General features: G+C 52.4%; 1 protein-coding gene and 1 long non-coding RNA gene across 2 annotated transcripts; one reads left to right on the forward strand and one right to left on the reverse strand.

The window, feature by feature from the left end:
- The first annotated feature begins 8,373 nt into the window (after window positions 1–8,373).
- LOC142823743 (uncharacterized) lies at window positions 8,374–20,386 on the forward strand. The gene is made up of 7 exons (XM_075915060.2): window positions 8,374–8,590; window positions 10,053–10,097; window positions 12,018–12,215; window positions 13,121–13,189; window positions 14,550–14,599; window positions 16,025–16,056; window positions 17,618–20,386. The coding sequence occupies exons 1-7, from the start codon at window positions 8,374–8,376 to the stop codon at window positions 17,799–17,801; spliced, it is 795 nt and encodes a 264-aa protein (XP_075771175.2). The 3' UTR covers window positions 17,802–20,386.
- A 19,089-nt stretch (window positions 20,387–39,475) lies between these two features.
- Window positions 39,476–42,510, reverse strand: LOC149523343 (uncharacterized). Its single transcript, XR_016347199.1, has 3 exons — window positions 42,373–42,510; window positions 40,856–40,905; window positions 39,476–39,508 (listed from the first exon to the last, which is right to left on the reverse strand). It is a non-coding gene; the product is annotated as an uncharacterized LOC149523343 (long non-coding RNA).
- Between the last annotated feature and the right edge of the window lie 12,171 nt (window positions 42,511–54,681).

The raw sequence follows: 54,681 nt of genomic DNA on the forward strand, positions 1-54,681 counted from the left end.
CTCGCAGGGGGTGGGAGAAAATGGAGCCAAGAAAGCCCAGGGAGTCGGCAAATCCCCTCTAGCAGCAGAGGTGGCTGCGCTGTCGGGGGGAGTAGGGCTGGTGTCCCTAGTCTCTCTTTGTCAGAGGCAGGAAAGCGATGACAGGGCAGGATCACTGGTGGGTGGTTCCCTGTTCGGTTCCCGCCCTCTGGGGCCACTGTCAGACGGGAGGATACTGGGCTAGAGGGGCCTTTGGTCTGACCCAGGGTGGCCTTTCGTGTGTTCTTCTGTTGACTGTGTCAGCTCAGATCAGGGCCAGCGCTCGGGGCTGGGCCAGGTTCACCAGTCGGGCCAGGCTGGTATGACAGTCCCGGCTTCACTGAGTTTCAGGCCAGGAGGGACCATTGTCCCGTCCAGTCTGACCCGACATCCCAGAGCAGAGACCTTCCCCCAGCTCCCTGCCCCCAGCCCAGTCACTGGTGTGAGACTCAAGCATCCCCAGAAAGGCCCCGGCCGGGCGGTGACTCCCCCACTGCCCCGGGGAGCCGGCGCCGGGTGAATCCCCCGCACGGGGAGAACCTGCTGCCTCCTTCCTCGCTGGCCTTGGGCCAGACTCAGCGTCCGGCCCTGGCTCTGGCTCGGCCTGTCCCTGCCGCACTGAAGGGCCCGTCGGCACCTGGGGCTTCTCCCCGGGAAGGAGCTTAGACACCGAGACAGCCCGGCTGCCTGACCCGGCCCCACGGAGCTGCCCCGGCCCCGCCTGGGAGGCCTCCCCCCCCACAGCGTTTTCTGGCCCTGCCCTGTGTGACAGACCGGGCCGTGTCTGGGCACAGCTAAGGGCGTCTGCTCAGGGAGAATTGCTCAAATCCGGGGTTCCTTACAGCCCCCGACTGGCGACCTCTCCACACAGGCCACGAACCAGTCTCCCAGAGCGCTTCAGCTGCCTGCCTGAAGCCTCCCGAGCAAAACCCCTCCGACACCCCAGCAATATCCGTGCCCCAGATGGCCCCGGGCCTATACACAGGTGGGGGGTCCTAGCACCCAATCCCACCTACCCCGAACAAGTTCTGTCCGGTTCCAAGAAACCAGCCACAGATCCCTGGTCAATTTACCCTCTGGACCTTACCCACAAATCACGCTGGGCCAATCCTTTAGAATCTATATCTAAAGGTTTATTATTACAAGACAGCAAAGCATGAGAGTAAGGTTATTAAAGTACAGTACGTTACATGCACCGAATCTCCCAGTCCTCGATGCAGGCTCTAGCAGAGATGTTGCAGCTGCTGGTTTAAAAGTTCTTATTGCACATCCTGCGATCAGGATGGGTTCACAGGTCTTCCGGGCTCTTCAATCCCTGCAATGCTGCCTCTGGGATGAAGTGCTGAGCTGAGAACAAAATGGCATCGACCACATGGCCTCTTTATACTCCTTCCTGGCCTCTTCTAGTCTGCAGCAAGTCACCTGGTCAGAGGCCAATCTCTATGTTTCCTGCTGGCTGCCCTCAGGTGACACATCCCATTCTTTGGGTGTGTCCATAGCCTATTGAGAGCCATTGTTCCACAGGGCTTTGCTACTCAGCCTGTTCATAGCCATGCTTAACCACATTCACAGAAATATTCAGCTTCCACACAGATTACAGATTCCTACCTACACACACAGACATTAAACACTCACATAAATAGCGTACATAAGATCAACAAACAACAATCTCCCATTCAATACCCCACATGGCTCCCCCCATACCAATTTCTGGGGCCAACACCCCCACCTAGGGGTGCAGCAGCGATTTGGCTGCTTCCCTCCAATTCAGCAACGTGACACCCCCAACGCAAAATTGATGCAGGAAGTGATGCCAGTAACATCACTGAGGGCATCACAGGCCTCCCCCGTCAAAATGGTGGCGTGCCTCAGTTTCCTTCTTACACAGGACCTTCTGGCTGGAACCCTTTTTGTCCTGTAAGAAGTTCCAAAACCAGTTACAAGTGTTAACCATGAAAGAGCAACATCACAATGTCCCCTTACATACCGTCTGTCGTTTGGTACATCTCCAGACAGATTACATGGTATTTTCATAAGATCATGCACATTGTATACCGTTACAATTCTCTGCAACAATAATACATTGGTTACAAGAATTAACATCAGTGACAAAAACAATCCTATATCAGGTGTATATTGACATTCCCCATCATGCCCCTTCTTTGGCTCCACACCATTGCAGTTTTTTCCCTTCAGGTTCAACCTGCAAATCTTCTTTGTCAAAGCAAGTCCTGACCCTCCCCCTTGTCCTCTGGGCTCCAGGCCTGAAACCTCTGGCCTGACCAAGACAAAGGGCTGGCTGGGCGTGACTCCCTGGCTCACAATGGCCCTGGAATTCTCCCCCTTCCCCCACTCAGTGGGGTAACAGCAGTAAGCTGTAGACTCCCAAGTCTCTCCTCTGTCCCTCTCTAACCTCTGTTTCCACATGGAACCAGATATCAACCTCCCTGATTGAGTATGAGTGTCCACAGTGTCCAGAGATGGGAGCATAACTGCCATCTCCTGCATCCTAGGGAGAGTGACCACACAGCTGTTCTGCTCTGCATACTTGGCTACACAGTCCTTCTCCTGAATCTGAGACACTAACTTCCCACTCTCCTCCTTCACCTGGGAACAATCCTGTCCCACACACACTGACTTCCCAGCAAGCTGGTCACACACAGTCACTGGGTTAGCAGCCTGCTCCAGTTCTCTGGATGTTCCTGCCTCATCTGGAACAACCCTCAGTCCCTCTGAGACCTCTCCACCACCATCCACACTGGGTTTCCCTAAACCCAAGTCATTGGAGTCACTGCTAACAGACAAATTCTGTCTGTCAGGCACCAAAACAAGTGCCTCACACAAGAAGCTGCTGCCGTTTACAGGCAGAGCTTTCTCCTGAATGCCTTCTCCCAGCAAGGCCCTGTCACCTCCCTCAGTCACAGCAAACTGCTTGCTACAAGCACTGCCAGGACTCTCCTCCCTATGAGCTTCCTTAGGCAGCAGTTCACCCTTCCCTGGCTCTGCAGCAGCCTTGCCCTGCTGAGCCACAACCAATTCCTCCTGCAATTCCCTTACTCCCTGGGTCATCTCTGGCCCCTCTGGTGGATTCACAGACAATCCCCTCTCAGGCACACGGACAGACCCACAAGAGACAGGGTCGGAAGCACCTTCACTCCCTGTGCAACTCTCTAGATGGCTGTAAACGTCCACACCATCATTAGGCACCAGAGTTAACACGCCCTCATTCTCTCCTTGTGCCCGGGCTAAGGGGTCTCTCTGCTCCCACAGAGTAGCTCCCCCCTCTGCCAGCAACACAGCAGCATCAGGCACAATATCAGGGTCACCACTGTCTGGTCTCTGGGGTTCTGGTAAAACACTGACTGACTCTACCTGAGTCACCTCATCCCTCTCCCCAGCAGACACAAACCTTGGGCCACCCCCTTCCTGGGCCTTAGCCATATCCAGACCCAACTCTGGGACCACAACACTGCTCTCAGCCTTCACAGGCTGTGGGGCACCTTCCTCAGACACAGGAAGAAACTCTTCCCCACACACAGACAGACAACCAGAGGCAGCTTCTCCCTTGTCCCAACACTCCTGGCTAATCTCAGGCATATAGCTAGCCACTGGGACAGATTCCTTTACTACCCCACTGCTACTTCCACCAGCCAAATTGCCAGCTTGCACACACTGTGCTTCACACAACTCAATTTCAGCTTGTGCCGGTTCAATTCCACAAACCTCACCAGCCACCAACTCCTCAACTAAAACTTCACTCTGGCCAGCCACTCCAGGCTGCCCCAGAGAAACATTTCCCTGATTTCTGGGCTCTTCTTGCCCTGGTTCTGATTCCAGCCTCACCTCTGAGGCATCAGACGGGCCCTCACCCACGGGCTCACATATAGAGACACTTTCCCCTTGGTTACAGGGAGACTGATCAGCACCAGGAAACTTTCCATACCCACATGCACCCCCTTCCCAAACCTCCCTGTCAGCTACAGGTAACACACAAGGTTTGCATTCATACATGCCTTGGGGTTGGGTCATCACATCAGCTGGGTAAAATACGTCTGCCATATCATAAGCATACCCCATACCCACAGAGTTATACATTGAACCTTCAGGAGGATACAGTCTCTCTTGTTCTTTTAGTCTCTTAAGCTGGAGGTCAAGTCTAGCATTTTCCTCCTTGGCTAGGGCCATCTTCTTTGTATGCTCTGCCTCTTCCCTCCTCTGTCTCTCAGCATATTCTGCCTTTTTCTCCTCAAGTTCCCGATCCATCTCCTTCTGTCTCTTAGCAATTTCTTCATCTGCCTTCCGCCTTCTTTCAGCAGCCTCCTTGGCTCGCTTCTGCTCCTTTTCATCCACATCTCTGGTTAATAACAGCACTACCAGATCTAGTTTAGAGGCCCTTTTCCTAAAGGCAATGCCTCTCCCCAAGCACAAATCCTTCAAAGCACTTTTGCTCAGACTCTCATATAATTCCGGGTTCATCGCAGCGGCTCTTTAATCAACCAAACTCTCAACACCAAAAATCAAATTTAGACAGCGTGGGGTCCTGATCCCAAAGCTCAATTGACCAAGATCTGTGGATCCTGCCGACTACGCCACTGTGACAGACCGGGCCGTGTCTGGGCACAGCTAAGGGCGTCTGCTCAGGGCGAATTGCTCAAATCCGGGGTTCCTTACAGCCCCCGACTGGCGACCTCTCCACACAGGCCACGAACCAGTCTCCCAGAGCGCTTCAGCTGCCTGCCTGAAGCCTCCCGAGCAAAACCCCTCCAACACCCCAGCAATATCCGTGCCCCAGATGGCCCCGGGCCTATACACAGGTGGGGGGTCCTAGCACCCAATCCCACCTACCCCGAACAAGTTCTGTCCGGTTCTAAGAAACCAGCCACAGATCCCTGGTCAATTTACCCTCTGGACCTTACCCACAAATCACGCTGGGCCAATCCTTTAGAATCTATATCTAAAGGTTTATTATTACAAGACAGCAAAGCATGAGAGTAAGGTTATTAAAGTACAGTACGTTACATGCACCGAATCTCCCAGTCCTCGATGCAGGCTCTAGCAGAGATGTTGCAGCTGCTGGTTTAAAAGTTCTTATTGCACATCCTGCGATCAGGATGGGTTCACAGGTCTTCCGGGCTCTTCAATCCCTGCAATGCTGCCTCTGGGATGAAGTGCTGAGCTGAGAACAAAATGGCATCGACCGCATGGCCTCTTTATACTCCTTCCTGGCCTCTTCTAGTCTGCAGCAAGTCACCTGGTCAGAGGCCAATCTCTATGTTTCCTGCTGGCTGCCCTCAGGTGACACATCCCATTCTTTGGGTGTGTCCATAGCCTATTGAGAGCCATTGTTCCACAGGGCTTTGCTACTCAGCCTGTTCATAGCCATGCTTAACCACATTCACAGAAATATTCAGCTTCCACACAGATTACAGATTCCTACCTACACACACAGACATTAAACACTCACATAAATAGTGTACATAAGATCAACAAACAACAATCTCCCATTCAATACCCCACATGGCTCCCCCCATACCAATTTCTGGGGCCAACACCCCCACCTAGGGGTGCAGCAGCGATTTGGCTGCTTCCCTCCAATTCAGCAACGTGACACCCTGCCCCCGCTGCACTTTGCCAGCAGCCTTTGAAACGGGGCCAGAGCCGGGCGCAGGATCCAGGATCGGCCTCCCCAAGGCCTCAGGCCGGGGAAATCCCCCCCCCCCCACACCTGCTCCCTGCCCCTTCGATACACAGCCCAGGGGCCCATCGGCCCAGCTGCCCCGCGGTGCCCTGGGAGCTCATGGCCAGTTACTGTCCCCTGGGACCTAAATCCTTCCCCGGGTCCCTGCTTCCCCACTCAGGCCCCAGGCTGCAGGGCGGCGGCGTTCCCTGTGGGGAGCTGGGACCTGGCACTCAGCTGGATCCCACCCTAGGGTGTCCCTGGGCCCAGCTCCCCACGCCAGGCCCATGGGGTCAATCCGGGCTGGGCTCAGATGCTCCTGGGGTGTCAGCGCAGCCTGGAGGCAGAGAGCAGGGAGGCTGTTGCCATTGGAGGGGGAGGGTGGTCAACTCTGTTCCCCACTCTGGCATTCAGAGTGCAGAAGGTACAGACCTGCAAGAGACCTTAAAGACCTTGCCTTAACAGCATTCTGCTTAAAAATAAAAACCAGCTTCCTTGAGGTCACAGATCCCTTCACCTTGGGAGGTAGCTGCCTCTGCCAAGTGAATAAAAAAACCCCACCTTTCTTCTTAGGCTTTGAGTTCTTCCAAGGGGTATCCCCAAACTCTTTTCCCCCAAGAGAGCTTGGAAAAGAAAAACAGAAAACAAATTGTAATCTCTGCTAGATGACCTCTCAGTCTAGGCTTGCGTACACAGACCTCCTGCTGCTTTCTAGGATACAAGAATCATAGCGTCGCCTTAAAAAAGATGTTTTTATTAACAAAACTAAAAGATATACTAATAAAGACTACTTGGTTGCTAGATGTTACAGAGCAACTGAGAAAAACAAAATAAAACATAGAGAAAAATAATATCTCTGGGGGCAGCTTAGATATAGCCTGTGTGTGTGTGTGTGTGTGTGTGTGTGTGTGTGTGTGTGTGTGTGTGTGTCGGGGGGAGCGGGAGGAGGGAGGCACATGGGCTTAGCACAGAGTTTAACCAAACAACAAAACAAAGAAAAATAACCTAATCGCAACTAAATATACATTTTTCAATCTACTCATGATCTGTAGTGATCCATACTTCGAAGCCCAGTCCATTTCCATGCCCAGTACTCTTTGTAGGTTCAATTCACCTTGCTTCCCCCAGCTCCTACCTTAGGGTATGTCTACACTGCAAGGCTATTTTGGGATACTGGAGAGAGCCCAAACAGCTACCCTGTGTCTACACAAGCTGCCCGTCATTTCAAAATATTTTTTTAAATAATGAGCGCGCTATTTTGCCATCCTGGTAAACCTCATTGCACGAGGGATAAGGAATGGCTCAAAATAGCACTTTATTTTAAAAAATTTGGCACCATGTAGGTTCGCTGAATTTCAAAATAAGCTATATCAAAATAAAATTGAAATAAGAAATGCAATTTGTGCAGCATAAATTTCCTATCTTATTTCTAGTTTAGGGTGTAGTGTAGACGCAGCCTTAAACTCACACAAAGAGAACAGCAGGCAGGTAGATCTATTCAATTCAAATTTCAACACCCTCTGTTGTTGGCTCTTCTGGCTCCCTGCCAACACCCCCATAGCTATCTGACTTTCACCCTTTAGTCACCAAATGCTGGCCAGCACTCCTCCTATCCACCACAGGGGGTTATCAGAGTCCAGCCCCAGGGTTCCCTGTTACTGACGGCCAGAGACACTGAGATGGGTTCGAGGCTGGGCTCCAGTTATGAGTTCACCCAGAATTCAGGGGTTCTGGGTCTTGGGGTCAGACTCATTATAGGGCTGGGCCCAAGTCACTTCAGCTCTTTTCAGGAGGGAACCTGGGGGTCAGGGCTCTGCACGGTGCCTGGCACAGCCTCATGGAACAGGCAGGGGTGCCCCTGGTGGGACAGGCAGGGCAGAAAATGGAGCCTGTAATCAGTGTGGGGAACAGAGACCCCAGAAGCTGTCCCCGGTATCTCACCGCAGGGGAGATTCCAGCCTGGCACTGACCCCACGTCTCCTTTCTGTTCCCAGCGCTGAGCCGCAGCAGCCAGGAGATCTGCTCAGCTCCCGGTGAGTCCATCTGTCTGTCTGTCCTCAATGCACCCAGGGCCTTTACCTCTCCCCCACCGGGCACTCCAGCCACCACCCCTTTGGCTTCTCGCTGCTGAATGCGGTGCCAACAGCAATGGCTTGGGAAGACGGGCAGGCCTGGGTGGGAGTCTGAGCAAGGTGCAGAGGCCTCCCAACTGACCTCTCCCTTCCCTGCTGCCTCCCAGCTCTGACCCAAGGATTTACCTTCCCTCAGCACCAGCTCCCAGCCCTTGGCCTCACTCCCGGCCGTCCTGCCCCAGCTGCATCCGTCAGTGACCTCAGCAGGGCCTGCTCTAGCACAGTGCACAGCACCAGGCATTGGCACCCAGCCCGACCGAGCCCTGAGCCCTGTACACAGCCCATTAGCTCCTGGGGTAAAGCCTCCGGTCAGCAGAGAGAGCTCGTCCCCCATCTGCCCAGCTGGGTTGGGGACAAAGCCTCCATCTGAGACACGGCCCAGACCCTCTTCTACTTACCTCCTGCCCCACTGACAGCACCAGGCACCAGCAACACCCCACTGACAGCTCTGACCCCTTCCCCTCCCCAGGTGCTCTCCCTGCCCCCACCCTCTACCTGAACCAAACGTCGGCCCGGCCGGGGGACTCTGTGCGGGTCAGGTGCTTCATGTCCTCCTGGCACCTGGCCACCCGCATCGTCTTCTGCAAGGACGGGGAGGAGGTTTCAGTCCAGACGGGCTCAAAGGAGAAGGCCACCTACGACTATGAGCATGTGGTGTCCGGGGGCAGTTCTGGGAATTTCTCCTGCGGGTACGAGATCAAGGACAGCGACAATCAGGTGACCAGATCCCAGCTCAGCCACACCCAGCGCCTCAGTGTCACTGGTAAGGTGTGAGCTGTGCGTCCGTGCGTGTCTGTGGGTGACATATCCTATCTTAGCCCTGCCCAGCAGAAACTCAGCATCCTGGGAATGGGGTTAATGACAGTGTGAGAACAGCAATTAAATGACACCCCCCTCCCCATCCAAACTGACATTCATCAATTTCCAAAATCTGAAACAAAATATCTCATAAAACGTCTTTGTGCAAAGTGTGTCCCAGGCAACCCCCCCTTCCCCCCCTCCGCTTCCTATGTGTTTCACCCCATCCCGTGTTTCACCCTCACCCCTTCCTGTGTGTTTCACCCTGTCCCGTGTTTCACCCTCACCCCTTCCTGTGTGTTTCACCCCATCCCGTGTTTCACCCTCACCCCTTCCTGTGTGTTTCACCCTGTCCCGTGTTTCACCCTCACCCCTTCCTGTGTGTTTCACCCCATCTCGTATTTCACCCTCACACCTGCTGTGTGTTTCACCCCGTCCCGTGTTTCACCCTCACCCTGTCCTGGGTTTCACCCCATCCTGGGTTTCACCCCAGGGCTGGCCGACAACATTTTGGCACCTGAGGTGGGAAGCTCAAATGACACCCCCATGATTCCTCACTTGGGCCAAAATTTTGAAAGGTCTCAATTCTGCCTCCTTCCTATTCTACTCCTCTCAGGGTGCTGCTCTGCTGCCTACATATGCACCAGCAGCAGACACAATTTTCTATACTCTGGGTCCTAGTGGCGCTTCCCCTCCGTCCCACAGTCTGGCACCTGAGGCAGTCATCTCAGTTTGCCTCATGGTAAGGCCAGCCCTGTTTCACCCCACCCCTGCTGTGTGTTTCACCCCGTCCCATGTTTCACACAGCTCATCTCGGCTGGCCCAGCCCTGGCAGCAGGGTGACGGGATCATCATAGAAATGTCAGGCTGGAAGGGACCTTGAGATGCCGCCAAGGCCTGCAGGACAGAGTGAACCTTGACCAGCCCTGACACGGGGCTTGTGCAGCCTGTTACTAAGCTCTGACCACGGGGACTCCAGACCCTGCCCTGGAGGCCGGTTCCAGAGCTTCTCCTCCCTGCTACTGAACCGAACCCTCCCTTGCTGCAGATTAGCCCCATCGCCTCTAGCCCTGCCCTCCGTGGGCCCTTAGAACCACTGATCCCCGGCCCCTGTGTAACAGCCCTGAGCAGCTTTAGAGACTGTTACCATGTTCCCCGGCTTCTTCTCTCAAGACTAAACCTGCTAAGGATGTAAAATCCTGTTTAATTAGTTACCTGCCAAAACATTAAGTTTAACCAGTTAACGAAGGCCGGGCTGCAGCACCTCCCTCCCCTTTCTCTCCATGGCTGGCTTGGAGCGGCCCCCACACCATGGGCTGCTTCTGATGCTGCACTGGGCTGTCAGCTGACACCTCCCCTGTCTTACACACACTCCCATTGCTGACTCAGATCCAATTTGTGACTCGCCCTGTGTGTTTATTGCCCAGGTGATGGCTCCAGCAGTGACAGTGATGGTGATTCATTCCTCCCAGGTAAATGCTCCTGAAGTGTTTCTGTGTTGTGGGGTCTTTATTTAGGGCAAAGTAGGTCCTGGCCTGGGCAGCCCCCACTGTGCGTGTGATTGCCGTGGCGATGGATGTAGGAAATACACCACATGCAACAGGGTGATGGGATCTTCCAATGCAGAACATTCTCCCTGCAGCTCTCCTAGGCTTTACCCAGCATGGCTGAGCCAGGCAATATCTTCACAGGGAAGGAAAATGGCTCTTCCAGAGGGGGCATCTAAATTCATGGGATGGGCAAGTTTCCTCCGGAGTTCCCTGCCCCCTCTGCTAACCCAGCAGCCAGTGAGTTATTGCCTCCCCCTGCGCTCACTGGGTGGGAGGTTGCTCTGGCACCAGACGCATCATCCCACCAGGGCTCCCAACCCAGGTTCTGTCTCCGTGTCATTAGCTAGTTACGCTCTGTGCTCCAGGCCTGGCCCAGAGTGTCACACCTGGCATGTGGGCAAACCCCTCTGCCAGGAACCTCAGCCCAGCACCAGTGTCTGGTTCCCAGGGAACAACTGAGCCCCAGGAACTGAACTGATCAGAGCCCATACCTGGCTGTTTGCCCCAACTCCCTGCAAAGTGTCCGCATCAGCAAACCAACCCCTACCTGAGAAATTCTGACCTTCCTGAACTGTATTTTCATCCTGAATCAGGAGAAATAGTCAAACATTCAGATTTTTCCATGGAACAGAAATTTAGCAACACTGAAGTGACCTCGGTGAAAAGTTTTTATTTTGAAGAAACAGCGTTTTCCACAGAAAACTGCTCCGCTGGGTATGAAGCGCCGACGGGCAGACCCAAACCTGGGAGCGCTAGAGCTTAGGGCAAGTGACAAGCAAATAAAAACCTCCACCAAAAACACTGACCTGGCCCCCAAATGAGAAGACAGACACTGCCAATATTCTCTTCATACTCCAGAGTCCGGGGCAGGGGGTGGGGGGAGCGGAGCAGCCTAGTAGATTTTGTGTGCTCCTTGCAGTAGGACAGCAGGGGCTGTGGGGCGGGGCTGTGGGGAGCCTGAGCCTTGAGGCTGGATCCAGTCAAGCCAGTAGCTGGATGCGGGCCCCGGGTCTGAGGTTCCCCACCCCAGCTCTACAACTTGAGCTAAAAGTCAGTTGTAGAGCAGACTCATGGTATCTCTGTAAGTGTCTAAGTGCCACTATATGGGACAGGGACCCACACCCAGTAGGTGGCTTTCAGGTAGATCAGCCCCACACATGTGTCTGCTGGATGCCCAGGAAGCTCTCAAGTATGAGCTCAAGTCCAGCCCTATCCAGGACAGCACCTAGGTATGTGCTTCATTTTAAGCACCTATGGAAAGTTATTTGTGCTGCGCTGAATCGTGATGCTTCCTGGAAGCAGGGCAGTTCCCACAGGAATGTTTCCTGCTTGAGGAACTTGCCCTGGCGGGAAGGTAGAACCAGATTTATTTCTAGAAAAAATTATGAACAAAACTTGCCATGGATAATGTCAGTGTTTTGATGGGGGGAAAAAAATCATGAAACTGAACAAACATTTTCCTTTGGTCTTACTTTGACTTAGCAGTTTCCTTGTTCAGAACATGACCTAAAATGTCAGCTGGAAACACAGAGGGATTTGCTTTGTTTCCTTTCCAAGCGACGTTTGTCTTCCGCTTCTGCATTTGGAAATCTAAAATGAAACAAGCCTGTTGGTTCTAAACCAAGCAAAATGGTTTCTTCAGTATCCAAATTATTTTAGGGAAAGACAAAGAAGGTCCTTGCACATGAACTGCTTGGGGGGAAATTTTGTTTTCCTGTAATCTATGTTTGGATAAAAACAAACTTTGGCAAGAAAAATTGGTTGAAAAGCTTCAGTGAACTTTTACTCCCAAAGAACAGCAGATAATGTTGACCTGCAGGTAACCGTGAGGTGAGCTTCCAGGTATACTCATGGAAACGTCAGGGGTCACTTACCACAGGACTCTGCCAGGTCCAGCCAGTGGGAACTGGCTGGTGGCTGCTTGGAGGGGCCATTCACAGCGAGGTTCTTTCCTAGGGCTGGATCTAAAGCTCCTGTTGGGAATTGCAGTCCCTGCTGTCCTGGTGCTGGCTGTGGCGCTTTGTTTGCTGAGGAAGAAAGGTGGGTATGAGAGTGAGGCCGAGCCGTGTTAGCAAATGTACAGTCAGTCGTGGCAGAGACACCCCTGAGATCCCCTGTTCCCAGTGTGCCTGGGATGAGGGGAGAGAGATGAGATAGACCCAGTGAAATGATCTTTGGTTTGGGGAGGCTGGGTGGATGCACAGATCAAAGAGACGATGAAAGAGATTGTCTTTGTGATTAGTAATTTGTGTTACAGTAGCACCCTGGAGCCCCAATCAGGGGTGAGAGCCCCACTGTGCTAGGTGCTGTACAATATTTATTAGGTACGTTACTGTCGTGCCCTGGAGCCCCAGTCTGGAGTCAGGACCCCCCTGTATCCAGAGCTGCACAGATCAGCAATGAAGGGGAGAGTCTCTGCCCCATAGATGGTCACAAACTATGACTCAGCCAGGTGGATGGACTATCAACACGCAGGTCTCTAAGGCTTTCCTGCATCAGACCCTAACAACTCTGCGCACAGCTCTGCCCTACAGCCTTTCCTCACAGGGCCCCAGCCCCCAGCTCTCACAGCCTCCAGTCACCCTGACCAGCTCACAATTGGCTCAGAGCTTATGGGATTGCCAACTAGTCACCAATGTGGGGACTTTGGAAGTCACATTTTCAGGCTTTTCCCCCTAAGCAATAGGGTTATACGTCTACTCTTTTTAAATAAAAGCCGAGTTTCTGACTGACTTCCCAACTCTCAGACCTGGGGCTTTGAGTAGAATACGAAACACTGGGAGGGTGGAACTAACATTGTGAGATTTGGGGACGCTGTTTCCAGGGCCAGTCAGTGGGTCCGGTGCGGGAGACCGCTGGGACACGCCGTGGGGCTGGGGCTCTGTGTCAGTACAATGAGGGGCTGGAGCCATGTCACTCAGTATCTCTCTCCCTCTGCCCGCGAGGAAATGTGGCCCCGTCTCTGATCACTCTGTCTCGCTGCTTCCAGCTGGGTCTCTGCGAAGGGATCAAAGGTAGGAGATTGTTCCCTCTCCCATCTCCTTTCCAGTCAGGGTCCCTTCTCTCTGCCCCGCAGAAGGGCTGTCTGTCTGTCTCCTGCTGTCCTGCTGTGTGTGTGTGGGGAGAGGAGAAGGGCGAGGTGAGGGGAGAGGGGTGTGTTTTTGTTCTGGAGCAGTTTTCAAAAAGCCCAAGGCAGCTGGAAGTCTCCGGTGGAAGTGGGGTCTGGGGGTTACAAGGAGACGCTTTCAGGAAGGGGTTTGCCAGAGACATGTTCCCGTCCCATTCGCCGGCAGCAGCGGGCGCAGGTTGTAGTTGCCCCAGGGGTGTGAAGGAAGGAAAGTGACTGGTTGCTCAGGGTTTGGGGCTGGTCGGCCGGGCTGCAGACAGAATTGCCAGGCTGCTGGGCGAGACGTGCCCGGCCTGCACCACCCAGCACTTCAGCAGTGATTTAAGGGGTGTGGGGCTCAACTGCAGCAACAGGGGCCAAATCGCCAGGCCCCAGAGTGGCTGCCATGTTTGCCCTCCCCTCCCCCCCATTGGTGACACTTGGTCGGCCACAAAATGGCACCAAACGACCTAGCCTGGGAGACCAGCTCATTGGGCCCCAGCTGCCCCCAGTGCCAGGGGAGCTGCTAATTGCTACTGGCTCGCTGTCTGCCCCACCCAGTCAGAGGGCTCAGAGGGGCCCCTCCCCACCCTCCCATCACAGAGACCTGCCGGGGACCCCCTCAGACCTTGCCTAAGGGCCACTCCCCATTGCTCTGCAGCCAACGTCCTCCACTCAGGGCTCCCCCAGACTCCTGCTCCCTCCCCCACTTTGATCCTTTGCCGCCTGGGAGGCCAGCCGCAGCCCCTCTGAGGGCCACGGGGCCCAAGCCAATTAATCAATTGCATGATGCCCCAAGAGAGAGACCAGGAAATCTACAGGCCCCGGCCTAGATGGGTGTGATGCGGGGAACAGCCAGGGAGTTCAGTGACCAGCTCTGAGCACAGAGAGAGCCGGGTGTGTGGGGAGGCGAGAGGCAGTTTCCAGGTTCTGCCAGTGTCCGGCCCAGCCTGGGTTCCCAGTGCAACGACTGCCAGTAAAGCCAGTGGGACAGGACACAGAGCCCCTCCATCCTGGAACCCTCTCCCTGACTCTCAGCTGTACAGCTCGGCCTCAGGGATCAATGTTCAGCTTCCAGCCCTGACAGTGTGAGCAGGCCTGCGCCAGAAATCCAGTGTCATTTGGGTGAAAAATATGCAAACAAACTGCATATGAGCTGAAGGGAGCTGTACGGTCCTGGCAGGAGAACCAGCCATGGGAAGAAAGCTTCTCACAGCTTCTTGCCAATGTGCATCACTGACACCCTCTGTCCTTCTTACTCTCCACAGGGAACGAGTCCAGCGTGACCCCTGCAGCGCTCCTGAAGACGAGCATGAATGTAAGAGCCTTTGTAGAGCATTGGGGTCACCAGGGGCACCAGCATGTGGCAGAGAAATATGGGGGTTGGCGGTAAATGTGGTAACTGGTGGGGGATGGGCAGATCCCAGATCAGTGTGTCTGGCTGAGAGTTACAACAACAAACTGCCTGTGATAAAAGTAAATGAGGATAAAGAGTCCTCAGGGGTCCCATGGCTCAGGCAGCTGTTTCCCTGAGGTTCCTTTGTCCCACCCTTTGCCTGTGATCCCCAGCCCTCCATTGCCCGGGATGTTACCACTTCTCCCTCTTGGAAAGGTCACATCCCAGGGAAAGCTCCCATGGAAAGTGTCCACCCCTGTCACTGGGAGCTGGAGCTGCCTGGGGGCTGTCCAATCCATGTGCCCTGTGCTAATGCACTAGGTTATGACAGTACTGCTATAAGTCCTAACAGACTGGGCCTTGACAAGGAATTGGTGCCCATCCATTTGCTCAATTGTGAGGCCCAATGATGAAGGCTGAGATATGCATGTGGGAGATATGGTCGTCCCAGAGTGTGTGAAGCTGGCAATATACCTTGTTCGATACTCCCTGAAATGTCTAAGGTTTTTGGAAGCCCTGAGCAATTAGTGTCACATCCCAGAGAGAAATTTTGTCCTTGGGAAGCAAAGTCACACACAACTGGCTGGGCTCTGTTCCACTGTATTATAAACTAACTCAATGAATTATTCAATGCTCAGCCTGGTGGGAAAACAGGGGTTTTCCTGTGAAACATTTAGATATATATATATCTATTGGTTTTTCTCAAAAATTTCTGTGGGAAATTTCAACTTTTCCATGGAATATCAAACATTGAAATATTTCAACTGTAAAATAAAATATTTAGATTTGAATTGGGTGCAAGAGGGCCTCATGGGAGCTGTCATAAAGCTACCTCCTACTCCTGGTCTTCTATTTGAGCTGGGCTCTCTGGCTCTCCCAGAATGCGCCCAACGTGGTCTCAGTAGGCAGTATAAGGAGTTCCGGGTTGCAGTGCATTCTGGGAACTGAAGTCCAGACAGCCTGTAGAAGAGACTATCAACACAAGGCCATTGAACTACAAGTCCCATGAGACACCATGTTGGTATTATTGGTCAGAATATTTTGGGGGCCTGTCCAAAATATTTCATTTTTGGGCTGCTCATTTTTTTAATAAAAATTGACCTTTTCTGCCAAAAGCCGACTCTGCCCGTGACAAAATAGCTCTGTTGAAAACTCAGACAGGCAGTTTTCATTGGGCATCTTCAAAAGCTGAATTAAATCCTTCTGTAAAGTATCCTCGAGTGTCTGTGATCAGCCCTAGCTAGGGGAGGCAGGAGCTGTGGGGTTATAATTGGTTTTTCAGGAGGTGCCTTCCTTTAAGGGCATTTACAGCCACGTGACAATGTGTACCTGTTATTTTCTCCTCAGATGCCTCAGTGGTTTGGTCGGGAAGAGCCATGGTGAGTCGCAGCTTTTATTAAGGCCAAAGTCATGTGAGAAAAAAGAGCAATTGGTTTCCCTGTTCCAGCTCTGCAGGGACCTGTGGGCTTGGAATGTGGATTTATTCAGGGTTCCCAGGCTTCGGCTTAAAACAACAAGGGGTCCAGTGGCATTTTAAAAACTAACAAAATTATTAGGACAGAAGCGTTTGTGAGGTACAGCTCACTTCCTCAGATGCTTGAAGAGGAAGAAAGGCAGGGATACAGAGATGGGAGTGTCACATCAGTGCGAATGAAATCAGGGGGGAGGAGGCTCACTTCCAACAGGGATGAGAAGCTGAGAGTGATGAAAGAGTGTGAGGGATCTTGGTGGATTCGCTTACAAAGACGAAACAGTCGTGTTTCCTTGGACACAACAAGAGCCACACATACAAAAAAAAATACTTCACGTGCTTCTGGCTCCAAACCTCTTCCCCGCCAGCACTCTGCCCAAATGCTCTCTCTCCTGCTCAGCTTTTACTCAGAGTCCTGCTCCAAGTGCTCCTCTCACTCTGTCTTTCTGGTTGTGTCTGAGGTGTATCTGCTGCTTCTGTCGCACATCCCTCCCCACGCCTGTGTTTCTGTCCAGACCCTGAGGAACCCCTTTGGATAGCCTGGCCCTGCCATTCCCAGACATGCCTGCGGTCTAGTTCCTGGTTGGTAGTTTCCCATTGCTTCAGCTGGAATTGAATAAAAGGGCATTTCATGGTTCCCTTATTTAGTCTGAATGGAAGGTGCTTCTCACGGCCACCAAATTCAACAAGGTGCTGGGATTGCCCATAGATCAAAGACACACTTGCTGGGCTTTACCCACTCTCCCTGATAACAATTGGATACTAAAAATGGCCCAGAACTGTTATAAATATTGGCCTTAACCACATCAATGATTAAAATATGAAACAGGACAGAAAAAAACAGAATTGCCTGTAGCACAGAAGAGTCCTTATTTTACATAATAATGCCCCATCCCAGGGAGAACTGGGCATCACCACCACATCAGGGGTGACTGGCGTGGAGAGAGGGAGAAGGGCTCTTTTGCCTTGCCGGCGGGTGTCAGAGCAAAGCCCAAAGTGACCTAATCAGGGGCAAAAAAGGGCCAGATGGAGAGAGGTTATGTAGGAAGTGGGGATATTGGTGATTCCTGGCCTAGACTTGCAGTAGAACTGCTCGGACTGTTTCTACAGCAGTTAGGCATGTACAATCCTGTGTAATCAATTAACAGATTACATTATATGTTTAACTGGTTAACCCATTAAGTAGGGTCATGTGGGTGGGGAGAAACTTCAGCCTGGCTGGAGCAGCCCCCTTGTCCACAGGGCTCCTGGCTCCTGGCTGCTCTCTCCATGGGGTTGCTGGTCCCCTGAGGCTGCCAGCTTTTGCTCCCTGATCCATGAGGCTGCCAGCTGCTGGCCCCATGGGGCTGCTGGCTCTTGGCTGCTGACTCCCAGTCCATGGTGCGGTGGGCTCAGCAGGGCCAGAGCAGCTCTGCGCCCATTCACACCCCTAACAGCCGTGTTGTCAAAAAGGCTTTTTTTGGCTTTAGGTTGGCTCAGCACAAAAGTAACATCTCCATGTTTGAAAGTAAAGCATCCACAGCGCTAGAGAGAACAGACACCGACGTACATGGCCACACTCTGCAACGGGACAAGATGTCACTGATGCTTCACTTGCTGAAATGCAGGGCTCATCGGTGCGCAGTCACATCAGACAACCTCCCCAAAGCATAGGCTGCCTTAAGGCCAGAATGTGGGGAACCTTTTTTGGTGCTACAGCTGGACAATACACAGCACCCTGAAGCTCTCTTGGAGAGATGGAATGTTCTTAGGGCAAGTGCTGCCTGTCTGCCTTTTAGAAAAAAATATTTCCTATGAATAAAATTGGGGAAGATGCCCAAACTCTGTATTTCCATGCCCTGACTTTTTATATCAACAGTTCAGATCTCAAGTCCTGTCCGCTCTATGCAGAGATTCCACTGCCAACTCAACGTGGCCTTCTCCCCAGATCCCAATTTTGCCTTAAGAATTCATGAGGTTTATGTTTTTTCCTTCCTTTGATTTGCCTTCTGGTGTTTGAGCCTTTAGGGGTCAGTTTTCCCTGGATTTTGCCATAATCAAGAGGGCTAGAAACTTAACGTTTGAAACAAAAGCCAAAATTCTCATGTAATCTGAACACCCCAAGAGCTGGGGCTCTAAGAAACACAGCAACGATCTTGTGAGTCGCTGCTAAATCAGCAACACCGACCACAGCGTTCGGGCCACTTTGGAATTGGCAGTGTTTGTGGCCCTGTCTGGTAAATGCCTTAGTGGCTTGTGGGGAAGTTACAAAATAGGGTAATATGAAAATATGGAATTTCAATATTAACCAAAGCTATTCGTTATCAACCATGCCTTGGTGAAACTACATTTGTTCCCCTCAGCCTGATACTGCAGCTTTGTGGCTGCAAGAGAACCTGATGAGAGCATTTAGCTCTCTGGAAAGCAGTTATTGCATGAAGCAATTGCATTACTTTGGGGTATGAGATGCATGAACCTCTGGAGGCCAAATAGCAGAGGATCCAGGGGTGCATAAAGGTTACAAGAATCCCCAAAGTCTGGGATTTTCACTAAGAACATAAGAATGGACATTGTGGGTCAGACCTAAGTTTCACCTACCCCAGTAGCCAGTCTTCCAGAAATGGCCAATGCCAGGAGGTTTCTACTGAAAGTCTGGGTCCACACTGGTCTTCGTAATTTTTGGTTTGTAGCTAGTGGCATGAGCTAACAGAAACAATGGATTTTACAAAGCCCCTTCTTGTGGGTGGGAAGGTGCCTTCTTCTGGCTTATACTGCAGAGGTCAAAGATGCAATATTTCCAGGCGTTTCATATTATCTCTTATGCCCTATTTCAAGACTTACACATTGTCTATAAACCCACAATGGAGCCCTGGCACATTCCCAGATGTGAAATATAGCTGTGTGTGTCTCACTGAGGGCCCTGCGTAGATGTAAATATACAAGGGGAACTTTCCAGTGATGAGGAACTTCCCAGCACCTCACATAGGTCAGCCCCAGTTTCTGTTCTCTGACTAGCTGATTGATCTGATGGATTGATCTGATGGGAGCCTTATGCTGATGGGTAAGTAAAATGCAGGGAAACTAACAGGAGAAACGCAACTGATTAAAAATAGTCAGGGCCTTTCACCCAGCTTCTCTGCATTGTTGTGAAGTAACATTGCTACTGTGGTAGCACATCAAGACTGACTGGGGTGGGGGCATTGTGCTGGTACAAACAGAAGGCAAGGGACTACACATGCCCCAAAGAGTGTATGTAACTTTTGGTTTGTCTCTACCACTTTAACACAATTTTTAAAGAAAAACACATGGAGAGCCACAGCTTAGCTTTTTGACGATTTTCAGGAAGGATTGCATAAGGTTAACCTTTGTGTAATTAAGTTTTAAATGAATGAAATTTAATGTTACAAAATGTCATAATGATAAAATAATAGCTTAATATTTACTAAACAACAAGGCCACTTTATAATTTATATCTATATTATTTTAATTACATATAAATATAAAGAAAAATAAATTTAAACAGGTTAGAGCTAACAAACAGTGAGAAGTAATACAGAGGTCTTAAAGCTTAGAATGAGTTTACATGCATTTTGATTAGAATCTTTATTAATTTTATATTAAGGTATCAAGCAATTAAAAATATGAATCATGATCAATTGTGTAATTAAAATGAATCATGATTAAATGTATGATTAATCACTCCATTGAACAATAATGAAATACTATTATTTTAAATATTTTGGATGTTTTCTGTATTTTCAAATATATTGATTTCAATTACAATACAGAATATTTAGCATATCTGGCAGTAAATATCTTGCAATGCCAGCTACAAAAGTACCATGTGAATGATTCTTCTACCTTTCTGGTGACATTGCAAATAAGCAAACAGAAGTATCTCCCATCAATGTAAACCAACTTATTGGACTTAACAATTGGCTGAACAAGAAGTAGGACTGAGTGGACTTTTATGCTAAAATTTTACATTGTTTTGGTTTTTAGTACAGTTATGTATCCCCGCCCATCTACATTTGTAAATTGCATTTTCACAATAAAGAGATTGCACTACAGTATTTGTATGAAGTGAACTGAAAATACAATTTTTAATCATTTGTACAGGGAATATATTTATACTCACAATTAATATTATTAAGTGAGCATTGTATACTTTGTATTCTGGGTTGTAATTGACATCAGCATTGAAAATGTAGAAAAACATCAAAAAAGCTTTAATAAATTTAAACTGGTATTCTGTTTAAGTGTGATGCATTTTTAAAATCATGATGAATTATTTTCAGTGAATCACACGAGTTAACTGTGATTAATCAATCTCCTTACTATATATAGTTTGCTCAGTGAAAACCACAATTTTGTTCTCTTGCGTACGCAACTTTTTACGTGGCAATGATGGAGACTCTCTGATCTGTTGGACTGTGTAATTACTTATCTACTGAGCATTCCCAGCCTATTACACCCAGTTTCAAAACATGTGGATGGTGTGCAATGCTAACTGTGCATCTGCCTAGCAATAATGCCCCAGACACAATTTATTCCTCCCCCTTTGATCAAAAGCTTTGACAGAGAAAGCTGCCTATTAGGCATCCAGGTTACACTCAGGCTATGTCTACACTACTTTTTTTGTGGAAGAGACAATGCAAACGAAGTGCTCATTAGCATTTTCTCATGCTTCATTTGCATAATCTCTTCCAATCCTTTTCATGCAAGAGGTTTTTACGCAAAAAACTCTTGCGCAAAAAGAATCGGAAGAGATTTTGCAAATGAAGTGGGAGAAAATGCTAATAAGCATTCCATTTGCATGGCTTCTTCTGCAAAAAGTTCATAGTGTAGACAAAGCCTCAGTCTAACTTCTACATCCCAAGGCTCCATCACTCAGAGATGCCCCTAGAAAATATAGGGCCTTTCACAGAATTATTAAGATGGTGCCCTTGTGCCTCATGGCAGCCGGGAAGGGTATGTTGGGGGGGGAGGGTATTTGAGATGTGATTTTACAATCTTCAGCAACACAAACTAATGAAATATTTTTAAAGCAAATTTTAAACTACGCCCCCGTCGACTTGCACAGTAAATTCTGGAACTGACAGGCTGTACCTGGAGTTGGCACGTTCCAATGAAATGGCTTCATTACCACTCGAATTTCCCTTTCCAAGTTCTGTCCTGTTATTAGCTCTGGCAGGCTGCGTCACTGGTAAGGTAACTAGATCCCTCTGGGGGGAAGCAGAGCCAGAGAAGAGGGGTAGGTGGAGGCAGGTGGGTGGACATTAAGACCCAGTGCTGCCCCAGATTTTCCAGTGCCCTGTGCAGCTGTGTATTCTACACATAGGTAAGGATGGCTCTGGCTCCAACACCCTGCTCAGAGTCACTGGTATCGCTCCTGCTCACAGCTGGCCAATGAGGATCCACTGTTACTTCTCTTCACAACCCCGATGCTCCCGCCATGAGTTTCCTTCAGCCCCGTAGGCTCAGGCAGGCCCCACTTCTCCAGCACAAAGGTGATGACGGGTTCAGACACCAGGAGCAGCAGGACCAAGCTGCAGCGGGTGGCCCATATGGTGAGGGGCATGGTTGGTCCTGCAGCATGGAAAGGGACAGCTTGAGAGCTGTGTGGCACTGCAGGGCACTAGGCACAGAGCAGTGGCTGTGTAATGGGGACTCTGGGTGAGCTCCCAGAGGCCCATATCTAAGGGGGGGGGGGGACCATGCTGCACGGGGCACATTCCCCTGACATGAGGCCTAAGTGACGGAGGCTGTTGGGGAGGCTCCTGCCTTTGCCCAGCACAGCCCTGAGGGGTGGGAGGAGCAGGGAACAGCCCAGGTTTGCTTAGGCCACACCAGGACTCTGCAACGATCTCACAAGAGCCAGTGATGGATGCAGCCCAGACTCTAATGCCTCTCCCCAGTGTGGCTGGCGGTTCACTGCAGGGACACTGCCCTGGGTGCAGGGCAGCACGAGGCCCGAGCAGTTGTCACCAGCTGTGTGCTCAGGAGAGGGTGGACGTGGGACATGAGCGATGCCAGGGGCCGTGCTGCCCTCTGCCCTGGGGGAACGGCACTGGCAGAGCCCAGCCCAGCTGGGGTCCCTGCAGGCCGAGGAGTTACCTGCCCCGGGGTGAGCTTGGCTCAGATTTTGTGCCCTGAGGGTGGGGCTGAGGGCACAGAGCCGGGTTCTGCTAACCAGGGTGTGACAGAGCAATAGCCCGTTACCTGGGCGGGTCAGCTCCTCTGCTGCTCTACTGCTGCTCCCACCACCTGTGTGACAAGGGCAAAGAGATTCGCACCGTGTGGGAGAGACGCCTGCAGCCCCCGCAGGGACGCACCTCCCAGCGACAGACCGAGCGGTTTTGCCAGCCCCTGGGCCAGAGCCCCAGTGGGTGTAAATCAGCATCACCCCCTGGAGTCACTGGGCCAGAGCCCCGATGGGTGTAAATTGGCCTCCCTCCATTGGAGTCCACAGGGTTCTGCCAGTTTACACCAGTGGAACAGCTGGTCCCTGGACTCTCTCGCTCTGTGTCTCACACTGAGTTTCCCCACGTCCCAGCCAGGACGTCACTGTCCACTGAACAACCCGGCACCTCACTGATCCTGGCACTAAAGCTCCGCAGGGTGAAAATGCCCCAGGCAGCCCTAAGCTAAAACTGCCCCTCTCTCAGCTTCACTTGTCTGTGGAGCCCTCTCAGGGAGCTGAATGCGGGGAGACCCTGCTCCCTTCAGACACCCTGGGGCTCACCTGGTGGGCAGAGCGGGCTGTGCGATGGGCTGTGTGCGGGGGCGACATTCCCCCGCTGCCCTGAGCCTGAGGCCCTGCTCACGCCCAGCGCTGAAGGCTCAGGGGAGTTACGTGCTGCCTGGCCCTGGGGCTCCCCTCTGCACAGTCTGGGTTCCCTGAAGAGAGCTGGGGCTGCCCCTGGTGGAAGTGCTGCAGGCAGAGGAGTTACCCAGGGGTGCGTTTGGCCCAGAGTCTCTATGCAGCAAGCGGAGTGCTGGGGGGGCAGAGCCAGGCTCAGATCCCAGGGTCTGGCCCAGGAGCCATCAGAGCTGGGGGGTCTGACTCCTCAGCTCTGCTGCTTGCCTGCCTGTGCCAGGGGGACAAGGGGAATCTGGGCCCGTCAGCACCACCAGGTGACACTCGGTGTGTGAGAAATGTGGCTGCAATGGCTGAGCCCAGCCCTGCACCAGTCCTATGGGACAGGGCTCTGCCCTGGGTGGAACCTCCCCAAAGGGGCTCCCCCAGGCTCCTGCAGACCCGCCAGTCACATGCTTCATGGGCCTTTGGCAGCCCTGTGTGGAAGTTCTGCGTGTGGACATGGGCTTCCCACAGGGCAGCCTGTAGTGTGTGGGATGGGGGCTGTAAGCCAGGAGACCCAGTGCTCTCGGCCCAGCTCTTTCCCAGAGTGTTATTAGCACCTCTGTGGTCTGCACAGCCCCAGGCACCAGCCCAGAGCTCCTGCCCCTACTGTGTAGGCGAGAGCTGGAATTCACCCCTTGTGCAGATCAGCAAAGGGCTGGGCAGGTCACTTGAGCAGGGCTGGGAATAGAGCAGGGGGCTCTAAGAGGGCAAACCCCAGTCACATCTACCTTGTCTCCCTGCCTTTCACAGGGGATTGGCCCAATTCGTGCTTCCTCCACCTCCAACTACCTGGAGCAGATAGCAGGTGTCATGTCTCCATCCTGGCACACAAGGAGGATAACAACCTACTTCTTCTGACCATCACCCCTGTCATGCAGCTGTCTGGCACTAGATTCTCTCTCTGCCATTGCATGGACAATTGTACGTGCTCTACTTACTCCCTGCCCCTTACCAGTAATGCTGAGGCGCTGGGCGCGGCTGAGCTGGGAGCCAGTCACCTGGTTGCTGCTGTCCTTGATCTCGTACCCACAGGCATAATTCCCAGAGCTGCCCCTGGACACCACATGGACATAGTCATAGGTGGCCTTCTCCTTCAAGCCCTTCTGGGATGAAACCTCCTCCCTGTCCTTGCAGAAGATGATGCGGGTGGCCAAGGAGAACACAGAGCACTGGAGCAGCATGGAGTCTCCCTCCTGGGCCGACGTCTGGTTCAGGTAGAAGACTGGGGCAAGGAGAGCGCCTGGGAAGTGGAATGGGTGAAGGCCGTCAATGGGGCTATCGGTGCTTGCTTCAGGAGGAGCCCATGGAGCAGCTGGCTGCTATGGAAGCAGGTTGCAGCTTGTAGGTAGCTCCCAGGCCATGGAGGATTTGTGGGATCATCTCCAGGGACCTTGGGATGTTCCACATGGGGATTTAAGGAGTCTGGAGAGTTGGGTCCTTCCCACAATCCCCCTGGGTGCCTGCAAGATCACAGGGCAGCCACCCTCCATCCCCTGAAGGAGAGCCAGGGAGCTCCAGGAAGGGGCAGGTGCTAACATGGCTGAGAGCAGGAGGGGGTAGCAGGGACCTTGCTGAGCAGTGTGCTAACATGTGCGGGATGCACGGCCCCGTGCGAGTGACGGCTGGGATAGCCCACGTGCATGGAGCACAGTGCGGGTGGCTCCAAGGTGCTTACATGGCTCCGTGGGGCAGGGCAGGGAAGGGCAGGAGGGGCTCTCCCTGCCCAAGGGCTGCAGGGTCTGGATCAGGCTTTTATTGCAGCACAGCTGGGTAATGGGGGAGATAATGTCAGATCTGAGACTGTCAGCTCTGCAGGGGCAGGGACAGGGCCTCACGTGGGGGGAGGGGGGAGGCGCCTGGCACGATGGGCCCTGATCCCTGAAAGTAGAGTCTGGGGGACACAGTCGTAATAATACTCATATATGTAGTAGTCCAGTGTCTGTGACTCTGGAACGCTGTAGTGTTACAGTCTTGCCTCTGGGGGGCGCTCTTGCCTCCTGCCGTGGTGCTCGGCTGAGTTCTGCACCGCTCAGCCGGGCTGCGGCCGGGGAGCAAAGGGCAGCAAGTGGCCATTTGGGGTCTGTGCTCCCCATGCAGACCCTGGCCCCGCCCCCCTTCCCTTCCCACCATGGTGCTCGGCTGAGTGCTGTGCTCTGAGCCGGGCCACCGGGGGGGAGCCCAAACAGCCGCTTGCTCCACTTGTTCCCCTGCGGCAGCCCAGCTGAGCGGTGCAGAACTCAGTTGAGTGCCACGGCAGGAGGCAAAGGAGGGTGGGGCAGTGACGTGCAGCGTGACAGCGGCTCCAGGCCCCACCCCCTGGCCATGAATGTCACCGCCCCCCTTGCTGAGTGCCATGGCGGGAGGCGAAGGGTGGCGGGGCAGCGATGTACATGCCCAGGGGGCGGGGACTGGACATGCATGCATCCCCGACGGAGACAAAGGAGAGCGGAGAAAGAGTGAGAGGCAGGAGGGGGAGAAGAGAAAGAGAGAGATGGAGAGAGGCAGGAGGCAGAGGAGAGCTGAGAAAGAGACGGGGAGGCAGTAGCAGGAGAAGCAAGAGAGAGACTGAGTGAGAGACTGGAGGCTCAGGAGAGAAGACCGACGTGGAGGAGAGACTTGAAAATCCCATCTTATGACGGGCTAATTGGCTAGTTAATAATAATCTTCCATAGCAGGAACTCTTTTCTATCGAAAGAAAAGCATGCGGGTGTCTGGGGACAGACAGACAGACGGACTCACCGGGAGCTGAGCAGATCTCCTGGCTGCTGGGACTCAGTGCTGGGAACAGAAAGGTGCCATGTGGTTAGTGCTGGAGATAAAATGTCCCGCTATTCTGAGTTTCCTCTCAAGGGACAGAAGCTGCCTGTAACAGAGAGGGAAATAATTTCCTGATCTGTGTGTTGCTGAAGAAGCAAATCAGTCAGGATGTTAGATCTGGGGCAGTGCGGATCCCTCGCTCACACAGACCTCAGATGAGCTGGGGTCCTCTTTCCCTTCAGCTCTCTAGAGGGCCAGATGCTCACCTGGTGTAAACCGGCATTGACTCCAGTGGAGAGACACTGATTTACACCAGTGTGGAATCTGGCCCAGCAGCTCTCACCCTCTGTGTTTACCCTGGTTCCCATTTCTCGCCCACTGAAGAGAATTTGTTGACAGTCTGGGCCAGCCGGCTACGAATTAGCCCAGGGGTCCCGGATACTCACCGGGCAGCAAGAGGCACAGAGACAAGAGCATCCCGGAGATGGGGGAAACTGATCTGGATGAAAACAGCTCAGCAGCATCTGTGTCTCGTGGGACTGGGAGGGGACAATCCACAGTCGCCCCCTGCTCCCATCTGCCCCCACTGCCTGGTCTGGCTTCAGGAGAAGGGAAACTCCAGTTTCTTCTCTTATCTGCCCCTGTCTGCTCCCCAGGGTTGGATGCTCCAGCCGGCACCTCTCCTGCTCCCAAGCTCTCTGGGGTCTGCAGGACTCAGGCAGCAGAGATGATGCAGCCTCTCTGACCTGCTCTCCCCCCATCTAGGGTCTGAAATTGGTCACCACTCGCCATTTCCTGTCCCACACCACCTCCCTTCCCTGCCCTGACCTCACTGTCTCTATTTAGGGCTGGAGGACTGAGAACTGAAGGGGCCTGGTTGTGTCTAAACCTTGTTTGTGTCTAAACATATCACTGAAGAAACTCTCCCCTTCAAACCCCTCTCCCTGCCTGGGGACTGAGACTGCCAGGGTCACTGGGGGGTGGGATGTTAGATAAGCCTGAAGCTTTTCCTTCCACCCTGGTCTCTGGTTCCTGGTGAGAAGGACCCAGCTCCCAATTCATCTTGAGGGGTTTAGTCACCACCCATCCCAACTACTTCTGCCTGTCCTGACCTGACTCACCCCCCATTCTGGGGGGCTGTGGAGCTCGCTGTCCCTGATGAGAGACAGGTACCAGGGCACTCGTGGATGGGGAAAAACACAAGGCAAGTGAAAAAGAGTATCCTGAAGAGGCCTCTGAGAAGGTGGGAGCCAGAATCCCTGTGGCTCTGCAGTGAGAACCAGGGCTAAAGGCCAAAGAAACAGCTGGGAAAGAAAAGGTCTTGTGAATGGCCTTGACCACCTGTGTGGGGAGCCGAACTGCAGAAGGTACCAAGGGAAGCAAAAGCATCCGCACAATTAGCCCCCCCGCTGCACAGACCCTGCAACTGCCTCACTTCCGCAGCCCCTGGAAGGAGCAGGGAGACGGCTCGGCACAGGGAAGGACTGACCAGGGCTCCTCCCTAGGCGCGTGCGTTAAAAGAGACACGAAAGGAGTCGGCTGCCCAGAGTCTGCACTAGTCGGCTAGAGAGATCTCGGGGTAAAGCGCCAGAGATGGACAGAGGATGTGCATAGGGACAGACAGATACATTTTTAAATAGTCTGGGTGGTTTATGACAAACATGGTTAAGCTCAGAGACCGAGACTTTCAAAAATGATTCATAAATTTGGAGGCCTGATGTAAGACCTCTTTAAGGGGCTGATTTCTAGCAGCTGGGGCTCAGCGCAGTCTCTGTCAGCCAAGAGCTGTCTCATGTTGGGCTCCCTAAATCACTGGCCATTGTGGAAGGTTTGACCAGAAGTGCTTGTGCCAATGATGCAGGTGCCAAAACTGTGTGAGACCAACTGTTGGGGTGAGAGGGGCTGCATCCCCATGGCCCAGTCTACCTTTGGTGCTCAGGTGAGACGCAACCCAGGGCGCTCAGAGCCAGCTGTGGGGGATGTTGCGAGAAAGCTCCTCTGGCCCAACCACCCTGCGCGGATGCTGAGCGGTCAGGACAGTTCTCAGCTGCTCCGGCCTTCCCAGCAGGGTGAACACGGATCATTTCCTGCTGAGGCCACAGAGGCAGCTGTGGGCACCGCTCACCTGTTCCAAGAGCAGATGGACACTAGACCCAGCACCTGCCCCCATGAACCACACAGCCCCTGCCACTCTGGTGCTTCACTGCAAGTTGTCTGGTATCAGCCAAGGTGTGAATTTATCCCATTCTACTTACACTAGTGTCAGTCCCTGTGCACAGTGGGGTCTGGTGTAAGAACCTTTCCTGGTTTATCTTACATTGTTTTGGAAGCAGTATAATTGACAAGATGTACATTTCTTTTAATGGCTAAGGATGATTAACATTGGGGAAAACTTACCACGGGCGGTGGTGGATTCTCCATCATTGGCAATTTTTAAACCCCATGTGGAGCTTTGTCTACACTGCAGGGTTTCTGTGCAAGAAGCCTTTTGCAGAAGAGTTCTTGTGCAAAAAACTTCTTGTGCATCCAGACCTCAAAGCACATTGCAAAAGCAATGAGTTTTTGCGCAAGAGAGCGTCCACACTGCATGGATACTCTTGCGCAAGAAAGCTCTGATTGCCATTCACAGAGTGGCCATCAGAGCACCTGTGCTTTTTCCGATAAGGGTTTCTTGCACAAAACTCCCTCCAGAGCATCCACACCTGCCTTTTTGCACAAGAGCTGTAGCGCAAAAAGGAGTTATTCCTTGTGTGATGGCGCGTTGGGAGTCCCCCGTCTCCTGCACCCCGAAATGGCACAAACAGACTGCACCAGCTGGTGGAATAGAGGAAGTTTATTGCCCCTCCAGGATACAGCACAGCACAGATGTAATCTGGTCACAGAGCTGGGCTAGGATGCCTCAGGCCCCCTTGAGATGGGGGAGACTGGGCCCCTAAACTCCAGCCCCTTTCCCTAGGCTGTCTCCTCCATGCTCACAGACAGCAACTAACTCACTCTCCACCAGCCCTGCCCCCCAGCCAGGGCAGCATCCACCTTCCTTTGTTCCTCTCCATGGGGGGTGGCTGGTCAGACAGGTTGAGACACCCTTTGCATAATGACTCATCCTGTTTTGCTGGGCCGTGGTACCAACTGCAGCCAGTGGGGGTTACCCCAGAGCCAGCAGCATAGAAACCAGCCAGGTACCCCCACTACATCACACCTTGTAGGGAGAGGAATAACTCTACCAGCAAAAGCCCTCCGTCCTGTCGATGTTCTTGCACAAAAACACACTTGAGGTGTGGACGCTCCACCAGTTTTTGCACAAACACCTTGTAGTGTAGACATAGCCTGGGTGTTTTTCTAAAACAGATGGTGTAGATGAAACAGGACTGATTTGGGGTCAGGTTCTCTGGCTTATGTGACAGAGGAGGTCAGACTAGATAGTCACCGTGGTCCCTTATGGCCTTAGAATTTATGAATAAACCTGACCAAAGCTCTGATTCCACAGTGTGTGTCCCTGGGGCTATGTCTACACTGGAGGGTTCTTGCGCAAGAACCCGCAAAGCGTCCACACTGCCTGTGTGCTCTTGTGTAAGAAGATTTACAGTACGTGGTAAGAGAGGGCTTCTTGCGCAAGAGCTATGCTCTTTTTTTACAAGTGTAAGCCTTCTTGTGCAACAGCTCTTGTGCAAGAGAGCAGTGTGGATGCGCGGCAGGGGTTTCCTGCGCAAGAAAGCCCTATGGCTAAAATGGTCATCAGAGCTTTCTTGTGCAAGAGAACGTCCACACTGCCATGGATGCTCTTGCGCAGAAGCACATCTCACACATGGCAGTGTGGACGTGTTCTTGCACAAGGCTTCTTGCACAAGAACCCTTGCACAAGATGTTCTTGTGCAAGAACCCGCCAGTGTAGACATAGCCTGGGAGTTACAGCAGCAAAGTTATAGGGGTTTAATTGTAGTGGGAAATTTCCCTTTCTACAGAGAAGTCCTGGGATAAATAGCTCTTCTCATTAATACTCTGCTTCTGCTTGTATGTCCCCTGTCACTGGAGTATCTGAGCCCCTCACATACATTAATGTTTTTTATGCTCACACACTTTGGAGAAGCAGGGCAGCTCACCCTCATGTCACAGATGGGGAAACTGAGGCACAGAGCGATACTAAGGCAATGTCTACACTGGCATGTAAATGCTGGTAGTTATAGGGGCAAGGGGAAACCCCGACATCTCAGCACCCCACCTCCCTTCCAAGATCTTTGCACAGCCTCTCTCTCCCCTCATACAAACAATAGGAGCATTTCATTGGACTGGTTTGCTGGGCCTTGGAGCACATCAGCCCAGCAGGCAGGGTGCCAGAAAGGGAGCTCAGAAAGGGCAATCAGATCTGTTCTACAGGCGAAGAGCAAATGGGACTTGAGGGATTATGGGCCATTTCCGGAAGGCAGTCAGGATGCAGCAATGAATTCAAGTGTCCATGCTGGCCCCCCGGAACTATATCCAGAGTGCAGCAGTCTCTGTGCCTCTCATCGAGGGGTTTGCCTAGAGCGCAGCAACAACAGAGCTTGTGCGCACTAAGAGCCTTGCCAGTGTGGACACCTCGGGAGTAACAGCATTGGGTGCGGATTTACGGCACAGTCACTTGTCACTGACTGAGCCCAGGGCACACAGGAGTCTGCAGCTGAGTCAGGGATTGCCCTGGCGACAAGATCTTCCTACCTGCCCCCAGCCCTTCCAGAGCCTGGGTGACAATGTCCAACCTCCTACCTGCCTGGAAGGCCAGTGACCCTGGGCTATTTCAGCCACAGAGGGGAGGAGCTTGGATAGGACAAGACTGGGAAACAGGGAAAATGTAAATGACAAGCTGGGAAATCTGCCTCTGGGACTGCATTGATCTCAGAGAGCTTTCCATTCCCTGTTTGCCTCCCTCCCCTGGCCCAAAGCCCAGGGCAGAATTAGACCTGCCTCCCCAGCCCTGCAGGACATATTGATGGAGCCAGACCCTGTAACACTAGAGAGCATCTGGCTGCTGCTCCGGAGAGGGAAGAGAGAGGAGAGTCGGTGTTGTGAGCAGTAGCCCCCGCTCAGCCTCTCTGCACGCACAGTCTGGATGTTCTGTGCAGCCACGCAGGGCGGGAACCACAGAATGAGCTGACAGCTCCCTGACCATTTGCAGAGTCCCTGGTGCAGACACTTCCCCCCAACCAGTGATGAGCTCTCTCAGGCCTGACCCCAGCAAGCAGCCCAGCGGGGTGGGGGTGGGGTCACACGCTGTGATGTGGGATTGAAGAACCCGCTCTCACAGTGTTATTTTTGGACTCACACATTAACCTGCCTCATTCTCGCTCACTCCCCATTTACTCTGCTCTCATGAGGTTTGCAGGGCAGTTTATTTTCATGGTTGTACATGTAAAGGCCAGAAGGGACCCTGAGTGAATAGCAGCATGACGAGTGAGGATGTAAATCTGTTCCCCAGGAGCCCAGGGCTTTGAGTGGTGGGAGAGAGGAAGGGGGGTGTGTGTTCAAGAGAGAGAAGGGTGTGTGTCTGTGAACGCGTGTGCAACATAGCAGAACCACACCGAGGGATGAAGAGAAGGAGCAAAGAAGCCCAGACGGAGCTAGAGAATCTCTGATCATGGTTCAGGGCAGGTTGCAACAGACTTTGTACACTGAGCAAAGAAACTCTGGCCTGTTGTTTGGTTTCAGCGGTGTTCAGGGAGACAGGACTTTGCACCTGCTTTGTACTTAATAAGGTTTGCATCACAGAAAGCCAGAAGCGCCAAAGTTAATTGTGTGTGCCCATGGTGAGATACTCGATATTTACTTGATATTGCCCCACTTATAGATCACAGGGTCACGTTCACACACTTAGCTGCAGCATCTTCAATCATTCTCTTCTTCTAACAGAAACAGCCCACTTGGCCTGAATGTTGGCTAACTGCTCAGGTCAGAAAGAGGTCACCCCAATAACAAGTCATGTACCCGGGGCAAACGGGATTCCTTGGAGTGGCCTAGCACCGAAGTCTGAGGTGGGGGGCTGGTAAAACTGTCCCTGAGGATGCAGCCAGGGCTGGATTAAGACATGGGCTAGCCAGGCAGCTGCCCGGGGCGCCAACCTATGGGGCATAGTGCCCCCTTAGAGCTGCCATCAAGCACCGCGCACCCGGCTCCCAGATCGCGGGCTGCAGCAGCTCCCAGCAGCCACCCTGCAGCGGCCGACCAGGGCGGGGGCTGCGTTAACCCCCCACAGTGCCAGCCAACAGTGCCCTTGCCCCAGGGGGATGCTAGACTGGAGCACAGAAACTGGAGATGGGCCCTGCTGTTTAGCTCCATTTGCAGGTCCTAATCAGACCACCTGCAGAGTTTGTGGGAGTGGATTTGAGGTTTTGGTTTAAGATCTAAACTCCCACAGAGTCTCAATGTAGGGTCTCTGCTTCTGAGACCGAAAGCGCAAGAGATACCAGAAAGGATGCTCCAGCATGTGACTGAGGGGGAGGGAAAGAAGCTCAGTCTGGGGTAGCTGAACCACCTAACCATGAAGAGGCAGGAGGCGGAGCTGTTGGCCTTTGTCAGAAGTTTCAGGAAGGTGAATGTGGAGTCCAGATCTGGTGCGTATCCAGGCCCTCACACAGGCAGACTGACTGAGCAGCTGGGCCAGGGCACAGACAGACCCAGGATAGACTTTTGCAAAGTATGCTGTGAAGTTCAATGCTCTAGTCAAGAGCTTCAGAGGGGTTGCCACGTTAGACTGTAACTGGAAAAACTTAAAAAACAACAAATAGTCTAGTGGCATCTTAGGCTATGTCTATGTAACCCACACACTGGGGGTATGTCTACACCTGCTCCCTAGTCCGAACTAGGGATACAAATGTAGCATACCGAAGTTGCTAATGAAGCACGGGATTTAAACATCCTGCTCTTGATTAGCATATTCATAAAAAGCCGGTAGTCCAAAATAACTTGCCGCGTGTAGACGCGGTATTCCAAGAGAAACCCTTCCCTCGAATTAACTGTTACTTCTCTGCATCTAGACCACAGCAACAGTTAAGACCAAGAGATATCTACAGCATGGGCTGGGAGGCCGCTAGCTTTTAGCTCAGAGGGTAGAGGCTCCTATACTGAGGTCCCAGGTTTAAATCTGACTGGTGGTGGTTATATCTTCACTGCACTCTAAACTTGAAATAAGAAACACAATTTGTGCTACGCAAATTGCGTACTTATTCTGAGTTTACCTTGAAATAGGCTATTTTGAAATGTGATGCAGTCTATACAGCAGCACATTTCAAAATAAAGTGCTATTTTGAGACATCGCTTAACCCTCATGGAATGAGGGCTACAGAGATGCTGAAATAGTGTGCGTGTTATTTCCAAAAATATTTTTGAATATTTTGAATATTCAAATATTTTGAAATAACGGGTGGCTTGTGAAGATGCAGAAGAGCTATTTCGGGATACCTCCAGGAGGCGTAAGGATCTTGCACAAAAAGGGGGTTTTGCGCAAAAAGGAAATGTCCACACTCTTTGTTTTTGCGCAAAAACCCCTTGCGCAAAAACAGAATGAAAGAGAGTATGCAAATGAATCATGTAAAAATGCTAATCCATGCTTCATTTGCAATGCCTCTTTCGGCAAAGCATGTAGTGTAGACAGAGCCTTAGGCTATGTCTACACTTGATTTCTCCTTCGAGGGAGGAATGAAAATGTCGACATCTGAAATTGCAAATGAAGCGGTGATTTAAATATCCCGCACTTCATCTGCATAATTGCAGACTGCCACTATTGCTAAATGGTGCTATTTCGGGACATCAACTTGGTCCCCGTGGGGTTATTTCGAGAGAAAAACCTTTCCCTCAAAAAAACCCCTACACCTGTAGTGCTCCCACTACATACAGCTTCTCCTGTTAGTAACATGCTGTTGATAACTGGGCTTTGAGTACTAAACCAGTTGTGCAAAGCTCTAGAAGTCCCAGGTTCAAAACTGCATGGTGGCAGTTACACAAATAGTGGCCTGGTATTTAGAAGTAGCAGTTGGGGAAAGGAGGGGCTGGGGTGCCAGAGGCAGGCTCTGGATGGGAGGCGCTTACCAGCAGAAACCTGAGACAGACGGTCTGCTGCAGGCTGCTCACTGCTCCATGTGGCTCTGCTCTGGGCATGAGAGAGAGGGGGAGAGCATTGAGGCAGGAGGGAGAAGGATTCCTACACTGCCCCTGCTTAGGGTTGCCAGGTGTCCAGTATTCAACCAAACAGTCCATTTTTTGTGCCCTCTGTCTGGTAAAAAAATTCAGCAAATACTGGACATGTGCAACGACCGGTATTTCCTGCTTTTCCAGCTGGGCACCCCACAGATGCCTGGCGGGGACAGGGGAGTGGCTGGGGAGGCGGGGCCACAGTCAGCGCTGGGAGCCCTCAGCTCAGCTGGTTGCATGTGGAAGCCTGGCGGGGGCGGGTGGGAGTGACTGGGGAGGCGGAGCCGTGATCGGTGCTCTGACCGAGAGCTCCCAGTGCCAATCGCGGCCCCGCCTCCCCAGCCACTCCCCTCGCCCCCACCAGGCTTCCACATGCAACCAGCTGAAGGCTCCCCATGGGAGCAGGTAATTAATTTCCTCCCCTGCTGCCCAGTCCTCCTTGGGAAGTGTAAATTACTTCACCCCTTTTCATCAGACAGTCTGCCCTCTGCTCAGAGCCCAGCCAGACATTCTGGCCCGGGAATGGGGGCACAGTACGGCTCCTTCCACTTTCTGTTCACAGATTTTCAGACATATAATCCACTTCTTGTCATGGCCAGAGTATGGACCAGGCTCGAATCCCCCTTTATTCCCCTCCACCGCTGAATAAAGGCTCCGAGGGGCTAGCACTGCCTGGCAATAGGGTTGCCAGGAGGGAGGCCTCAGCAGGTTGCATGTTAGGAGGTTCATGTAGTCAAAATATAAGGTGGAGGCTGTTGATTGTTTATAATAAAGTCCCCATTCAGTGTTAAGCATAGTTGTGGTGGGGTTTTTTGTTTCTTTGTTTTGCTCAACAAATGTTTAGCACGTGTGTTCGGTATTTTTTGGGAAACCATCTAGCACCCCTACCCCTGCTCCCAGCACAAATTCTCTGATCCTGAGACAAACTGAGAGATTGGCCATTGGGAGCTAAGAGATTTTGCTGGGGGTTAGGAACAGCATGAGAAGTTTCCCTTCTCCCTCCCCAGCCATCTGGAATAGAGAACAGCTGGCTTTTTAAAATGTGACCTGATCTCTATCTAAAGGTTCCAGTGAGGTGGCTGTGGGTCAGATCTGGTGGCTTGGTGGGCCGGATCCAGCCTGCTAACAGCCTCTTGCCCACCCTGCTCTATGACATTACTGATAAAGGTATTTAATAGATAAATCACTGATAAAGATATTTAATAGAACCAGACCTAATAGTGACCCTGCAGGACTCCACTTGATTTGCCCATCCAGCATGAACTACTGATAATTACTCTCTGGGAATGGTTTCCCAATTAGTTATGCACCCACTTCATAATAGCTCCATCTGGCTTGTATTCCCTTAGGTTTTTTTTATGAGTGGGTCATGAGAGATAGTACCAAAGCCTTACAATAATAAAAATATATCACATCTAGAACTTCTCCCAGCCCACAAGACTTCTTACCCTATCAAAAAGAGCTACTAGGTAGATTTGACACAATTTGTGCCTCACAAATCTATACCTTATCACTTCATTGTCTTCTAGATATTTGCAAGCTATTTACTTAATTATTTGCTCCATTATCTTTCAGGGTTCTGAAGTTAAGGTGACTATAATTCCCTGGGTTATCCCAATTTCCCTTTTTATAGGTGGGCACTATGTTTTATGTTTCCTGGAATCTCGCCTATCTTCCATGACATTTTGAAGATTATCTCTGTCTGATAATAGTTATCTCCTCATTCATCTTCTTGATTATTGTAAGATGTACTTCGTCAGGCCCTGGCAACGCGAAAACTTTTAACTTGACTAAGTAATTTGTAACTTGTTCTTTCCTTAAATAAACTTCTGAACCTACCTGATTTTCACTGACATTCACTATCATAGACTTCCAGTTCCTACTAATGTTTTTGGTGAAAATTGAAACAAAAAGTATTTAGCATTTCTGCCTTTTGCACATTTTCTGTTGATTTCTTTCCACCTGACTGACTAACAGACCTGCCCTGTACTTGGTCTTCCTCTTGCTTTACTGTATTTGTAGAACGTTTTCTTCTTACCTTTTCTGCTTCTAGCTAGTTGAATCCCATTTTGTGCTTTGGCCTTTCTAATTTTGTCCCTATAAAGAACCCAACTCTGATTGGCTTGAAAAGCAAGCAATTTTTAAAAAATTGATCCTTATATTTCAAACACTAGAAAACAAAGAAAAGGATGCAGAAAACATATCTTTCAATACATCTTATTAATGTTAAGGCAGACTTGGGATTTAGGAGGGGATGATTTTCAGCTACTTTGCGTTCGCTGTGGAATTGCTCCATGGAGCTGAGAGGAATTCAGAGCTGAGCTGTGGATATACAGAGTCAGGGAGTAGGAATACAGAGTCTGTGTATTTTCTATTCAGATGAAGCATTTTTTCCAAAAGGCAAACAGGTTGCCTATGCTCTGAGACTATTCCAGTGCCCAATAGCACCTGGAGGTGCTGTGCATTGCCCAGCTGTGGCACTAGAGAAGGTTCTCCTCTTCATTGCTGTGCAACCTCTGTGGTGGCCTCTGATTTGTGGCTGTGCACTGATGAGCTCTTCATTCCAGCAACTGGAGCATTAATGACACCTCTCCCGCCGCACGACCATTTCCACATACGTTGATGTCTCTTCCGACTGGGGTGGTGGATCCTTTCGGACAAAACGTGGACATGTTACTTTTCTGCTCAACAAGCACGAAGCCAGAAAAAACGAAGCCAGGAAAACGTTTATCAGACAGTCCTGATGTGAAAAATCAGAAGCAGTTCTCATGGGCATCTAGGATGGGAAATACCAACAACCCCACTTCCTACATAATCTCTTCTGTGGCAGGTAGCTCTGAATTCACCCTCCCCAGCCTTGGTCTGGCCCATTTCTGCTCCCAGGTTAGGACAGCTGGGCTTTGCACTGACACCTGCCAGCTGCGGAGAAGAGCCCTTCTCTCGCCCTCCATGCCAGCAGCTCCACTGAGGTAGTGCCAGGTTCTCCCTGTGATGGGGTATTATTATCAGATCTATGGATTCTTCTGTGCTGCTGGTGGTTTCATTTTTTTCTCTTCAGTTTCATACTTTAATCACTGATGTTGTTAATGGTGATATATACAGAGGTTATTTGCACTTGTTATTAGAGTTTTGTTATGAGGGAGATTGCGTCTCTATCTATGGGCAATTGTGACACAATCCTGAAGTTGGTGACTATGATAAGCGCCTGCCATTCATGTTAAATGCCCCTTTACTTAGTTTTTGCCAGGGATCTGTGTGTGTGTGTGTGTGTGTGTGTGAGAGAGAGAGAGAGACAGACAGACAGACAGACAGAAGTAGCAGAATTAACTCAGAAGCAACTAAAGAAGGCAAAAAGAAATACAGACGCTGCCAGAGAAGTGTTTAGAGCAGGTCACTGAGGAAAAAAAACTGAGAGAGCTTTGGGGCATAGTGCTACTGGGAAGCTTGGACCTGGAAGCAAAGAATAGTGTCTCTTGGGGTATGTCTACACTACCCCGCTAGTTCGAACTAGCGGGGTAATGTATGCATACCGCACTTGCAAATGAAGCCCGGGATTTGAATTTCCCAGGCTTCATTTGCATAAGCGGGGAGCCGCCATTTTTAAAACCCCGCTGGTTCACGGGGTTCGAACCAGCGGGGTTTTAAAAATGGCGGCTCCCCGCTTATGCAAATGAAGCCCGGGAAATTCAAATCCCGGGCTTCATTTGCAAGTGCGGTATGCCTACATTACCCTCCTAGTTCAAACTAGGAGGGTAGTGTAGACATACCCTTGATGTTTGATTTCTGCTGTATATAGGAAAATAGGACATGGCCCCCTGCCCCCCCTGAAGTCAAAGGAGGAAAGTTCTAGGATTTCATCCCTTGCCCGTCTTCCTTCCCGTTTGAGGGTATGTCTACACTACAGTGCTATTTAAAATTAACTTAATTCGAAATAGTTAATTCGAATTAAGCTAATTCGAAATAACTCACCTATACACAAAAATTATTTCAAAATAGCATTTTGCTATTTCGAAATAGCCCATCCACACTGAGTGGACTCTGAACCAAAGTTAAGTCTGGCCAGAACCAGTGCCAGCAGGGCATCGGGTTAGGACTTTGTGTGTGGGGCTGCTGCCTGAGGATAACTGAGCTCCGTGCTTAAAGGGACCCGACCCCCACCCTGGACAGACAGTTCTCAGGGTTCCCCGCTTGCTTGTCTACCTCGATGAGGGATAGCAGAGCAGTCCTGTCATGGAGTGCCCTGAGTGCCCGCACTCGGGATTCCACAGCACTCGGCCACATGGAGCCAGAGCTGCCCCTGCATACGCTAGTGCATCTCGTGGGGTCGTTGCCATCAGCCCGGCTGCACTTGCTGCAGGCTGCCATCTGGGGGGTCCATCAGGGAGCTGTCAGGATCCAGGAGGCCCTGCGGGAGAGCATCTACCCCGAGGAGCCCTCAGAGCCTCCCTGGTCCTCCCCACTGGGGGCTCATGCCCCATTCCTCCCTCACGTCCTTCCACTTACCCCTCCCTAGCCCCCCTTCGTGATGTCAAATACAAGACACGTATGTTCAAAAATAGAAACTGGGTTTATTGAACAAAACTGGGGGGGGGGGATGGACCTCTGAGGAGACTGGGAAAAAGAGGTGGAAGAGGGGAAGAGGGGAGTGGGAGAGGGGTGGGGGAAACCTGGGAGGAGGGAGCTGGAAGGGGGAAGCAAGGGGAAGAAGTGGGAGGGGAAGCTCAAGGTTCAGGGTTGGGGGTCTCACCGGACCAACCTGTTTTCATGCAAACCTGCTCCTGGGTTCGCATGTGACCTTTGGTGACCAGGCTGGCAGCTATCCTGCCATAGCCGGCCGTGGTCCTCCATCTAGCGTGGAGATCATGGATGTTGGGGGCATCTCCCACAAACCTGCATAATGTCCACGATCTCTACTCTGGACCAGGAAGGTGCCCACCTTCTCCAGCCCCTGTCAGGCTCCTGGGAGCTGGCAGACTGTTCCTGGGGAGTGGTGGAGGGCTGGCTGCCAGTGGTTTGCTGGCTCATGTTTTGGGGCCACTGGGTCAGTGGCCACTGCTGGCTCTGGGCTGGCAGGCTTGGAGCTGGCACAGGCACTGTGGCCAGGGTCTACCACTTCAATGGCTCTGGGGCTGGGGGAGAGGAGAGTAAGTTTTCCTGGTTGTGCCCAGAGTGGCCACCAGGGCTCCCTGGGAAGGGCTGGAGGCCCCCTATTTTGAATTAAGTGTCTACACAGCACTTAATTCGAAATAGCTATTTCGAATTTGGTGTTACTCCTCATAGAATGAGGTTTACCAAATTCTAAATAAGTGCTCCACTATTTCAAATTTATTTTGAAATAGCGGTTTGGCTGTGTATTTCGAAATAACAGCTATTATTTCAAATTAACTTTGTAGTGTAGACATACCCTGGGAGGCCTGAAGTGGGGAGAGTGAAAGACATAATCTGAAGTCTGGGAACCCTGAGTAAATCCACATTCCCAGCTCATGGGTCCTTGCCGAGTGGGAACAGGCAAACCAATCGCTCTCTGTTCTCGCCTCATTTTGTCGTTAATAAACGCTATGACTCACCGTGGTGCTTTCTGACCAGTTCATTGAGGCATCTGGAAAGAGAATGACAATTACACATCATCACTTGGCTGTAAATGCCTTAAGAGGCAGAACTTTGCTGAGCACAAACTAGAACCCCATGGCTCATGGCTCTCCCCCAGACAGGTCAGGGCTGCACTGAGCACCATGGAGTTTGATCAGGGTCAGCAGGGGATATTGAAGCAGAAGGCTAATTCAGCTGAGGAAGAAGGTCAGTGGAAACTCTTTATCTGGGTTTTCGACAGAGCTAGTTTTCGACCAACAGAAAATTTGGGTGGAAATACTTTGTCTACACCCTGAAATATTGTGATTAATATTATCATCATGGTGCCACATAGGACTTGTAGTTCATTTGCCTCATGCTGATCGTCTCCTCAACAAAGTGGGTTTCATCACTCATGATGCACTGCAGCCAGGGACTCCCATGATGCACTGGAACCAAGAAGCCCATCATATACTATTTCCCATCACCAAGAGGGTAAAAAGTGATGAGAGTGAGAGAGCTTGGCTGAGAGAGGAGACCAAGAGCACAAGGCACCTGAATCACAGCTCCAAGAGGGAACTCTTGTGCTATTTCAAATCAAACCATTTTCTTTGTCAGCTCAAAGCTTTTGATGTTTGATTATCATTGAAAAGTTGAAATGTCCCACAGAAAATGTGGATGAATACTAAACCAAAAAAAAAAAAAAAAAAAAAAAAAAGCATTGTTGTCTAAATGTTCCACAGAAAAACATGCAGGATCTTTATTTTACAAACAGGCGTAAGATTTATTTAATTTTTAAAATAAAAAGGTAAACTGAGGCAGCTGGACTCTAAGTTGAACAGAGCCTGTGAATTGTGCATGTGACTGCACTTCTCAGGGCCCTGGATCCCTCAGGGATTTGGTACAAACTCCTCAGGGCTTCCAAACACCTTGGACACTTAGGGGATTTCAAACAGGAATACCCCCCCATGTGTGTGTATCAGCCTTCGGCCTCACAAAAAAGCCAATAGGTGGGCACCAGTTGCCTGCTAAGATACAGCGTATTGGGACTTTATTGCTGTGGTGTTACACCATGGCCCATGTGTGCACAGGGCAGGAAGGACTGGTCAGCACCAGGCAGCCTCATTGCCCAGTGAAGAGACTGGGACACTTTCCAGTGGAAGCTTTCCTCAGGAGATGGCCTTTCCGTGAGGGACGGGAAGAGGTAACACTTTGCCTCACTCCTCTAAGCCCTGGCAATGCAAAGGGGATTAGAGGCAAAGGGGGTGGGGCAAAGGAACCCAGGGACTCAGATGCCCGAGCCTTGGGAACCCTGAGGACTCTTTATCCTCATTCATTTTGATCACAGGCAGGGTTGCTGTTGTTGTAACTCTCTTACAGTGAAGATGATCTTCAGGAGCATTTCTGGTGTCATGCTGGACATGTTCCCTGCGGGCAGGAATAAGGACAGGGGGTGTTAGTGATGCTGGATGCTCGTTCCGTGTCCAGTGATCCAGCTGCTAGCAGATTGCTTCCCGTGATGCATCCATGGGAAAAAATTAGCAAGTGCTCAGCACCCACCAACAGCCCATCTGCCCCTCCCCCACTGATGGGGCCACTGACTCCCCTGGCTCCTTCCCAGCACCTCCTGCCTACCTTAATCAGCTGCATCCCATGAAGGGTGGGATGCTCCTGGAGGGAGGGGGAGGAACAGAGATGCAGCGCACTTGGGGTGTGTCTAGACTACATGCCTCCTTCGACGGAGGCATGTAGATTAGCCAGATCGGAAGAGGGAAATGAAGCCGCGATTAAAATAATCGCGGCTTCATTTAAATTTAAATGGCTGCCCCGATCTGCCGATCAGCTGTTTGTCGGCAGATCGGGGCAGTCTGGACGTGACGCGCCGACAAAGAAGCCTTTCTTCATCGGCACAGGTAAGCCTCGTGAAACCAGGCTTACCTGTGCCGATGAAGAAAGGCTTCTTTGTCGGCGCATCGCGTCCAGACTGCCCAGATCTGCCGACAAACAGCTGATCGGCAGATCGGGGCAGCCATTTAAATTTAAATGAAGCCGCGATTATTTTAATCGCGGCTTCATTTCCCTCTTCCGATCTGGCTAATCTACATGCCTCCGTCGAAGGAGGCATGTAGTCTAGACACACCCTTGGGGAAGAGGCAGGGCATGGGGAAGGGGAAAGGTGGGAAGTGGGGGGTGGGGAGGCAGAGCAGGGGTGATGGTTCAGGGGAAGGGATGAAGTGGATTGGAGTGGGGGAGGCATCAAGCATCCCCTGGTTGGAGGGAAAGTTGGTGCCTGTGGCCCCAATATGTTGGTTCCTCTGGTCCATGCTGCAGAGGCAACTGGCTCAGAACCCCCTCTGCTCACACATATGGTACGCCCTGAATCCCCACGGGGGTGCCTGCTCGGCTCTCCCCAACAGGCAGAGGAGGGGAGCACTGTGGCCGCCTCACACAGAGACCTGCACCCAAATCACTGCCTCTGCAGGGAACCCGCTGGCAGTGTTTTGAGGTGAATCCTTGTGTGGCTGTATTGAGCCTGGCACTGAACCAGCTGCAGCAGGTGGATCTCGTGTTGGGTGTTACTTGGACTGGAGACCCTTGGCCAGGCCTAGATGCTCCCAGCCCTGCCTCAAAGAACAGACCCGGCTCTGGGTCAGCTGGTGCAGCTTTGTGGCTGACCAGCTCTGATACCCCAAAGTGTAGAACAGGCTCACTTCCCCTCTTTCACACACCTGGGGGTGACTTTCAAACACGTTCCCTACTGCTGGGGAATTTGAAGGGAACACAACACTTTGGCAAACCCCTTTCTTAAAGTGTTTCCACGTAACCCCCGCTCCCTCCCCAGCCAGAGAGAAGGGACCCAGAAAGGAAACGAGACAGGAGAAGGAAGGATCCTACCTTTGACCCCTTGGTGGAAATGTGACTGGAAGGCAGTGAAACACGGAGATCAGAGACGTGGGCAGGATTCCTGGTGGGCACAGAGAGACAGAAACTGAGCAACACAGCCTCATTGCATTGGCGCAGAGAATGGCCCAGAGTAATGCGTTGGTCATTAATGCATTCATGTCCAATGGCTCAGTCCAGCTCTGTCCCACACCAGCCCTATTTGACCACACCACTCCCAGGGGCAATCTGTCAGTTTAGTGCCAGTCTCAAGGCATTTGATATTCTGTGGAAAATCTCGGAGTCAGGGAGTTCAGTGAGAATCCTGGCTTTGATTAAAAACAAAAAACCAAGAAACACGCCACCCTCATTTCCTGGGAGAACATCCTGGACATGTGAGCTGAGAAGTCCTACAAAGGGCAAATTTTCCAGCAAACACAATAAGAACATAAGAACGGCCAGACTGGGTCAGACCAAAGGTCCATCTAGCCCAGTAGCCTGTCTGCTGACAGTGGCCAGCACCAGGTGCCCCAGAGAGGGTGGACCAAAGACAATGATCAAGCGATTTGTCTCCTGACATCCTTCTCCAGCCTCTGACAAACAGAGGCCAGGAACACCATTTCTAACCCCTGGCTAATAGCCTTTTATGAACCTAACCTCCATGAAATTATCTAGCTTCTCTTTAAACTCTGTTACAGTCCTAACCTTCACAGCCTCCTCTGGCAAGGAGTTCCACAGGTTGACTACACGCTGTGTGAAGAAGAACTTTCTTTTATTAGTTTTAAACCTGATACCCATTAATGTCATTTGGTGTCCTCTAATTTGTCTATTATGGGAACTAATAACCCTCATCTCACGCTGGTCGGGGTGAGGAAAGGCTATGGGGCAGCACTGTGCCCAGAGCTCTGTGTTCAGAGTTGTTAGGCCCTGATTCAGGAAAACTCCTATACATGGGCATGGGCTTACTGGCCTTTGCTGGCTAGGGAATGCCTTCCCGACCTGGATCCTTCATGGGCTGTGTGCAAATATTTGATCCAGACACATGCCCCTGGCTGAGTCATAAATTGCAACTATCTGTGAGGCAGGGACTGTGCCCTTCATTGATGATCTGTGCATGTCTGGAAGCATGGGGGCTCTGATCCCTCGCTGGCACTCCAGTAACATATCTAACCAATAATGTACAGCACCGAGCATAGTGGAGGGCTGATCCCTGATTAGGGCCCCAGCGTGCTACTGCAATACAAATAATGAATCACATTTATAATGCATTTTATCATCCTTTTACCTTTGTCCCCAGCCATCCTCTGAAAAACATGATTTCACTGTGTGTTTGCTCATCTCTCTCCCCCCATCCCAGGCACACTGGGGACAGGGGATCTCAGGGGTGTCTCTGCCACATCTGTCAGTATTTGCTAACACAGCTCAGCCTCACTCTCACACCCACCTTTCCTTCCCAGAAGATAAAGCGCCACAGCCAGCACCAGGAGGACAGGGATCGTAATTCCCAACGGGAGCCTTAGATCTGGCCCTAGGAAAGAATTGTGATATGAATGGCCCCTCCAATCAGCCACCTGAGTCCTGTGGCAAGTGACCCCTTGTGTCCTCATGAACATACCCAGAGAGCTCACCTTGTGGATATCTGTACAGAAGTGGTTCCCAAACTTTTTGGCATCATGCTCCCTTTTTGATTTTTGAAAAACCCTCATGCACCCCCCCCCCCCCCCCCCACCCCATAGCAGCAAAACTTGTTGAGGAAAAAAAAAGGAACTGACAAGGGACAAAAAACAAAATAGCAGCTTAGGAGAGGATTAATGGGGGAGGGGCGACTGAGTCGCCTCGCGCACCCCCTGGAATTTCTTCAGGCCCCCCCTCGGGGGCACACACCCCAGTTTGGGAACCCATGCTGTACAGTGACGTTATGGGCTGTTCTTTATGAGTAAAGATAGTTGAGGTTTTACCACAAATCTTTCGACACACCATTTTTTAATCCAAATCCAGTTACACTGACATCAAAATCTTTCCTCCAAACAGTTCACAGGCAAGGATCTTTTTAGTTTTCCTACCAAAATAATTTGGAAATGAAAGGAAAGATTTCCTAGGCCGGCAGAAGAGCTCTGTGTGGCTCAAAAGCTGGTTTCTTTCAGCAACAGTGTCCGTTCTAATGGAAAATATTCCCTCACCCACCTTCTCTCTGTGTTTCTGACGTACTTGCCTCATTTTGTTTCTGAAAACCCAAGCCAAAGGAAAATAGCTGGACGAAATGAAACCAAATGAAATATTTTTGTTGCATTCCATGAATATTTTTCATCAAAACATTGAAACGTCCTGAAACATGTTTTGAATGAAAGGGTTTTGCTCATATTTTTTGTGTGTGTGAAAATAAATCTCCCCCTCCCCCAGCACAGAAGTTGCGAGCTCCTTAAGGCAAGAAACATCCCTGTGGGAAGTGGCCTGTTTCAGGGAAGGAAGCATCTCATGATGCTATATGAAAATGAAATTGGAAATATCAGACTTTCTGGGGGGACAGAAAAGTCAATTCCCTTCCTACTCTGTCCCATGTGATGCTGAGTTGTGGGGTTCACGCACACGCACACCCCACCTTACCAGTGACACGGAGGTGCTTAGCAGGGCTGAGCTGGGACTTGATCAGGTGGTTGCTGCTGTTCTTGATCTCATAGGCACAAGCATAATCCCCAGCGCTGTCCCTGGACACCACATGGGGATAGCCGTAGACAGATTTCCTCTCCAGACTGGTCTGGTTTGCAACTTCCTCCCCGTCCTTACAGAAGATGACACGGGCGACAAGGTCCTGGGAACTCACAAAGCACTGGAGCCACACGGAGCCCCCCAGAGGGGAGGCTGTCTGGTTGAGGTAGAGAGTGGGAGCAGGGAGAGGGCCTACAGAAGGGAATAGGTCACAGCCATGAGTGGTGGCCAGCGCTATCAGTAGGAGGTAAATGGCAGGTCTGTTTGTGCCGTCTCTCAGAGGCTCTGGTCCCAGCCTAGCTGGCAGAGATCCTGGCTCTTGGGGGCCACCTAGGGCCTGGCCAACACCTCAGCCTGCCCCCACTCTTCCCCGGCTCATGCAATCGCTGGGCTAGGGAGCTCATTGGCTGACAACCAAGGGCCTGTGTCCAGTTTCGAACCCCTCTGGCATTTGCTTTACCCGCTCCCTGCCCCCAAACTCCCAGCTGGCCCAGGAGGCCCAGGCTAACGGAGGGTTCTGGAAGAGCAGCAGGGAGCAGATCTGGGAATTGTCAGGGAGAAGGGACCCAGCTCTCGACTCGCAGGGGAATTGCTGCTGTTGGGCGGGTCATTATCTGCCTGTCGCTTTCCCCATCCCCATGGTGTCCTCAGCTACTGCCATGCCTGGGCCGTCAGCAAAGAAAAGGCTTGGCCAGCCTCTGCTAGGCTGGGGTGAGGGTCGCTGGGCACAGCCTCTGTCCCGGGACATAGAGGAGCTGAGCCAGGGTGAGCTAATTGTCCCTCCTGGCCATACCCCGTTGAAAGCCCCCTTCCTGGTTGGAGCTCCAGACCCAGCCCTGAGACCATGAGGGGCTGGGAGCCACTGGGAAGGTAAATCGCTTGGGGTCAGAGCTGTGGTGCTCTCTGCTTCGCATGGCCTGTGCCCTGGGAGTGGGCCAGGCTGGGCTGTGGACAAGACCCTGACACCATGTGGCACACTGGCCTGGGTCACAGGCGGGTGGGGTACGAAAGGATCAGCTGGGAGACCTTGGTGCCCTGCTCAGATCCCACACAGCCGTGTTCATCTTCCCAGCACTGTGCTGAGCAGGGCACGGTGGGGACAGACAGACAGATGGACAGACATTTGGACTCACCGGGAGCTGAGCAGATCTCCTGGCTGCTGGGGCTCAGCGCTGGGGACAGAAAGGGGACGTGGGGTCAGTGCTGGGCTGGAATCTCCCTGTGGAGAGACGCCCTGAGCAGCTGGTGGGGGCTCGGCTCCCCTCATGACCATAATCCTGGTTCCTGCCCTGCCCATCCCACCTGGGGAACCCCAAGGCTGGGCCAGGTTCTGTAGCGAGCCCTGAGCCCAAGCTCACCTCTGTGCCAGGGACTCCTATGGGGGCAGATTGCTGGGTTCCCATGGCCCAGGAGATCAACCCTGAGCTCCTCTGCACAGGGCTCTGCTGAGAGCCCTGCAGTGAATAAGTTCATCCCCCTCCCTGTCAGCTGAGCCCAGCCCCTCACCTCCCCAGCAGAGCATCAGGGAACTCACTACAGAGAGAGGGACAGGACCCAGAGCTGATAGGGACACCCCAGGAGCATCTGAGCCCAGCCCGGCCTGACCCCATGGGCCTGGAGTGGGGAGCTGGGCCCAGGGACGCCCCAAGGGTGGGATCCATCCAAGTGCCAGGTCCCAGCTCCCCAGGGAACGCCGCCGCCCTGCAGCCTGGGGCCTGGATAGGGAAGCAGGGACCCGGGGAAGGATTCAGGCCCCAGGGACAGTAACTGGCCACGAGCTCCCAGGGCACCGTGGGACAGCCGGGCTGATGGGCCCCTGGGCTGTGTAACGAGGGGGCAGGGAGCAGGCGGTGGGGGGGGGGGGGGATTTCCCCAGCCTGAGGCCTTGGGGAGGCCGATCCTGGATCCTGAGCCCAGTTCTGGCCCCGTTTCAAAGGCTGCTGGCAAAGTGCAGAGGGGGCAGGGCAGGGCCAGAAAACGCTGCTGGGGGGGGGGGGTGTTAGAGGCCTCTCAGGCGGGGCTGGGGCAGCTCCGTGGGGTTGGTCAGGCAGCCGGGCTGTCTCGGTGTCTAAGCTCCTTCCCGGGGAGAAGCCCCAGGTGCCGACGGGCCCTTCAGTGCGGCAGGGACAGGCCGAGCCAGAGCCAGGGCTGGACGCTGAGTCTGGCCCAAGGCCAGTGAGGAAGGAGGCAGCAGGTTCTCCCCGTGCGGGGGATTCACCCGGCGCCGGCTCCCCGGGGCAGTGGGGGAGTCACCGCCCGGCCGGGGCCTTTCTGGGGATGCTTGAGTCACACACCAGTGACTGGGCTGGGGGCAGGGAGCTGGGGGAAGGTCTCTGCTCTGGGCTGTCGGGTCAGACTGGACGGGCCAATGGTCCCTCCTGGCTGACTGCTGGCCCCAGCCCTGACCTAAGTGCTGGCCTTGTGCTAGGTTGGGACAGTCCCACTCCTCCAGCAGTGCCTCTCTCTGCCTCTCGAGGGGCTTTGCCAATCCTTGGGCCAGGGGATGCTCTTGGTTCTGTATCTTCCCAGCCCCCTGTGAGTTACCACAGGGATCCCAGATACTCACCAGGCAGCAAAAGGCAGAGAGACAGGAGCATTTGGGGCTGGGGAAGCAACCGATCGAAGTGATAACAGCCCAGCGGCTTCTGGTCTTGATGGTGTTGGGAGGGGACAATCCAAGGTCACGCCCTGCTCTGTCCTTAGAGTGAAGGGCGAGGAAAAGCCCGACCTCCCTCAGCTCCTACCTGCCCCCTCAGGGCAGAAGGCCCCTCTCCCTGCTCAGTCTTGTCCAAGTTGTGTAACCAGAGGCTGACCCTGCTCTCAGCCCCCACCAGGGCTCTATGGCTGAAGCAGCAGGGATGTCGTGGCCACTCTTTGTTCTGCCCTGCCCTGTCCTCATGTCTGCTCATCACTGCTCCCCGTTTCCTGTCCCAAATACCCCACCTCCGGCCACAGCATCTTGATTTGGTGCCAAAAGTTTGAGACTCAAACACACCTCAAATATGTTGCTGCAAACCCCTCTCCGGATTTAGCAGCAAGACTCAGCCAAAGCCACCTTGGTAAATGCAGGCCTGGCCTGGCTGGGGCGTTTGACGTTAACCACACCAAGCTCATGCATAGCGCTCAATATGCTTCACACAGCAGGGAAACAGTATGGGGAAACTGAGTGATGAGACCGTGGGAACATCACTGGCCCGAGAGCCCCCAGCATGACAAAGGGTCGTGAGCTACCTAGTGATACAGCACATGGTAGGAAACACTAGAGCTCTTAGGCAGGCTGGATGCCTGACTCCCTTTGGCAGCCAAGGAGAGTTAGGCCCATCACTCCCGTGGGCGTTCTGGTAGTTGCATGAGACACCCTGGCTTTGTCTCCACTGCAGGGTTTTTGCAGAAGAAGCCTTTTGCCCAAAAGTTTTTGTGCAAAATGTCTTCCGCAAAAACGCGTCTACACCTCAAAACACATTATATATAAAGCCTGTTTATAAAGCCACCCAGAACTGGTTCTAGCCAGACTAGTGGTCATCAGTTGCTCTCAAGTGCTGATGCTGGAGACCTCCAGAGACGCGCGCTTAAAAGGACCCCCCTGCACAGCTGCTTCTCTGTCTCTCCTGCCTGCTTGCTAGCCGCTTTGGCCAAGCAAAGCTTCAGCAGTGCCTGCTGTGTTTGCCCTTTGCTTTTGGGGGACGACACAGGTTTACACTATTCTGCCCTGTGCTATGGAGCCGGAGCTGCCCCTGGGCATGCGATGGACCCCTAGGGCCATACTGCACCCCCTGCAGTGCCTGCTTCAAGCAGGGGTCCTCTTCTAGATGGAGGTGGACCCCAAGATCTTCCTCATTAGACTCTGTCTGGCTGTGGGTGCTCCACTCTGGCTGTCCCAGCCCACAATACCCAGAAGATTCTGGAGGCTGGAGACCAGCTCGGACTGTGTCATGGAGTGGTGGGACGACCAGCAATGGATGTAGAACTTTCACATGAAGAAGGCCACCTGCCAGGAGCTCTGTGTCTGGCTTGCACCCGCCCTCCAATGATGCGACACCCACCTGCGGTCAATCATCCCACTCCAAAAGTGGGTCTCCATCGCCTTCTGGAAGCTGGCCACCCCTAACAGCTACCATTCAGTGGCACACCAGTTTGGGGTGGGGAGGTCCACCGTCGGGGCTGTTCTCATGCAGATAAGGAGATCACGGCATGCAGTCCCTGCCCAGGGGAAGAGGGGATGTTGCATAAGGGGGACCCTCAGGGCAGGGGGACAGGGCACTGTACGTGGTAGACTGTGGGTGGGGGGAAAGGCCTGGCCCAGGGGCTGACACCTTCTTGCCCTCGCATTGGCCTGGTCGGGGGGGAGGAGAGGAGTGGGGTGGGCACGCGCTCACAGGGGGGAAGCTCCTGCGGAGGGGCAGGAGGAAAGGTGGCCACATCCCATTGGGAGCACACACCCCTCTCTCATTTCTCAGTTTTGTGTGTTTCTGTTTCTTCTTCTGCAGGTCCCTTGCCAACAGGGACTGTTAACAGGGAGTTTGGAGTGGGCATTCTCCAGGTGAAGGACACAGCTAATACAGGACCCTTGAGGGAAGTGGCTGTCTGTGGTGTGTGTTTGTGTTTGAGGGTTTCTTGCTGTGTACTGAGCTTGAGTTTGGCTGTTTGGGTTTTTTTTTTCCTTTCCCTTCCCCTACCCCCCCTCACAGAGTGTGTTCTGTGGCTGGCAGGTGGAAGCTGTGAGCTTCTAATCAGGGTTTGAAATCTAGAGGCCTCTGCTCATTGGTTGAGCCTTAATCGGGGAGGGGCTATCAGGTAGTCCAGGGCTTTATAAAGAAGTGAGTCAGCAACCAGGGAGCTTGTGAACAGGGACTGCTAACAGGGAGTTTTGAGAGGGAGTTGGGAAGGGGGTGAGGGACATTTGCCATTCTTTAAAATCTTTTTGCTGCACTCCTGCCCTTCAAGGAGGCATTTAAAAACAACTGAGGAATCTCTCAGAAGGAAGGCAGGTATGGATGGTGATAGGTCTGCTGTTGCTACCTGCACAGTGTGTGCCATGTTTGTCTTCCTCCCGGAAGACAGAAGGGATTTCATCTGCACTAAGTGCAAGCTGATCCCTATTTTGGAAGAAAAAATTAGAGGACTTCAGGCCCAAGTATCGACCCATTGTTCCATCAGAGAGGATCAAGACTTCCTTGATAGAAGGCAGTGTTTAATCCTGCAGGCACAGCAGTCTGAAGAGCCAGTCAGGGCAGTACAGGACAAGGAAGAAAACTGGCAGCATGTAACTTCTAGAAGAAAAAGAAGGCCAACTCAGGTATCCCCCATTCCTGCAGAGGTAAGTAACCACTTTCAGATTTTCTCCACAGGCACTGTGGACAATGCTTTGGCAGGGATCTCTCAGGGTAGAAATCAGGAGGGAACACCATCTACCGGAAGGCATGGGATGTGTAGTCCTAGTGATGGGGGTTCCACGACCCCCCCTCCCAAAAGAAGAAGACAGGTGGTGGTGGTCAGGGAATCCCTCCTAAGAGGGACTGAGTCATCCATCTGCCATCCAGGCCTGGAATCTCGAGAGGTGTGCTGCTTACCAGGAGCTCGCATTCAGGATGTGACTGAGAGTCTTCCAAAAGTGATCAAACCTTCGGATCATTACCCCTTCCTACTTCTCCATATAGGAACTAACAATACGGCCAAGAATGACCTTGAAAGGGTCACAGCAGATTATGTAGCGCTGGGAAGAAGGATCAAGGAATTCGAAGCGCAAGTGGTGTTCTCGTCCATCCTCTCTGTTGAAGGAAAGGGTACAAATAGGATGGAGAAAGCAGGGTGAGCAACTGGTTATCTAAACTGTTTGTACACGAATGCAAGAAGCCTGGGAAACAAACAGGAAGAATTAGAAGCCCTGGCCCAGTCAAAGAACTATGATTTGTTTGGAATAGCGGAGATTTGGTGGGATGACTCGTATGACTGGAGCACTGTCATGGAAGGGTATAAACTGTTCAGGAAGAACAGGCGGGGGAGAAAAGGAGGAGGAGTTGCACTGTACCTAAGAGAGCAGTATGATTGCTCAGAGCTCCAATACATATAGAGAGAAAAGTCTGTTGAGAGTCTATGGGTTAAGTTTAGAGGTGGAAGCAACAGGAATGATGTGGTTAGTGTCTGCTATAGACCACCGGTTCAGGTGGATAAGGTAGATGAGGCTTTCTTCAGACAACTGAGAGAAGCTTCCAGATCTCAGGCCCTGCAGGTGATGGTCCCGCTGTCCTGGTTGTTGTCCTCCTCCTCTGGTGGGGACTGGACCTGCCTCTCCATCTCCTCCAGCTTGGGGACAGGCTCTGGGCTCTTGAGTACTGGCTGCTCCAGCCTGGAGTCCACCACGATGAAGAGGAAAGAAGGCTCCCTCTATCCCAGGATGTGGTGGAGCTCCCTACAGTAGGAACAGGTGTGTGGTCCTGCCTCTGAGTGCCACCTTCGCTCTGTCACCATCACATATCTCTGAAAGAGCTCCTTCACCTTTGCCCGGGCTTGTTCCATGGTCTGGACGGGGTGACCTCGCTCCGTCAGGGACATGGCCATGCAGAAGTAGATGTCAGCATTCCTACACTTTGCCCTGGGTTCTCGCAGTGACTCCTCTTCCCCCCCCCAATTGGAGGAGGGTCACGATTTCTGAGCTTGACCACGATGGTGCGTGGCACTTGCTGCCCCAGGAGGTAAGGGGCGGGGCTGGGACTCCTGTGGCTGCTTCCTGGCAGGGATATGGGGGGGGGGGGAGGTTTGGGCACCTGTTTCCTCTACCATTTTCACCAACAGAGAGCTGCACGGCAAGGCAGCTGGCTGTGGGCAAGCTTCCTGCCAAATGGGCTGTGCAGGGAGCCTGCACCTCTCAGAGGGGCCAGCAGACAGGAACAAGAGAGTTGTGATTGCCTGCTATGGAGCGTCCAAGGGCCACCTGTGTTTTTCCCTGGAGGCCAGTTTTTGCACAATAACCCCTATGGCGCATCCACACTTGCCTTTTTGCACAAGAGCTGTAGCACAAAAAGGACTTATTCCTCGTGGGGAGAGGAATAACTGCACTGCAAAAAGCCTTCTCTTCTGCCGATTTTCTTGTGCAAAAGTGCAGTTGAGGTGTGGACGCTCTGCCGGTTTTTGTGCAAAAACCTTGTAGTGTAGACATAGCCTCTTAAAGTAATTGAGAGGGATTCTTAAGCAATCAATATAATTAACACACAATCTAAAACTCAAGCAGCACCATGGACCCCTAGAAGCAGCGCCTGGGCCATGTGTGGGTGACTTTGGATACAGGCCATTTGTTGAAGATCCATCTGCAAGGAGCCTTCCTTGGAAGCTGGATCCAGCCTGCAATAAATCGACGGCCAGTCTGTAGAAGTGAAATGCAGCACCCGCAGCAATAAAGCCAGACACGGCACCTGGGGCACCGGGGTCACCCTTTACAGCTATGATACAGGGGCAGCAGCGCTGGTGGGAGGGGCTGCGTGTAACCGATCGATTTAACCGATGAGCCCAGGCACATGTTCACATCCTCAATGGAAACTTGGGCCCGAGTCAGGTCTCTGCTCACCCCCATGTTCTGGGAACTGGTCCGCAAGGGCCTGCACTCTTCTGGCCTCTGGCCTCTCCCGCTCCATCAGCGCAATATGACTGGCGCTGGATAGTCATGGGCCAGGGGACGCCCCTCTGTGTAACCGGACAGGACAGCAGGTCACCCCACGTCTGCTGCAGGGAGCTCCCAGCACTGCCGCGGGACTGGGATCATCAGTGAGAGTCAGCGCACGGCTCTGCATTTCAACGGGCGCGTTAGTGACGCCTGCCCCGCAGCCCGGCGACGCCCGTGTCTGTCGGCGTCTCCTCTGTCCGGGGCGATGGATCTTTTCTGATAAAACACAGAAACGTTGCTGTTCTGCTCAGCCAGCCTAAGGCCAGAGAAGCCAGAAGAAGTCCATTGGACAGCCCTGCTGTGCGGACATCGGGAGCACTTCTATGGGCATTTAGGCCCCAGCAACCCCACTTTCTACATCAACCCCTCTGAGGCAGACAGCTCGGATTTCCGCCTCCATAGGCTTGATCTGGCCTTTTTCTGCTCTGCTGACAGCCGGGCTTTGCCCTGACACTGGCTAGCTGGGCAGAAAAACCCTTCTCCCGCTTACCCTCTATGGGGGCTGGCATGGAATGTCTACACTACCCTCCTATTTCGAAATAGGAGGGTAATGTAGGCATACCGCAATTGCAAATGGAGCCCGGGATTTGAATTTCCTGGGCTTCATTAGCATAAGCGGGGCGCCGCCATTTTTAAATCCCCGCTCGTTCGAACTAGGTTACCTAGTTCGTGCCGCGTGTAGCCACGCGGCACGGGGTTCGAACAAGCGGGGATTTAAAAATGGCGGCGCCCTGCTTATGCTAATGAAGCCCGGGAAATTCAAATCCCAGGCTCCATTTGCAATTGCGGTATGCCTACATTACCCCGCTAGTTCGAACTAGCAGGGTAGTGTAGACATACCCTGAGGTAGTGCCGGGTTCTCCTCCAATGGGGTTATAGCTGATACCCCCCCATCGCCCTCAGGTGACAGTTGGGCTCCCCCCCATCCCTCCCAGATGACAGTTGGGCTCCCCCAGGTGGCAGTTGGTCATTTCCCCCCTTGAGGGGCCCGTCGCTGACTCTGCTCGTTAGGCCCCTCCCCCCACAGCAGGTTCCTGAGTCGCTGTCAGCGGCTCTGACCCATCTCCCCCCTCACTGCACCCAGGACTGGAGGGTTGGGCCCGTCCCAGCAGGGCCCCCCAGGCTCCAGCCAGTCTCCAGCCCATGGAGCAAAGGGCCACAGAGCCCCTGGCTGGTTGCTCCCCTAGTGACATCCCCTCGCCCTGCAATGCAACACGCGGGTGACGCTGGCCGCGTCCAGCCACAGCCAGACGTCCAAGTGAGCGCACAGACGAGATGGACTCTGCCTGCTGAGGCGCCCGCGCTGGAGAGGCCCTGAGCAAACTCCCCAGCTTTGGGAGCAGGCCTGGAGCCCAGCTGGCCCAGGGGCTGCTGGGCCCACGCTGTGGGTGTGTCTGAGTTTAGTAGCCAGGCAGGGCGGGTGAGGTCAAAGCTTCTATTGCACCAACGTCTGCTGGGGAGAGAGACACTTCCAGCTGCACGGCTCCAACGACACTGCAGAGAACAATGTTTTTCATGGTAAAACTTGCTGGGATAGCGAGGGCCTGAAGAGGAAAAAGCCAAAGGCCACCGCTACCAAAGGGAAGGCTGGCCACCAGCGTAAGCTGGATTCAAACCTGCCCAAGCAGAATACAAGAGATCGGCCTTAACATCTCAGCCACCTCTTTACCTACTGCTGTGAGGGGGAACCTTTTACGTGAGCCTGCTATTTACTCAGCCAAGACCAGGCACCCGAGCAGAAGTGGAGAAGAAACCAGAGACCTGTCATGTAGACTCATAGACTTTAGACTCATAGACTTTAAGGTCAGAAGGGACCATTATGATCATCTAGTCTGACCCCCTGCACAGTGCAGGCTACAGAATCTCACCCACCCCTCTTAGAATAATCCTCTCACCTATATCTCAGCTATTGAAGCCTTCAAATATTTTGAAGGCCCCAAGATGCAGAGAATCCTCCAGCT

This window comes from Pelodiscus sinensis, chromosome 18, assembly GCF_052426305.1.
Source record: "Pelodiscus sinensis isolate ZL-2025 chromosome 18, ASM5242630v1, whole genome shotgun sequence".
In the NCBI taxonomy this organism is placed as follows: Eukaryota; Metazoa; Chordata; order Testudines; family Trionychidae; genus Pelodiscus; species Pelodiscus sinensis.

Coding starts and splice junctions, on each gene's coding strand:
- LOC142823743 (XM_075915060.2), top strand. CDS start 8,374: ATGTCCTCCTGGCACCTGGCCACCCGCATCGTCTTCTGCAAGGACGGG. Junction 10,098..12,017: donor TGGTGATTCATTCCTCCCAG/GTAAATGCTCCT, acceptor GTGAGCTTCCAG/GTATACTCATGGAAACGTCA. Junction 16,057..17,617: donor TTTGGTCGGGAAGAGCCATG/GTGAGTCGCAGC, acceptor TTTTGGCTTTAG/GTTGGCTCAGCACAAAAGTA.